The sequence below is a fragment of the Orcinus orca genome, chromosome 17 (genome assembly GCF_937001465.1).
Source record: "Orcinus orca chromosome 17, mOrcOrc1.1, whole genome shotgun sequence".
Taxonomy (NCBI): Eukaryota; Metazoa; Chordata; class Mammalia; order Artiodactyla; family Delphinidae; genus Orcinus; species Orcinus orca.
The window spans coordinates 34,385,028-34,457,116 of NC_064575.1; the positions used below are offsets into that span (position 1 = coordinate 34,385,028).

Sequence of the window (72,089 nt, forward strand, 5' to 3'; positions counted from 1 at the left end):
GAGTGTGTTTTGATAGCCAAGTGGAAACATTGTTCTAGGAAAGAGAAAGTGATCCACTGGGTCACATATCAGGTGAATCTGCGCTGACTTTGTCCTGAGGGCAGTGGCAAATCAGAGGAGCGACCAGAGGTGAAATGACCATTCTGGAAAGATTGGTCTGGCTGCTTCTGTGGGGAGGATGGATTGCAGGGGGCAGGGGTAGATATGTAGGGAGAGGTGTCAGGACACGTACAGTGATCCAGGTGAGAGGGAAGGTGACCCGGACTTGGCTGGAGAAGGGATGGGATTCTAGGTCTACCTTGGGGGAAGGGTGAACAGGACTTGGTGACTACAGGTAGGAGGTGAGGGAAAAGACAGGATGGCTATCAGCTCTCTGGCTTGGGTACCTGGGTAATGGATGGAGGGTACTATTAACAAAGGGAGGAAGATACAAGGAGGAGTGGGAAGTGGGGAGGTCTACAAGGGTAGCTGTTTAAGCCAGAGAGCTTAAAATAGTTGTCCACATTGCCTAATGCTTCCGATAAGTTCAGGAATATAGGTCTGAGAAGCACCCAAGAGGCTACTGGTGATCACTGTGGGTGAAATGTAAGGGAGAGCTGGGAGCAGAAGCCAGATCTTAGGTGCGGGGTTGAAGAGTAAGTTGGGTGAGGAGGATGGAGACCAGGAGTGTAGATAACACTTTCAAGAACTTTGTCGTGAAAGGGAGGAGAAAGACCAGGTGTTAGCTGGAGGAAGTGGTGGGGTGGAGGGTGTTTGTTGTCTTAAATACCATTTGGGGGGAAAAAAAAAACCCTCAGTCATGACACGTTTCAATTTAAACTCTCCAACTGGCTAACCCCAAACGGAAAGAATCACATTTTTAATTACATAAATTCTAAAAGTCTCCATATTTTCAAAGTTTGGTAGTGCCTGGTCCTTAAACAGTCCTACATTATAACTGTTTAAAGAGCAGTGGCAATTTCGCAAACCAAAGTCAACAATAAAGTGAGATTCCAAACATTTGTCCTATGTTTGTAATGACAGATAATGAGCTTCAAGGCAACATAAAAGTTATTCAAACAAAAGTTATTCAAACATTCAGACCTTACATCTTAGTTTAAAACATTTTTTTGAAGTATAATTGATTTACAACACTATATCAGTTTCAGGTGTACAACATTGTTATTCAATATTTTTACAGGTTATACTCCATTTAAAGTTATTATAGGCACTTCCCTGGTGATTCAGTGGTAAAGAATCTGCCTTCCAATTCAGGGGACACAGGTCTGATCCCTGGTCGGGGAACTAAGATCCTACAGGCGGCAGGGCAACTAAGCCCGCGCGCCACAACTACTGAGCCCATGTGCCCTGGAGCATGCAGGCCACAACTAGAGAGAAACCTCCACACGACAACGAAGAGCCCACGTGCTGCAATGAAAGATCCCGCACGCCTCAATGAAGATGCTGCGTCTCGCAACTAAGACCCAATGCAGCCAAAAATAAATTAAATAAATAAGTAAATAATAAACCTTTGAAAAACTAAAGTTAATATAATATATTGGCTCTATTCCCTGTGCTGTACAATATGTCCTTGTAGCTTATCTATTTTATACACAGTAGTTTGTACCTCTTAATCCCGTCCTCCTATTTTGCCTCTCCCCACTTCCTTCTCCCCACTGGTAGCCACCACTTTGCTCAATAGACCTTACATATTAGTTTTGATTCATTTCATTATTCATTTTCATGAGATATCTGGGAGTTCAGCAGCTTTCAAGATTTCAAAAGGGGGAATTCCCTGGCAGTCCAGCGGTTGGGACTCTGGGCTTTCACTGCCAGGGACCAGGGTTCAACCCCTGGTCTGGTATTTAGGAACCTGCAGGCCTCGCAGTGTGGCCAAAAAAGAAAAAAAAAAACGATTTAAAAAGGGAACATGGGGCTTCCCTGGTGGCGCAGTGGTTGGGAGTCCTCCTGCCGATGCAGGGGACATGGGTTCGTGCCCCAGTCCGGGAAGATCCCACACACCGCGGAGCAGCTAGGCCCATGAGCCATGGCTGCTGAGACTGTGAGTCCGGAGCCTGTGCTTTGCAACAGGAGAGGCCACAACAGTGACAGGCCCGTGTACCACAAAAAAAAAAAAAGGGGGGGGAACATGCAGTCGATTGTGTATTGGTTTTATGGTTTGTAGAAATGCCACGCAGTTGGGCACATTTCTATGGAGGTGGGGGAAGAGCTAGTGGTTAGGAAGGGTGTGGGCTGGGTTTTAGGAAGGAGGAAGATGCATAAAGATGGGTTTTCTCTTAGCTTGTGTTCCTCCAAATGCAGAGCCTGAGACAAGGATTTGCATGAGACTTGTTTTGGGAAATGATCCCAAGGGACAGGTGTGGGGGATTGAGAAGGAGGAAAAAACAGTCCAAGAAATATCATGAAATTGATCACTACTGTGAGCAGCTGAGCTTTGATCCCACTGGGGACCCTCTAAGGAGCAATGCAGAACGTGCCTCAAAATTATCCACCTGAGAGGTGGAGGAGGGGAGTATGCACTCACTGCACTCGCTGGTTCCTGTCTTTCAATGGGCCAAGGCTTACCCCCTGGGGTGTTAACTCCCTGGAACTTCCATATTTGCTCAGAATTACTTGGAAGGCTTGTTAAGACACAGATTGCTGAGTCCCACTTCCAGAGAACCTAACTCAGGTAATTCTGGGCTAGCTGCTGAGAATTTTTATTTCAAAGAGGTTCCCAGATGATGTTGATTCTGCTGGTCTGGGGTCCGTACTTTTGAGAATCAATAACTTAGAGGTTTGAACTTTGAATGGTGACAGCATGGGGGAGAAGGAAAGTTAACTCAAAGTCATGGAGTTGTGAGCCAGCATTCAGTGTTCTGGAATTGCAAGTGTTTGGCCACGTCTGGTATGTTTTGAGAGTGACGAGGAGAGACTGAGAGGTCAGCAAGAGCTAAATGGTCAAGAACCCTGAATGCCAAGCAAAGGAACTTGAACTTGATTCTGTAGGTAATAGGAGCCATTGGAGAATTTTAAGCAGGGGAGGATTCTGTTTCTATTTATGCTTCAGAAAGAGCACAGTGGTCTGGGTAGAAAGGGGTGAGCTAGGGGGACATGACCATAGAAGTCTGCAAAATGAACAGCCTGATCTTGGCACTCGTGGGGATGTGGGGCCTCTCTTAACGAGCATGATGGTGTCACAATCCTTGATGTGCAGTCTGAGAAGCTATTGATTCCACAGTTTCTGGCCCCGGGACCCTCCATGTAAGGTCCTCCAGCCTCTTCAACCTTCTCTTTCAAGTCGTGGATGGAGTCATCAGGGTCAATGGCATAAGGCTTGCCCTGGCCACTGGAGCCCTTCATGAAGACCTGGATCTCAGGAGGGAAGGTCTCCAGCACCTGGAGGCTCCTGAAAGGAGAGACAGTGGTGTCCACTGGGGCCACATTTCCTCTTGTTTTCATAGTTTTGCCTTTCCCAGAATGTCATATGGTTGGAATCATCCAGTGTGTAGTCTTTTCAGACTGGTTTCTTTCAACTAGCAATATGCATTTAAGCTTCTTCCATGGCTTTTCATACATCACCACTCACAGTAACAAATTATTTTTTTCTTGTGATGAGAGCTTTTAAGATCTACTCTCTTAGCAACTTTCAAATACACAACAATATTGTTAGCTATAGTCACTACACTATACATGACATCCCCAGGACTTATTTATCTTATAACTTGAAGTTTGTACCTTTGGACCATTTCAGCTATTTCACCCACCTCCCACCTCTGGCAACCAGTCTATTCTATGTATCTGTGAGTTGTTTCTTCTTTTTTTTTTTTAAAGATTCCACATATAAGTGATCTCATACAGTATTTATGTTTCGCCCTCTGACTTAATGCACTTAGCATAATGCCCTCAAGGTCTATCTGTGTTGTCACAAATGGCAGATTTCCTTCTTTTCATGTGGCTGAATAAAATTCCATTATCTATCTTTCTATCTATATCTATCTATCTATCTATCTATCTATATCTATCTATCTATCTATATCTATATGTCACATTTTCTTTATCCATTCACCTGTTGGACACTTAGTTGTTTCCTAGTCTTGCTTTGCCTATTTTATTTTATTTTTTTACACACACTGCATGACATGTGGGCCTTAATTCCCTGACCAGGGATCAAACCCCTGCCCCCTGCAGTGGAAGTGTGGAGTCTTAACCACTGGACCACCAGGGAAGTCCCCTGCTTTGCCTATTTTAGAATCAGATTATTTGTTTTTGTTTGTTTGTTTGTTTGTTGCTATGGAGTTGTTTGAATTCCTTATAGATTTTGGATATTAACCTCTTATCATACATGTGGTTTGCAAATATTTTTTCCCATTCCTAGGGTGCCTTTTCATTTTGTTGATTGTTTCTTTTGCTCTCCAGGAGCTTTTTAGTTTAATGTAGTCCCATTGGTTGCTTTTTGTTTTTGTTGCTTGTGGTTTTGTTGCCATACCCAAAAAATCATCACCAAGACCAATGTTAAGGAGCTTTCTCTTTATGTTCTCTTCTAGGAGTTTTACAGTTTCAGGTCTTACATTTAAGTTTTTAATCCATTTCAAGTTAATTTTTACAAATGGTGTAAGATAGGGGTCCACTTTCTTTGTTTTGCATGTGGGTATCCAGTTTTGCCAACACCATTTACTGAAGAGACTATCTTTTCCCTGTTGAGTATTCTTGGATCCCTGTCAATTAGTTGCCTGTATGTGTGTGGATTTATTTCTCGGCTCTTGATTCTGTTGCATTGGTGTATGTGTCTGTTTTCATGCCAGTACCATACTATTTTGATTACTCTAGCTTTGTAGTATAATTTGAAATCAGGAAAAGTGTTGCCTCCAGCTTTGTTCTTCTTTCTCAGGATTGCTGTGGCTTTTGAAGTCTATTGCAGTTCCATATGAATTTTAGGATTGTTTTTCCTTTTTATGTAAAAAATGTCATGGGAATTTTGATAGGGATTGCACTGGATCTGTAGATTGCTTTAGGTTGTATGGACTCTCCGAGTGAGACGTGCATGTAAATGATTTGCCTAAGACCTATTAAAGTAAAACAAAAAAAGTCAAAGAGACTGCTACATTAGAAAATACTAAACGTGTAGAGTATGGGCGGCTGGTGTGTGCTCGGGATGACCCAGCCCCCTCCAGGCCAGAGAGGTGGGTGGGAAGTAGCAATTACAACAGACAAGGATGACCCTCCCTGTTTACCCCTCCCTCTGGGCCCATTTTATTCCGGGCTGCATCGTTTAAACTCAAAACACACTTTTAATATAGGGCCCTTGTAGCCATCTTGTTGTGCTACTCTTCACAACCCATGAGCAGGGTCACAGGAAACTGTAAACAGGTCTGGCTTTCCATGTTACCACTCATACAAGCCAGTGCTTTTCCACACTTGATCTACAGATCACAGACACGTGAGGATTATGCAAAAGAACAAGGACAAAGCTTTATTATAAGTTTCACATCGAAACAGGGTCCACACGAGGCCCAGCCTGGGAGGAGGTGGACACTGATGGCCTCGCCCCAAAGTTATTGGCTCAGGCCAACTTCCTCCTCTTAAACCCCAAGGTAATGAATCGAGACCTGGAGGAGAATGACTTGGTCGATGGCCCAGTGGTTTTTTGTCCAGCCACGCCCTGGGCAGGTGATGAGGGGGCCCTAAGAGCAAGGCTGCACCTTGCTGTGCCCACGGCGGAGCTGAGACTGATAGGAGTAGAGGCCGGAACCGACACACCCCTAAAGTCCGCCTTGGCTGGGCATGGGCTGCGCCCTCCGCTGGAAGTAGGGGGGCCCTGCCTGGGTGCGCCCCCAGGGATGTGAGTTAAAATGGGGGCAGTAGTGCCTCCAAACCCAGGCTTCTTCTTAGTGCTGGGTCCCGTGGTCACCATGGGGTGGCTCTGGGGAGGAGGGTCCCAGGAGTTCAGGCCCATGCTGCCCCCATTGCTGTGTGTGGTGCTCGGGGGCCCCCTCTTTCTTGATGTCACGCTGAGAGCTGCAAACATGCAGCTCAGATCATCTAGGGCAGCCGCTCTGCTCCCAAAACCCAGCTGTGTGCTGGCATGGGTGCCCACGGTGGAATTTCTGGATGATGAACACCCAGAAGATGCTTGTGCGGGGCTGCCCGAAGCTGGGGGGCCTGGAGCAGAGGCAAAGGCTGGGGCTTTCCGTTTCCTCTGCTGGGGAGAGCTGCCACAGGCGGTGGTTCCTCGCTGCTGCCAGTCAGGGCCCTCAGGGATGTGAGATAAAATGGGGGCAGTAGTGCCTCCAAACCCAGGCTTCTTCTTAGTGCTGGGTCCCGTGGTCACCATTGGGTGGCTCTGGTGAGGAGGGTCCCAGGAGTTCAGGCCCACGCTGCCCCCATTGCTGTGTGTGGTGCTCGGGGGCCCCCTCTTTCTTGATGTCATGCTGAGAGCTGCAAACATGCAGCTCAGATCATCTAGGGCAGCCGCTCTGCTCCCAAAACGCAGCTGTGTGCTGGCATGGGTGCCCACGGTGGAATTTCTGGATGATGAACACCCAGAAGATGCTTGTGCGGGGCCGCCCGAAGCTGGGGGGCCTGGAGCAGAGGCAAAGGCTGGGGCTTTCCGTTTCCTCTGCTGGGGAGAGCTGCCACAGGCGGTGGTTCCTCGCTGCTGCCAGTCAGGGCCCCCAGGGATGTGAGTTAAAATGGGGTCAGTAGTGCCCCCAAACCCAGTCTTCTTCTTAGGTCTGGGTCCCGTGGTCACCATGGGGTGGCTCTGGTGAGGAGGGTCCCAGGAGTTCAGGCCCACGCTGCCCCCATTGCTGTGTGTGGTGCTCGGGGGCCCCCTCTTTCTTGATGTCACGCTGAGAGCTGCAAACATGCAGCTCAGATCATCTAGGGCAGCCGCTCTTCTCCCAAAACCCAGCTGTGTGCTGGCATGGGTGCCCACGGTGGAATTTCTGGATGATGAACACCCAGAAGATGCTTGTGCGGGGCTGCCCGAAGCTGGGGGGCCTGGAGCAGAGGCAAAGGCTGGGGCTTTCCGTTTCCTACGCTGGGGAGAGCTGCCGAGGTCCCCGATGGCATAGGTCTCACCCTGCAGCGCTCTGTTGATGCGCCGGAACGCTGCTTCCTTCTCGAGTCTAGGTCTTCCGCGGTGACCCGGAAACCCGGCTCAGGGGCTGGAGGCAGCCTCAGAGGCTCCCCTCGCCAGTGCGGCAGCAGAGGAATCCTGCGTTTTCGGGGCCTGGGACTGTCAGATGTGCAGGAGCCCTTCCTCCAGGGCCCTTTCTGCCCTCTTGCTGCCTCTGCATTTTTGTCAGGCTGGCTTTTCCTCTGGTAAACCACCAGAGCTGCAGAGGGCGATGGAGGGCCCTCCTCGCCCCCTGTCTTTGCAGACTTCTGGGGCAGCCCTTGCGGTATGGCGGGACCCCTCCTTCTTTCCACTGGCAGGAAACCTCGGGTGGAGCTATATGAGCTCGTGATGGCGTTTCTTTGGGGGCAGGAGCTCATACAAGAGGTCTGTTGTTTCCTGGCAGATCTGTCCTCTGCCCACTTGGCGTGGAGGTCTCTCTGCAGAGGTCCAGGCCTGGGCACGAAGAAAGAGCCCCCCAGGGGCCTAACTGCAGATCGTGCGCCCCCGGTGTCATTGGGGCTTCTCTGGTCATCGTTCTTCCCTGTGACTGTGGGGACTTCCTCCTGCTTGGCCATCCCTTGCCCGCTCTCTCCCAGGGCCCTCAACACCGTCTTCTCTGTGCTGTAGTTCAGGACACAGCTGGGTGTCGTGGCCGGCACTGGCTGCCCCCGTGCCACACTGACAGTGACTGTGTCCACTGCGGACACTGAGCTGCGGGACGTCGTGGAGGTGCGAGCACCCATCTCTGCCTTCTTCCGATGGCCTCGCCTGAAGATGGAGATAAGGATCCCCATAAGGAGTGCAGCGTCTGCGGGATGGTAGAATGGGGTCTCAGAGACTCTGTGGCAAAGCGCAGATGGCAGAGTCACTGGACACTTGTGGGCTGGCCTGCGAGTGGATAGCCGGCCATAGACAGCTGGGTGACCCGGGCCGGCCACGGGAAGTCGGTGGGCGCGGGGAGCGGGCTGGGGGCAGCCGAGCCCTCCTGGCAGGTGCTGGTCCCCCAGTGCCCGGCACGAGGGTGAGGGGCAGGGCCTACCTAAGTAACTGACCCTAGAGAACTTGGGTGAGGTCGGTCCGTGAATACAGAGCTGGGCTCCGAGCACTCTCCTTCAGCTGCCAACTCGGCCAAAAGCGGAGTGCGCTCTCTTTGGCCTGTTGCCTTTTTATACTCTGAAACCTGTGAGCGAACAATGGGCGTGCGTTGGCGGGGCGCAAAAGTTTAGGGAGGGGTGGCGCATGCGCAGAGTACACGTCAGGCCCTGGGGCGCACAGGTGAGGATGCGCGCCCCTGGACCGTCTAGCGCTTCTGAATCTCCCGGGGGTCTGAGGGCTGGACGTGTTTGCCTTGAGGGTGATGAGCTTCTTGGCAGGACAGCTGGCCCTTCTCCCCTGGCCGTGCCCCAGTGCTGTCGGGGTAACTAACTGTACTGGACGGGATCCCCGCCCAGCAAAGTGGAGCAAGGTCGCTGGCTGTGCAGCTCCCACAAGAGGCGGCAGCTTTGGCAGCAGCGCCTCTGCGTCCTCCTGCCCTTTCCCCTGGCGGCACTGGAGGGGAGTCGCTAAGAACGGAAGTGCCCACACCATCCAGATCCTGCTGGGGTGACACCTGAAGTGGTGGCCAGGGCTGGCTGAGAGGGCCATACTTACCATATGACCCAAAAACCCACTCCTAGGCAATTAACCAAGAGAAAAACTTTTCACAAAACACATATGTGAATGTTTTAGCTATCTTGTCCACAATTCCTAAATATAGGACTATTGAGGTTATCCAATTTTCTTGAGTTTGTCATTTTTAATTGTTCTTGGAATAACACTATGTATACGTATTGTTTCACAGTCTAGAGTTAATATTTTACCAATTAAATAAAATTCAGAAGGCTTACATCCATATAGATTCTTTTACCTTCCACTCTTTGTTATAGCTGTCATACGTGTCACCTTTATATGACGTCAACGCCACCCTCTGAGACTGTGGTATCCTTTTTTCATACATATACAGGGAATTCCCTGGCGGTCCAGTGGTTAGGACTCAGCACTTTCACTGCTGGGGCCCCGGGTTCAGTCCCTGGTAGGGGAACTAAGACTCCTTAAACTTAACCCCACTCTGGGGCAATGTCCCAGCCAGGCAGAAACTGCAGTGTGTCTTGGAGAAGGTCTTTTGCATTGAGATAGTAGGATGCTCTTTTAGCTTCAAGAACTTGGATGTTGTTGAGTTTAACCTGGTATAAGTTCAAATTAGAGTGTTTTAATTTTAGGATGTTAAAGGTAATCCCCATGGTAAACACAAAGAAAATAGCTATAGAATAGTCCCAAAAGGAAGTGAGAAAGTCATTTAAATATTTTATTGTAAGAAATCAGCTAAACACACACAACGAAAGATAGGAATGCAGGAAATGAGGGGCAAAAAAGCTTTGGGCAGATGGAAAAGAAACAGCACAATAGCAGAAATAAGTCTTTTTTTTGTCAGCAATTACTTTAAATGTAAATGCATTAAACTCTCCAATCAAAATACAGAGATTGGCGGAATAGGTAAAAACATATGACCCAACTATATGCTGTCTACAAGAGACTTACTTGAGATCAAAAGAATCAAGCAGGTTGAAAGTTAAAGGATAGAAAAGGGAATTCCAAACTCAGTGAGAAAACTCAAATAGTAACCAAGAGAGCAGGAGTGTCTATGCCAATATCAGACAAAATAGACTTTGAATTTAAAATGGATCAAAGAGTTAAATATAAGAGCTAAACTATACAAATTTCTGAAGAAAAAAAGGGATAAATCTTCATAGTCTTGGATTTGGCAATGAACGCTTAAATATGATAGCAAAAGCACAGGCAACAAAAGGAAAAAGAAATTGGACTTTATCAAAATTAAAATCCTTTGTGTTTCAAAGAACACCATCAAGAAAGACATAATACAACCTTCAGAATGAAGGAAAATGTTTGCAAGTCATATATCTGATAAAGCCTAGTATTCAGAATATGTAAAGAACACTGGCAACTCAACAATAAAATGTCAAATAACCAAATTTTAAAAATGAGAAGAAGAATCTGCATACATACTGCTCCAAAGAAGACACAAATTGCCAATAAGCACATGAAAACATGTCCAAAATTATTAGTCAAAATTATGCAAACTGAAACCACAGTGAGATACCACTTCATACCCACTATTGTGCCATATAATTTTTTTAAAAACAAGGGTTGGCAATGATGTGGGGAAATTGGCACTTTCAAGCATCGCTGGTGCAAATATGAAAAAGAAAATAGTTTGGCCGTTCCTCAAAAAGTTCAACACAGAGATACAGTATGGCCCAGGAACTCTACTCCCAGGTATATGTCCAGGAGAAATAAAAAACATATGTTCACACGAAAACTTGTACATGAGTGTTACATTGTCATATCATTATTCATAATAGCCAAAAAGTGGAAACAACCCAACTATTCGCCAACTGAGGAATGGAAAAATAAAATGTGTTATATCCATACAATGAATATTATTCAGCCATTAAAAGGGTGAAGGACAGATACATGCTACAACCTGGATGCACCTTGAATACATTTTGCTTACTGCAAAAGTCAGACACAGAAGTCCGCACATTGTGTGGTTCTATTCATATGAAAGGTCCAGCATAGGAAAATCAATAGAGACAGAAAGACCCAGGGCTGGGGTGAAAGGGGAGGACAGAATGAGAATGACTGATACTAGGTATGAGGTTTCACTTGGGGATGATGAAAATGTACTGGAATTAGAGATGTTGATTGCAAAACCTGAGTACACTAAAAGCAGCTGAATCACACAGTTAAAAAAAAATGTGAATTGATGGAATGTGAATTATATCTCAATCAAAGGATAATATGACAACATTTTTATAGTCATTACTCTTGATCAGTTTCAGGATGGAATTCTCACAGTGGCTTCAATGGAGTGGCTTGTATGGGATGATATTTGAGGCTCAACCCTTTGGGACTAGATGTTCATTTTGAGCTGTTGAATGACGGTGAGGGCCAGCCAGTATATTTTCTTCATGGAGGATCAATCCCCATATGTGTCCTTGGTTTGAATCCTTGTCTTTTTCTTTTCATATTCCTGAAACAAGTTCCTAGGAAATACATTCACAATAGTGAGAGGTGTTGACATCTTCCTGGCAAAAGTCTTAACTTATTCACAGGTCAAACTTCAGAGCTCCTTATTACTAGCTGCCCGGGGAATCGCCTGAATCAAAGTAGGGCTTATGAAGATGGATCTTGCATTTTAGCGTGCACTTAAAATACCCAACAGGCTGATCACATGGGGAAAATAACTTTATTTACATGAGACAAGTACAAAGTCAGCACAACACAATGAGGGAGAGTATGGGTGCTGGTGCCTGATGGCCTGAAATCAAATCCTATTTGAACGCCACGTGTACCTGGGAAGGTTAGTTACTTAACCCTTCTGTTTCTCAGTTCCCTGGCCAGGGATATGGAAATATTAGTAGGACCTGCTTATTCGTATTATGTTCTGAGGCTAAACATTAGTAAATACAAAGCCTGAAGAAAAATGATGGGTACTTCATAAGTGCTACCTACATAAATGTTCAAGTATTAAATGCCTGGAAGAATAAGTAGGTCGTCTCCAGAAAGGGCACCTAGGAGGCTACAAACAGGAGGATAGAGCCTACTTTTTCACATTGATGACATGAGTAAGAAGTTTTAGAGCTCATGGAAAGAATATTATTTCTTGTGATGCACTGTGGGGTGGGCAGAGTAGGGGCTGTGACCCATATTTTATGGTTCAGGGCACTGAAATTTAGACAGATTGAGTAACTTGCCCAGAGTCACAACACTGATGAGTGATGGGTCTGAGGCAGGGGAGGGATAGAGATTCCTGAACACATGGACATGAGATCATGCCCTGGATACACAAACCAAGAGCTCTCCTCACTCCCTTTCCCACATCCTCCTGCCCCAAGGATGCTGCAGGGAGACAGCTGGTACTCGGAGGAGGTGCCTGGCCCAAGAGAATGGCTCAAATCTGGACCCACCTCCTGGCTCTACGTTTCAATCCCTGACCCCAAATACAATGTCTTTCCCCCAAATGCAGACCCGCTGATGGACCGGGGTATCCAAATGTGTGTGCATCTTCCCTCCCTTCCCCCTCAGCACTTGATTCTAGCAGCTGATTTGCAGTGAGACTTCCTGGTGGTCAGGTGACCACCCTGAATGACCAGTAGTCTACTTGACTCCCTAACTGACTCAAAACCCAGGACATTCCAAACCAACTGCCCACATGACAGTTGCACAGAGAATTAGCATCATATTCAACTGATCAAACCTGGATGATGAGCAGTTAATATTCATTAGCTGGGAACAGGGTCTACTGGGCTGGTGTTTTGGTGGCTTAACAGATGAGGTTTACAGGCCCCCAGGGTCTCACTGACTAGAAACTGACCAATCATCTGAGCAGCTTGGACTAAGGCCTGGCTAAGAGCAGGCAGTGGCTGCATGGGCTCTGAGTGGGCACCTTCCATGCCCAATCCTCCCTCAGCCAGATCCAGGCTCTGCTGTACAAACTACAGCCATTGCTCCTGAATCTACTTGCTGGTATTATTTCCACAGTACCTTCAATGGAGTGGTTAGTGGGGGTGCTATTTGTGTCCCTACCCTGTTGTTTGGCCAGATGCTGATTCTGATGTGCCTGAACCACCGCTGCGGATGGCCAGCAGATTATCTTGATCGCAGATGATATTCTTGTGCATCCTGTGTTTGACTCCTTTATAATCTTCCTTTTCTTCTTGGTACCCGAGTCATGATCCTGGAAAACACAACAAAAACTGAGAGAACTATTGATATGTTGCTGGGAGAAGACCATGCAGAGGTGTCAATTCATTCCCAGGTCACACATCTCTTCTCTTTGTTCACCAGCCTCCTAGGGGAGTCTAGGGGAGTCAAGTGAATCGAAGCTGGGCTGAGAAGAGGGTGTTGCAATGTGGTGTGCACTTAAAATAGCCAGCAGGCTGACTGCACGGGGACATGACTTTATTTAGTGAGATAATACAGAAAGGGAGCACAGCACAGTGACCGACAGAGTGGGGGCTGGTGCCTGATGGTCTGGATTCAAATCATACCAGAAGCCACATGAACCTGGGAAAGTTATGCAGACCCTCTGTCCTCAGTTCCTTGTTCTGTGATAATGGAAATGTCAGTAGGGCCCACTTATTAGTATTACATGATGAAGCTTAATACAGCAAATCAGGTAGACCCTGATGAAAAATGATGGTTACTTCATAAGTGCTACCTAAGTGTGCAAATATTAAATGTCTGGAAGAATAAGCAAGAAATGTGGTAGTGCTGCCTCCAGAGGGGGGACCTGGATGCCACAGGGCAGGGGAGTGGGGAAGGTTATGGGTGTGATGCTTTAGAGCTTGTGAAGAATATCTGTCATCATCTCCTGTGATCCCCACATCAGCCCCGTGGGAAACTCATGGCAGGTGCTGTGAACCATATTTTATGGTACATGGCACTAAAATGTTGAGATTTTAAGTGACTTTCCCAGAGTCGCAAAGCTGATGACAGATGGATGTGGGACAGGAATGTAGTTGGTTCCCTGGGACAGAAATCCCTCAACCCCTGAATCCTCTAGATGGTGCTCTGGACCCCTGAGCCCAGGGCTCCCCTCCCTCCATGCCCCCAATCCTCCTGCCTGCCCCATGGTTGCTCCAAGGACAGGAGGGGTGTGAGCCAACAGGAGGGCCCATGCCTGACCTGCTGCCTCCCTTACATGTTGATCCCTGACCCCACAGCTCTTAAATATCCCTGAAAGAAGGTCCCTTGAAGGATCAGGGGGTCCCATCTATGTCCCTCCTCCCTCAGCGTCTTCACACACTGGGTGAGCCTCCTGGTGGTCTGACCAGTGGTCGGCTTGTCTCCACGTGGCTCAGAGCCCTGGTCTCTCCAAGCCTGTTGCCCACATGGCACGTCTCTAACAAATTAGCTTGGTCTTCAACAACCAGCCCTGGATGCACAGGTAGTGCTGATTAATGAGGACAGTGGCCTGCTGGGCTGTGCTTGGTGGTTTAGTGGGTGAAGCTGGCGTGACCCACTGTCGCCTATTGATGTGAGCAACTGTCTGAGTAGCCTGGGCTACGGCCTGGCTGGGGAGGGGCCGTGGCTGCACTGGCTCTGAGGGCGCACCTTCCCTGCTCATCCTTCCTCATCAAAAACCAGCCCCTACAAACTCCTCATCCATCCCTAGACCCTGCAGTGGCACAGGAGAGAGGCCCATGCCCTTCTAGAGGGACCCCTCCATAGCCACAGCCTAGAGACCCCATCCCAGGACTGTCTCTGAGGATGACCCAGGCCCTCCTAATCTCTGTCACCAAATGTTCATTCCACTAACCCGATGGCATTGTCCCTTCTCTCCACGTTCCCAGGCAGCGCCCAAACACCCAGTGATCCTGTCCACATCAACCACTGGAAATACCGCCACGAAATCCTAGTTTCCTTCCTTTCTGAAAACCTCTAGATTTAGACTGCTAATATTTGCTTTTGGATTTTGACATCGACATTCAGAAGTGTTTAGCCTGTAATTTCTCCTGTCCTGTGTGTGTAATATCTGCTACTGGTATGACATCAGTATTCTCCTGGTATTCTCCTGGTCCGATGAAAGCAGTGTGGGTGTGTTCCCTCTGTATCTGTTCTCTGGAAGAGTGTGTAGGAGACGGGCATCGTTTCTGTCTTAAATGTTTGGTAGAAATCAGAGGAAGCCACAGGGCCCTGAAGTTTGTTTTGTGGGGAAATTTTTTTGGCATCTCTTTCTAATTGAAGTTTCCTTGGTGTATTGTACAGGGCACAGATCGTAAGCGTAGAGCTTTATGGTTTCTTGTAAATATAAACACATCTGTTACCAACACCCAGTTCAATATACAGGACGTCCCTAGCACCCTGGCTGCCCCCTGTAGAAGGGGAGAAGAATAAGTGCTAACTTATTCAGTTATAAGAATGAAATCAGTTACTCCACGTATATTCCAAGTGCAGTGATTTACACACAAATAACTCAAAATGAGTGTGGCAGCACAATCAGAAACTAGTGGAGGGTGCTGGAGGGCTGGGAGAATCCAGTCCCTTTGGGATTTCCGCTGTGGAGGTCGGGCCAGAGTAAGGAAGCTGAGGAGCTTCTCAGAAGCATCTGGGCTTCTACTGCTCCCCAGAGTGGAGCGCCCATTGTAATTCACTGAGCCCTCCCTTTGCGGAGGGTGCTTTTCTATACTTGTGTGTTATCTTACATAGAAATGTTTAAAAAAAAAAGAGATCAATTTTGCTTGATGTAACAGCCTTTCACTGTTAAAAGTAAGACCTATATCTAAAATTTATGCTAAATCTGTACAGCTCCGACAGGAAGTAACCGGCACTCACTAGCTGACTCAGGAGCGGAGGGGGAGCAGAGAGGCGGCCCTCCTTCCTTGGCTTCGTGTCTCATTTAAGCTGCCAGACGCTGCACAGGCTCCATCCCCTCTGAGTCTCAGGCTGAGGCCTCCAGGTCACAGTCCTCACAGGTGTCAGACCAGAACCTGCCACACAAAGGCAGGGACTGGAGTCAGTGGGGAGGTGGGCTTCCTGGGGTCGGTGTGTGGGACCCAGGGGGCTACTCAGACCCTGCAAGTGACTTTCGGCCCTGACATCCCCCAGGGCTCACATCCCCAGGGCACTGGGGCCTGTTTGCTGCTCTTTGCCAAGTGTGTTCTGGTAGCAGAGAGACCTGTCCTACAGGGGCGATTTAACCTGGGCATTTGGCCGGGCGGCGTTCAAGTGATTGGTCCCCTGAACAGTGAAAGTGATGCAGAGGAAAGGGGAGGCTCTGGGGCTCCAGGGTGAAAAGTGTGGGTCCCTCCCACCTGGGCGCTGTGAGTGGGAGGTCTGATGACACAGGTGGGAGTAGTGACCCTGTCCCTCCAGCCCACACGCAACACGGCCCATCATGAGACCAGCACAGTGGAAGTGGGCAGAGAACCGCAATGTTCCCTTTTCCCCTAATAATCATTTTTCTTTCTTTAACACCCCAGCCAAACTTGCCTGTGCTTTTTAATTTAAAAATATCCTGATGCTGTGGTCATAGAATCATAAATTCTATAGCTTTGCTGTATCCCAACATGAAAAGTTTGTAGAAGACACTGCTTTTCAGCGTGTAATAAAACCAGATGTATTTGTTATCTAATTTTAAGGTCATAATTAACTTGGAATCCTGGCCCTTTAACTCATCCTAAATTAGCATTGCTTTGAATTGCCTTCATTTTGTGTGTGTGTGTTGTATTCAATTTTTACACATCTATGAAAAATCTATAGAACCTCAGGTTGAGAAATGGTGCCATGAGGTGACCCAGGCCCTTCAGTGGGGCTCCACAGAGGCTGCGGGGTCCCCAAGGGGTGGGCAAATCCCAGCCAGGTGTGGATCCTGCAGTGTCCCCTACCGGATGCCAGGGCTACCGCGTGCCCACAGGGATGCAGCAGCGCTGGGCCAGGTGAGCTGTCTGCTTGCGTGAGAAGAAGCCCCGGTGCCTCTGTCCTCCTCACCCTTTCCCCAGGACGCCTGAACTAGGGGGTACCAGGGCCACTCCAGATATCTCACCACACCTGGTGATTAACTGGGGATGTTGCCTGCTGACCTCGGCGGGTTGGGAGGGCAAGGCTGGGTCCTGCAGAGGGAGATGTGGAACCTCACCAGGGACACTCTTTACAAAGAGTGAACAACATCTCCAGGAGTGATGTATGTGGTGACCCCACAGACGCCTTCGGCCCCCCATCTAAACATAAGAGCCTGGCATCTTCAGGGGTTCTATGGAACAGGGACTGTTCCCTGGCGAGATGCACTCAGGTCATCCTCCAGTTGCCTGCGCAGATTACCACCATTCTCTTCTCTCCACCTTTTTGTTCACATGCAGTGGTGACCACCTCCGTGCTCTTCTCTGGCTTTTGGGTTTTCCTGAAGCGCAAAAAAAAAAAAAAAGTCAGGGATGGCAAGGGAAGCACATACACTTATTTGCCTTCTGCTCTTCCTCCTACCCTCTCCAGGCTCACATTTCCTCTTCTTGTTCTTCCTCATCCTTTTACTTCATCCCTTCTCTTGATTCCAGGACAAAAGAATTTCTTTTTTTTTTTTAATTGGATGAGTCAGTCTTCTTTTCCTTATTTATTTATTTTTAACGTCCTTATTGGAGTATAATTGCTTTACAATGGTGTGTTAGTTTCTGCTATATAACAAAGTGAATCAGCTATACATATACATACATCCCCATAACCCCTCCCTCTTTTGTCTCCCTCCCACCCTCCCTATCCCACCCATCCAGGTGGTCACAAAGCACCAAGCTGATCTCCCTGTGCTAAGCGGCTGCTTCCCACTAGCTATCTATTTCATGTTTGGTAGTGTATATATGTCCATGCCACTCTCTCACTTTGTCACAGCTTAACCTTCTCCCTCCCCATATCCTCAAACCCATACCGTTTTTATGCTAAGTTATATTCTACATGTACCTGGAAAAATGTTAAAAAGATTTTTAAAGAACTGCGCATCTATTTTTGAAGCTGATTTGCCTGTTCAAGGCTTGCTAGCACTTTATCTATCTCAGTGCTATTTCACTTAGTAAACAAATGCAGTTGCCATAATTGCTGCATATGTGTCTGTGTTCCCTTCTAGGTTATATGTTTTTGAAGTTAGAAACTATATATCACAGCCCCTATGTATAGCACAATATCCATTGCTAATTCAGATTGTGCTTTAAGATATGAGACAAAATTTAAGACTTTTATTATAGTCATAAACATCTAGCAAACCAACCAGAAAATAAAAACTAATTTTCAATTGGTTGGCCAAGAACAAAAAAGAGAGGAATACCTAGTGCAAAATCATATCTCTAATAACTACTGTTGGATTTAGAGCACACACATGCTAAACTTATTTTAAAATATCTTCTCATCAAAGATTTGAGGTTGAATCTGAAAAAATTATATCAGAAGTGAAAATAATTATGTGGTCTGACCAGCGTGGATCACACAAAGTAAGTGTATACTATGTATAAAGTAGATAAACTACAAGGTCCTGCTGTATAGCACAGGCAACTATATTTAATACCTTGTAATAACCTATAAAGGAAACAGATCTGAAAAAGAAATATATATATCTGTATCTCTTGGCTGTACACCTGAAACACAACATTGTCAATCAACTACACTTCAAGTAAAACAAAACAAAACAAAACAAAGTAACTGTAAAGGGAAGTATAGTTTTATAAATTCACCTCTGATATCCAATGGACCAACTGAAAGACAACAGAAAGTACAACTTTCTAGGAGACAGGACATGGCCAGCAAACAAGGCCATTACCCTCGGTAACGGTCATACTTGCCAAAAAATATACAGACAAGCCTGCATTCATGAATACATAGCAATTCTTCATTTATCTGGCATTGTTAGGCAATGAGGTATTGTATGTTAGGAGAAGTTTTTTTAAATGACAAATTGAAGAGGAGTTATTTTAACCTTCACTCGGTAATTTTTTTCTAAAATTAAGAAATGTATCAACTGGTGTATCTAATGTTTCCGTGATAACTCGGGGTCATCAGTTCAGTCAAGGTTTGCATGAATAATGCAAATGGAAACAAGACAAGCATGCTTACTGAAACTGAAAATGACATGGCACTGGCTGGAATAACTGATGAGAGAGCAAGAAAAAAGCAAAAATGAAAACAAACCGTGATCAAGAAACAATCAGTCAAGTTCTGACTTTCTGTACTTAGTTTCAAAAAGAGATACCACAAATCCTAGCGAGAGACTCCAGCATCATTAGCTGTCTTTCTCCTTTGTTTCCACCTTCCTTTCCTTTCCCTTCTATCCTAGATTGTTCCAGGCAGTGCTTATAGCTGCTTGCAAGACAAATTCTAATACTTGCTTTCTCTCACACAAACTTCACAATATGTCCATGTGATAAATAGTGTGGAGGTAAAAGACAATTCATCACAGGCACATCGCCTATGAAAATAAAATTAGAAACTAGCTTCTAAACATGCAGAGAGAAGGGCGTGGTGTCAGGCACTAATTTCCTTGCGAATTCCTCTCCATTTCTAATAGACGTTCTACTTTATCAAGATCCCTTTTTATTGGTGTCCTATTCCAGACTGCTCCACTCCGCCCAGCCTCATCCTGTAAAATACATTCACACTCTTTTGTGACCCTACTTATTTGCCCATTAAATAATCAGTCATAGAACTGTCGGAATTAAATACAGAGTGAAATTAAAATACTGGAGTCACTTGGAGGGTAGAAGCAGCTCCACCAGAAAATACTGGGCATGGATTTAAAAGAGGCTGCGTGGGACTTGCTCTTGTCCAAGTTCTTTCTCAAGAAGTATCTGAAATAAGCCTAAATTCAGAGTTAATCAGACTGGCCTGCTTTCTCAGGTGGACTGGAACTCATTGCTATTTCCCCTCAACTCCCTGATGTCAGTGGCACTTTCCGGAGATGAGGTGGAGTTCTCTGCCTACTGCAGAAGCTCAGTTCCCCCAGGAACCACTCCCCATCTGAATCCCACAGTGGAGGCCAGATGCCAGCCTTCCCAGAACATTCGTGGTCTCATTTCAGTTTTTGACCTGCTCAGATTGAGTCCCTGTAGACTCTTCCTCAGCTTGAAACCTGATCTTCAACCCCTTTCCCTGACCTCGATGGTTACCTGCCTACTTTAGGCCTCAGGTGCTTTAGCTATAAAATGATATATTTGTCCTTAATTCTAAAGTCTTCTTTCTAAGGCTCTACAATGTGGTGGCTCCTTGAAAATGTTTCTCTTTGCTGGTTTTAATTTTGTAGAGAATTAAAACCCCAGCCACTCTAACAGACAGTAACTTGCATTGGATAAGGAAAGTGTGCTCTTGTAGTTAGATTAACAGGGATGGAAGACGACTTAGTATGTTTTAAGATACTCATGATCCATTCTCGTGAGAGTTGGGGGAAGAGAGTTAATAAAATACCAAACGATTGTGACAAATTAAGTTCACCAAGATGTAGCTGATTAGTTACTACTTGAATAAGCCACACAAATCCAATTCAAGTTGTCCTTTATTCTTCTAAGAAGGATCCCAGTGAACTGAGTCCCATGTTCAGTAACTCCACGTTCAATGGCTTAGTCTGTAAAAACTGTTATGTTGCTGGAAGAAGAAATATTGCCCATCAGTCCTAATTGATGTCTACCTATCACGCACATTTGAAATAAATTTATTACTTTGACTAATCTCAGTGTAATACATTCCAAAGGGGCAACGAGCACACGAAAAGTTATGAAGTCTCCATCTTCTACACTGAAGTGTGCAATAAATTACGTATTATTTGGCCGTGAAATTCACAAGCCATAGAAACCACGCCATTAGCAATGTATACAGTGGTAAACAGCAGGTAATGAGAATGATATAAAACAAAATAGACTGTGTATGTTGGCACTGCTGCCAATAAAGCAATTATTAAATGCATTCATATGCATCTACGCTAGGTAAGCTCTTTGAGGGCAATTGCTATGAATTCTACATACCTGTCAGGATACTATATATAGCCCACTTTCTAGGGCCTTTATTCAAAGACGCTGAGAAAGGGTTACTCTGGGTAAATTCAGACCTTTTCTCAATATAGAATTTGGTCAACATGCATTCTGAACAGCAAAATTTCACAGTATTTTCCTACACTAATTGCCACCTCAGCAAATGCAGGATTAAGTATAATGGATTATAAGAAGTTAGAAAGGAAAGATGGAAGAAAAGAAGGAAGGTAGAAAAAAGGTGGGTATGGAGTACTTCAACATTTACGTAAAGAGTGGACCTAAAACTAACCTGAGGTTTCCCTGAGCTATTAGCATACGCTATAGAAACTTAAATGAAAAAATAAAAAAAACCAGCAAGGGAAACTCAAAGATTCTTTGTTTTTTCACTTTACTGCATACACACGTCCACCTTAAACAATGTATATGCTTATATCCAATAAGAGAGCATTGTTTTGCAAGGCTATTTGGCTTCTATCAGCATGTAAAGGTCGGACAACTCAACTTTAGCAGAGTTAGCCTTCAGGTGAATAATTGCTTCTTTCAGGTTGCGAGCATTTGAATTTTCCAGAAATGTTTCCCAAAATACGAAAACTAAAAGAAGGGTCCTAGGACAGCGTCCTTTAGAAGTTTTATAGTATCAAGGCTTTTGGAGGAAGAGAATCCTTGTCGATTATCAACACAGTGATTCCAAGCAGGTCAATTTTTGCTGAGAATATTATATAACAGAACCCACTTCACCTCCATTATACTGACAATGATCTTCCTTACTTCAACCTTGTGCTTCTTAGTAAAGTTGAAAATACGGAGCCAAGAACAGACAGTGACAATGCCAGAGACTCAGATGTACCTATAGGTGCCTTCAGACAACATCAGCCACCCAGGCTAAAGTCCTGGTTTAAAACATCCCAACATGAATGAATCTCAAAAACCATATGCTGAGCAAGTGAAGCCAGATCAAAAGGGCACCTACTGTATTATTCAACTTACATGAAATTCTAAACTGAGCAAAAGTCATCTCTAAAGATAAAAAGCAGATCCGTGGTGGCCTTGGGGTGGGAGATGGGGATACTTTTGCAAAAGCCTAGGAGGAAACTTTCTAGGGTTTTAGGATTGTTATCTATCTTTAGGGGGTGCTAGTTATACAAATGTATACATTAATTAAAAGTCACTGAACCGTTGACTAAAAATGTCTGCATTTTATTGTATGTAAATGATACCTTAATAAGGTTGATTACAAAATGAACCAAAAATAAAACAAAGCAGAAGAGAAACCTCTCAAGACCTCAAAGGAAATACACTGTTTTCTTCCAGGGTACCAGATTGGAAATGAGGCATTGGTCTGTTCTACCCTCAGATTATCCCTAGGATTATCTAGTGTATTTTAAAGCACTAGAGTCCCCTATCAGGAAAACTCACCCCATGTTTAATTACTTTGATTTCTTCTGTGCCTGTTCTCCCAACACAGTGAAGCCATTCACAGAAGAAAAACCACCTTTTTCCAACTTTGCATCATCACATATTCTTTCCAAAGCTATTATGTATGGAATAAAATTTGGCTACACTTTGTAAAAATCTAGCTTTTTGAGCCTTACAAATCTTAACAGTTAAACTATTGTCTGCACTGGAATTTGCAAAAAAAATTATTTTGAAAAGGAATAGTTGAGACTTGACAATTTTGTTTTTCGTGATTTTCTCTTCCCCTAAGAGAGAAGTGAGTAGGAATGAGAAACACATACATAAAGGAAAAAAAATTATCTTGCTGCCTTTGCATGGTTATAATTTATAGGAGGCCCTTATCAACAATAATCTATTATCAGAATCAATAAAATATAATCTCCATGAAGGCCAGGCCAGGTTATTTGTCTCTTTTTCAGCTATTGCAATACAAACCACATTCATGGATATGCTTCTTGATGATCTTTGTAATACTGGAACAGTTGCCCATTTCCTCATGCCTCTTCACCTTAACTTCAACCTGGTTTTTCACTAATGACCTCACATTTCCTTCTCTAACACTTGGTTGTGGGCCTCTTTTCCAACTCCAACTCGCATTTCACTCTGGAACCAAAGGAAGACTCACACCTTCCTGCTTTTTAGTGGTACCTCAAGGTCATTACCATATTGTGATCACCCTGAAGAATAGCCAGACAATTGTTATTTCAGAGCCATCTGACAGTTTGTAGCTCTAAAAATTAACTAAGGACCGCATTTGTCAAAAATATCCTAGTTTAAGATTTTGGTAATACAGCAACAGTAATTCCAAAGTCATTATGCTACAGTTGCAGATTAAATAGACTAGAAAAAGGAAGCTTGCCAGATGGTGGTTTACATTATCTACAGACTGTCTCGGCTCAAGGTTAACTTCCCTGGGAGAAAACCCATAAACCCAGAATCATCAAAAATAACCTGCACGTGCAGAGGGGAGACAGCTTTGCTTGTCAAATTTTACATTCTTTCTGATCTCTGGGCCCTGGTGATTTATCTCCCATGGAATGGAATAAGGAGGGGAACAAGTAGGGACAGTCCCTTCGAGCAGCGGCCGCATGCCTGGCATGTCCTTACCTGCTTTCAAGGCTGACTGCTTCCCACACATGTGTTGCCTTTTTTAAGCCTCAAGCCCTCGATCCTTTGCTGAAATACAATAATTTCATTCCTATGGTTTTCAATACCAAAAACTCAACCTCCAGGAGGGCTAAAGTCTAATTTGTACTCCAAACCAAGTAGCAGTGCAGTTCGCTACTACCGAGGCTGAATCCATAAAGACTTCAAGACCACGTCCAGAAGACAAGTTATTATATATAATACCCTAGAAGATCTGAAACATAATTATCATATACATAGCTGGTCCTTCAGAGCTTTTTATCTATAACATGTTTCTTTGATGAAAGTTATTTAATGTATTGGAGATAACTGTGACTTACTGATCAAATATTTGAATACTTATACTTACCTGGGATTTCATTTCTGCTGAAAGAAAAAGGAAGAACAGGACTCACTAAAAAAAAAAAAAACTTTAGAAATGAAAGTAAAAATCTTATCACACACTATGACTTTTGGAAGCAGCATAGAGGGGCAGTCAACGGTAAAACACTGGTGAAATAGGTCAACACTTTAGGCCAAAAATCCATTATTATTATCATCAGTGACAGTACCACAACTGTGCCCTTCAGAATTAATAATCACTCCTAAGGATCTTCATTTGGCACCAGATGATGCGTTTAAGAGAAACGCTCTGGGAGGTTTTGAATCAGACTTGGTTTTTTGTTAGCCAAGTTACAAGAGAATTTTTAAAGTGGGGGGACGGGAAGAAGGAAACGGACCAGGAAAAGAATTTAAGCCATCATCTATAAACCAACAAAGCACTGATAGTTCCAAACATTATGTCAGACACTAAAATGACTGATATAGGTTCAAGTGGTTTATAAAACCTATAAAAAGACTACACCAGCAAAATCCCCATTTATCTGTAGAGTTCAGAAACTAAAACAAGGAATATTTTAGCTTAAAACCTTATCTCAAGAGAATCATATACACTTCACATGAATAAAAATACCTGAAACCAAACATTTTTAAAAGCTCCAATACCCAAAATATAAAGAAAAATATTAATTCAGAAGACTCAATCAATCCATGATAATCACAAAACGGCTGGGCAATCTCTATCTCCATTCCACACTAACCATCCATCCCATGGAAGACCAAGGGAGATCAGACCTTCCAGACTTACCTTCCAGACCTTCCAGACACCTGGCTGCTGCAAAATTCTATGGAGACTCCTTGTGGAACAGCAGTTTCCCATCTCTTGAGTCTCTCCCTATCGTGATCATGCAGGAAGCAAGTCTGGCTGTGCTATTTCTTATCATTGTCTGTCACCCATCTGCAACATGGTATTGTACAGATAAGGAAAAAGTAGTTCCCTTTCCCCCAGAAGGTTGAGGCTCAGGTACAGGGTAATTCTCCTGTGCACACAGTCCTTATTTAGGCCGACTCAGTGACTTCAACAGGCTTAATCATGTGATCAGGTCTGTTGCCAGCTGCGTAATGCTCCCACATCTGTAGATAGAGACGCTCTAGGTCCATTGTGTATTGTTTGGTGTTGAACAGAGGGCTAGATGTTCTCTGCTTCCAGACTTTGCCACGAAGTTTCTTCAGGTATTCTAGATCAGTTCCCAGTTTCACAGCTATGTCTTCATATTCTTGTCTATTTTGAGCAATAAGCTCACGACAGCCTAAACAAGTGAGTTGGGAAGCTGCAACTCGGGAAGCAAGAGTCTCTCCTGGCATAGTCACCATGGGTGTCCCTGACCAAAGGACATCCATCCCTGTGGTGTGTCCATTACAGAGTGGCGTGTCCAAGCAGACATCAGCCAGCTGGCCTCTCCAAACATGTTCCTCTTTAGGAGCAACAGGTGAAAAAATGATACGGTTCTGGGGAAGGCCCATGTTTTGTGCGTACTGTTGAATATTAGGTTCTCCTACTGCTGGAAAACGCAACAGCCACAGTACACTATTGGGAACACGCTTCAGAATATTTGCCCACATCTGCAAAGTAGATGGGTCAATTTTATATAACTGATTAAAGTTACAGTACACAATGGCATCTTCCGGTAGCTCGTACTGAGAACGTGTGGTTACAATAATGGTACGGGGAACCTCCTCTCCAGTGGCAGCCTTAATGTTGATCTGGGTAGTTGCCAGTCCATTGCTAGGACTCAATCAATTAATTGTTATCTGAATTTGTCCTCTGTTAATCATTTCAATAACTGCTTCTGCAATAGTATTCATAGGAATGACAGGCATATTAAGAGCTGTATTACTGCTGTCTGCATTGTCTCCTCCATCAGGACATTTCATCTTGACAATCTGCACATCTGGGAAACTATCAAGAAATGCTTTGCGGTCGATGCCATTCAGCACAATCCGATTGTCATAAATGTGCCCATTGGACTTAAAATCGATGACTGCTTTCTTCTTCAGGTGAGGGAACATATTAGCATGATCACCAATAAAGAAAGTATGGGGCATATAAGCCAGTTTCTCAGAATACTGCTCAGCAACTTCAGCAGGTGAAGTTTCCTGATCAGTGATGATATAATCCATGAAAAGCATGCCACTGGTCCCAGGGTAGCCCAGCCACATTGCCTGAATAGGAGCTGGCCTGAGAGCAAAGAGTTCATTTCGAGCACCCCTGGTATAACCATTCATATTTACAAGGATGTGTATACCATCTTGATGGATGCGATCAGCTGCTTTCCCATTGCATGGAATCTGAGAAAGATCAATGAAATGATGGGCTTCTGCCATCACCTTCGCTCGGAAGTTTGTGCCATCATCTGGGCTCAGGGTATAACAGAATACCTCAAATTTACCAGGATTGTGCATGCCTGGAATAGACTGCATAAGATGAGAAGTAGGATGATTCCCAAAGTCAGAACTCACGTATCCTACACGCAGTCGACCATCACTGAGCTTCAAGTCTTTTGGATGTTCGTACGGTGGTTTATGAAGGACACTGATCTCATCCAAGCAGAGGTTCCCATGGCTCTCAGCAATAGCCTTCCTGAAGCCATGAGAAAGAGGATAGAGCATACTATGATGAGGCTGCACAGAAGGCAACCTATTCCTCTCCAGCTGGTCAGCCACAATGCTGACCAACTTCTTCATTCGCTCATCATAGTCTGTCCAATCACAGACAATCTGCAGGCAATGAGCCAAATCACAATAAGCGTCAGGAAAATCAGGTTCAAGCTTCAGAGCAGTGCGATAAGAAGCAATTGCTTCTGGAATATTCCCTGAATACTTGTGAATGGAAGCCAGATTGCTGTGGGCATCCGCAAGTGCAGGGTTAATCTGAATGGCACGAGTATAACACTGCAAGCCTCCCTGAACATCCTGCATCTCCTTTAGAGTGTTTCCCATGTTACAGTAGGCATCAGCAAAGGTAGGACTGATTCGAACAGCCTCCTTATAATGCATCAGAGCTTCCTGCAGTTTTCCCTGCTGCTGCAATACACTTGCTAAATTTGAATGGGCCACAGCAAACTCTGCGAAGACTTCTAATGCTTTACAATACAAGCGAACTGCCTCTTCAAAGTTTCCCTGGTCTCCTTTGATATTGGCTAGGTTATTCAGAGAGTCTGCATGGGTGGGACACAGCCGCAGAGCTGTATTATAACAATCTTCTGCTTCGGCAACATTGCCCTTCTCTTGCAGAGCGTTGGCTAGGTTGCAATAAGCATCAGGGAAATGTGGTTGCAATTCAATAGCTCGCCTGTAGGTGTCTATTGCCAGATCTACCAGGCCTTGCTCATAGTATACACAAGCCAGGTTGGCATGTACCACTGCATGATTTGGGCTCAAGCTTAGGGCACAAAGGTAAGCTGCCACAGCTCTGTCAAAAATCCGTGCCTCTTTCAAGACATTTCCTAAATTGATATAAGCATCCAGAAAATTGGGGTCAAGGGTGACAGCCTTTTCAAAGTGATGAATTGCAAGCCAAATCTCCCCTTGTGCATTGAAAACACAGCCAAGATTACTCCAAGCTACTGCAAAGTTCGGTTGCATCTCCATTGCTTTCAAATAACATGCCTTGGCTCCTTCCAAGCGACCCAGGGCCTTGAGCAGTTTCCCCAGGTCACTGCGAACACAGTACAAATCAGGATTGCACTGAAGAGCAGAGACGTAAGCTTGTACTGCCCCTTCCATGTCGCCTGCTGCTACCAAAGCGGCTGCCAGGTTAATATAACCATCGATGAAATCTGGTTTGAGATGCAATGCATGCCGGTAATGCTCAATTGCTTCCTGCAACTGCCCTCTTTCCTTGTACACATTCCCCAAATTCGAATAGGCTTCTGCCAGAAGAGGGTTCTGTTTAATTGCCAGAGTACTAAAGTGGGCAGATCTGTCCAGCCTTTGACACTGGAAGTGTAGAGATGAAAGTAATAAAAGTACGCCAGTATTGTCTGGCTTTTGTCTCCACAGCTGCATGCAGTGTCTCTCAGCTGCCTCAAAATCACCTGATTGATATTCTCGATGTGCCAACTCAGCTAACCCTTGGAAGGAAAGCATACGTTTCGTTGGTTCTGTGCTGTCGGCCACGTTGCCCACGGAAGATGCCATCTGGAGCTTCTGCAGAGAGTGATAAAAGGGGGTAATTGAGTCCCGCTGCCGCCACTACTGGCAAGAATGTTTCTAGAGGTAGCAAATACGAGGGCAGCAGCCGTACCACTGCTTTGACAGGCTTAAGCGGCAGCAACAGTTACAAGCACCAAACCTTAGGAACTCTAGTTGGCCATCTACCTCTCACGCTCTTGAAATCTTAATTCTTAACCCTGCCCTCTTCCACCATTTTTCTCCTAATCAGGGAATAAAAATTACCTATACACTTGCCTTAGAAGAAATCAAAAGTCAGTAGTCCAAACACTTTTCAAAATTTTGTTTTCTGCCCAGTTGGAAAGGAAATACATGATTGACTTTACTTCATCATTCATATAGTCAATGTGGAAAACATTAGGGCCGTGAATTTCAATACAGTAAGATCAGAAAATTTTAAATTGGCCTTCCCAAACCACTAATAAGTAACCGATGTTGTATATAATGCTAAAATCTTAGAGACTGAGTTTGATATTTTAAAAGTTCTGAAAGGATTAGCTAATTTCTCATATTTCTCATGCCTCAAACCTGAGTATTACTTTTTTAAAAATAAATTTATTTATTTTTATTTATTTATTTTTATTTTGGCTGCGTTGGTCTTCAATGCTGCGTGCAGACTTTCTCTAGTTGCGGCGAGCGGGGGCTACTCTTTGTTGCGGTGCCCGGGCTTCTCATCACAGCAGCTTCTATTGTTCTTCCACAACTCTATGGGTTCCTCTTTAGGTCCTATGAAGAACCCTAGAAATTAATTCACGTAATTATAGGTTTTTGCAAAATTGTCAAAAGTGAGATATTTTAACTTCCATCAGGTAAGACCAGCGTCTCTTTCTTTGCCAATTTTCCTTCTATCATATTCTGCTATGTTGGATCATATTGGAATGGCCACAGGCTTTTTTGAAATCTGGCTAAGGAGATTTTCTTTTGTTCTGTGGTTCGCGGACCTCTCACTGTTGTGGCCTCCCCCGTTGTGGAACACAGGCTCTGGACGCACAGGCTCAGCGGCCATGGCTCACGGGCCTAGCCGCTCCACGGCACGTGGGATCTTCCCGGACCGGGGCACGAACCCGTGTCCCCTGCGTCGGCTGGTGGACTCTCAACCACTGCGCCACCAGGGAAGCCCTAAGGAGATGTTTTAAGTGAGGCTATTATGTGATTTTCAGACACCACCATATGTAATTGACTATATACTATCCCATTACAGGAATAACTTCCAGTACTCATACTGACTACTCTACTGACTTAACTAGCACAAGACACAGAAGCATAAGGACAAAAACCACCTTACAATATAGCCATGTCTTGCACTTCACAGCTCTCAAAGCATGTGCGTTTGAAGAAGAAAAAAACAACTGAAAAGTACAAAACCAGAAGTTATTCTGTGGAAAATTATTTCAATCATCAGGTATGTGAAAGATAAGTCAAAGATTCAGTTTTCATCAATGCTTAGTCAAAACGGAAATTTTCTTCTGTCAAGAATATACTCCAGAGGCTTCCCTGATGGCGCAGTGGTTAAGAAGCCACCTGCCAATGCAGGGGACAAGGGTTCGAGCCCTGGTCTGGGGAGATCCCACATGCCACGGAGCAACTAAGCCGGTGTGCCACAACTACGGAACCTGCGCTCTAGAGCCCGTGAGCCACGACTACTGAGCCTGCGAGCCACAACTACTGAAGCCTCCGTGCCTAGCGCCCATGCTCTGCAACAAGAGAAGCCACTGCAATGAGAAGCCTGTGCACCGCAACGAAGAGTAACCCCCACTCCGTGCAAGTAGAGAAAGCCTGCCTGTGCACAGCAACGAAGACCCAACACAGCCAAAAATAAATAAATAAATAAATAAATAAATGAATATACTCCATGAACAATGTGTGTAATGGAATGGTGTGAATGAGTATTTTATCAGAATCCCTGTAATGCACAAACCTATAGCAGTACTGAAATCAGTAATGCATTTATAATAGTAAATATTTATGAGGAAGTAATCCTTAGAGGTTTTCTCAAAAGTTAACAATGAAAATTAATGTGACATTATCAGTAATAAATTGTGAAGCTGAAATAAACTTTTCTAAACTATTAATAACTAGAAGCAAATTCTAATCAACCATGTTACAAGAAATCTATGTCTAAAAACTACAAAGTTTATTTCTTAAAATTTGATTTCGAAAATACATAAACTGTCGTATGAGGAGGCAGTTAAAGAATATATAGCTAAAAGAGTGGGGGAAAAGTTTTATAGAGACACATCTGGCAGTAGTTCATTTCTAAATGTCATTTTTCTAGATTTTGTGACACCTATAGTATTGATATTTGAAAGCATTTAAAAAATTGTAATTTTAAGATTTGCTACTTCCAGGTAGAATAAAATATTTGGAAGCAAAACAACGTTTCCACTGAGAAAAACAACAAAAAGCCAAATAAAATAGCCAGCATTCAATCAAAAACTTCTAGACAAACCAAGAGATAGAATCATATGGCTAAAATTCTAAGAAAAGAACAGATAATACAAAAATATTTATATAACATATTGTGTATCTTTATCAGGAAAAGTCTTTATCAAGAAAAGACTTTAAAATCATCAGAATTAATATTATATTTTATTTATTTGTATATTATATTTATATATAGATATTTATATAAAGAACTTAAAGATAAAGCCCTAGTTAAGGCAGTGACAATAGCAGTAGCAGTGGGAGTGAAAAGAAATGGTTATATTCAAGCATATTTTGTCAGGAAAAGTCCAAGATCAAATGTCTGACTGCACACATGGGATGGATAGACGGAGTGGGAAAAATCAAAGTTAACTATAGAGGTTCTAGTGAAGATGGGGTTGCCGTCACCCAACCCAAGGGGCTGCGATCATCCCCAAGGTCTAGGAGACTCAAAGGGAAGGTCATGGTCAGAGGCAAAGTTAATTGGTGGGAAAATAAGACTCCCAGTCTCTCCATCTCCTTATACCAGTTTTCTTTTTAACATCTTTATTGGAGTATAATTGCTTTACAATGGTGTGTTAGTTTCTGCTTTATAACAAAGTAAGTCAGTTATACATATGTCCCCATATCTCCTCCCTCTTGCATCTCCCTCCCTCCCACCCTCCCTATCCCACCCCTTTAGGTGGTCACAAAGCACCGAGCGCATCTCCCTGTGCTATGCGGCTGCTTCCCACTAGCTATCTATTCCTTATACCAGTTTTGTTTTTCTGCTCATATACGTAGCAGCATTTCATTCAAGGGGAAAGTCATTGATCTGACTGGTCAAATTAAACAACATAGTTCAAGGCACATTTACAGTGCTTAGTTCCTCCACAATTTAGAAAGTCACATTCACAAGTTCCCTCTTCCTACACCGCGGAACACATTGGCCATTCCTCCAAAGTTTGCACTCCACAGAGTGGACCAGAGATGACGTTAGCCCAGAACTGAGAGCTTGGCATGAGATGGTGTCAGCCCCACGTAGAGCTCTGGCATAAGTTATAACCCAACCCAGCTCTACAGAGAGCTCTGCATGGAATCCTGGGAGTAAACTCAGCCATAATAATGGGATTCTGTTTTTCATTTGCTTTTCTTCCTTGCTTAACTTTCCCTGGCCACTCTGACAAACAAACTTTCAGGCATTCCTGGGCCACTCACTAACTTTATTCCATTTAATCTCATCCAGATTCCCAAGAAAATTACTAACTATAAGGAGGGAAATTTGGAACATGGTGATTTTTAGATGTCTGAAATATACAAGTCATTGAATCCAGTTAACTAGCAAATTATCTGGATCTCAAATATGCCAGTAGAATAGCAGACTAAGCTCAATTTAATGTACTCTTACTGGAGACACATGTAAATTCTGGGTCAATTTTGAAAAAGTTAAAAGCACATAGCTGAGATTAAAAGAAAGAAAGGAACACCTGCATGTTTCAGAAAGTAACAGAGAAATTAAACCCAGAGAAAGAAGAGCGGGCTGATGTCTGTGGGTTCCGTTCCTTAGTATAGGCCTTATGTAAATAGGGGCTGGAGCTAGAAATCTAACATTACCTTGAGGCCAGGAATTTAGACTCAGGATGGAACAATATTGAGAAGTTGGTACAGATATCCCACAGAAATTTCATGAGGAACTGCTTAGTCCATTAAGAGGGCCAAGGGCGGTGGTGAGGAAGATTGATATCTCTTGAAAACCTTCAGGTACAGAAGACATCAACACCTCTGAAAAGTAGGCCTCTCCTTCCCAGCGTTGTGATGGCCAGGTTGTCACTAACCTGTAAGGCCCTGTATGAATCAGAAACTGCAAGGAGAGTAATTCAAAGAAAAACAGATGCAGGATGGGTGTGGCAATAAATCCTAGGACCCTATCAGAAACAAAATTAAAACCACTTTAAAGGGAAATTTTAAGAAACCAGAGCAGATAGTATCCTAACCAGAATAGAATAATAATTCTGAGGAAGTTACTTTAGTTATTTAAGTAATATTCAATGCATTTCCATGGCCAGGCCCTTTTGAAGAATTCTAAAACATATACAAACAATTCGTTTACATCTTATATATCCCACCATCCAGAGCCAAATTCACTTAAGTACTGTACTGGTGGAAATTGGGCAGCACTATGGAGACAATAAAAAGGTGTTTACCATCAAAAAACATCAAGGTAAGAAAGATAATGTCTAATTTTTAATTATCCTGTGGTTTATTGAAATCTTTTGGAAACCCAAAATAGAGAAAACCTAGGAGGCAATGAAGACTTAAATCTTTAGAGATTTATCAACTCATCTATAAAAGCTTTATTAATCTCTTCTTTTAATACCATTCCGGAGAGGTATAAATGTGTCCAGTGATAGGGTTGAAGAAGCCTGAGAGAATTTCAATTGTTTACTATTCTTGGTCAGCTATTAAGACCTTTCAGGAGCATCTTGATTTTCATGGCATCATCCAACAAAAAGCAGGATATTTTACAGAAAGTCCTGGTCCACTTTTTGGCTTGCTTTTGTGTTTATGTTTTTGGTTTTCTCAGATTGGGCAGTACATTAGGCTACCTATTGCATACTCCCTCATTCATGCATGCATTTATTCAAACAATATTTACTGAGTTGAGATATTTAATTAACACCCAATAAATGATGTTTAGATGAATGAATGCGCTTTTTATCAAAGTAAGTGTAAGTACTGAGAAAAATTACAGAATGTATGATCCCAGCCCCACAAAAGTGTATAATTGTGTTGAGGATATAACATATGCTGGTGAAATAACTAATATATCATATTGGACAGTCTCTAAGTTCAAAAATGAGTTTTTATAAATAATCAGAGCCTAAGGAGGACAAAGAAGGGACAGTTCATTATGGGTTGAATCTATCAATAAATGTACATTTCAGATGAGATTTGAGATTGACCTTAAAGAAAGAAGAGGACTTAGATATATGAACAGAGAACAAAAAAGGCATGGTGATAGCATGTGCATAGATAGTGGGGCCAATATTTATGTTCTTCATTAAAGACAGTCAGAGATAACCCAAATATAACTGTTTCCATGGGTCCATTCTCAGTATCCAAACAAAACGGCAAATCCTATCTTAGTAAAACTAATGAAAAACACAGTCTTTAACAAAGACATTGTGAAGGAAAGGGGGAGAGGAAGGCTTGCATCCCACACCACACAACAAAACTTATTTAATTATTTGTTTCATTTTCTCCCTCTGAAAATTTCCTCTCCCTCTCTCTGTACGTCTCTCTTCTCCCACATCTGGCCACACTCTACCAGCCACCTTTCCAGATCTTTCCAGAACTCTCCATCCTAGTTTCACTATGCCACAAGTTAAACATCTCACAGGTCTCCAGGACGCATCCTCATCACTTATTCCACAAAGACAAACAAAGGACACTTCTCAGGATCAAGTTTCTTGGAAGGAAGAGGTCACGAGGAGTGATTATAAATAATATAAGGTGGAGAGCAGTGACTTAAAATACCATTTTTCCTCTTAGAATGTGAATACAGGGAACTTTGGGAAACTAGAAAATCTAGAAAGGATTCATTGATAATTATTTATTTTCAATGAATAAAATAAAATGTAATCATACGGCTAAACTCTGACAGATTAACTTTTTCAAAAGTTGCTTTCACACACCTTCACTATTGGGATGTTTGATAAACACATCTTTCTTCTTTCTTTGCAGATACTGGCACCAAACTTTCAAACAATAAGAACATTCCCATAAGTCCCTTGCCAGGCAAGATTAAGGTATAACAATCCAAACAGATTTTTGAAGAAGATAACTGGTTGAAAGCACAGGGAAAGAGCTGGGTTTCTCTTTTTCAACGGTCACATAATGAGTAATGTGGGAACTGGTTTACAAAGTCTCTCTCCATGAGGGGCTAAAGTTAAGATTAGAACTTCTGAGGCCAGAAGAGCAAAATAACTACAAAAACACACATATTTTCAAGAGCCGTCCTTTGGATGTGAGGGATTGATTTTTCCCACTCTTTTTTCAGCAGCCCACCTGGTGTCTTTAGTAAATGACATAAGAGAATACAGTGTGGCCAAGAAGGCTTAGATTTCCTTAGCCCCAAGTCAGATATTCTCAAGTGACTGTCCACTCAAATTAAAAAGAGAGATTTACAAGAGGAAACTGGATACAACTGAGTGTACTTTTATTTCAGCCCTTTACCTGAATGTTTTGTTTTGTTTTCAGTTCTCCACTGAAGTTGCCTACATTAATATATTTTTAAGAACATTTCCTTACGTTGAAGTATTCATTCAGTATATTCATTTACTATAATTGAGAAAAGCCAAATGACTTAGGCAAATTCATTTCTATATTGCCACAGCAGTGTATTGTGAACTAAATGACACCTGGCAGTTGTTTACTCAGATACTAACTCAGTTAGAAGGCAGAACAAGGATACCTACCCATTCAGGGAAGGAAAGGACACTTAGCCTCTGTAGCTGTCTTAGGTCTCTTATCATCACAGTAACAAACTGAAGACTAAAAACAATACGATCATCTCAATAGATGCAGAAAAAGCTTCTGAAAAAATTCAATATCCATTCATGGTAAAAACTCTCCAGAAAGTGGGCATACAGGGAACATACCTCAACATAATAAAGGCCATATATGATAAGCCCATAGCTAACATACTCAATGGTGAAAAGCTGAAAGCATTTCCCCTAAGATCAGGAACAAGACAAGGATGCCCACTCTCACCACCTTTATTGAACAGAGTTTTGGAAATCCTAGCCACAGCAATCAGACAAGAAAAAATAAATAAATAAAAGGACTCCAAAATGGAAAGGAAAAAGTAAAACTGTCACTGTTTGCAGATGGCATGATACATAGAAAATCTGAAAGACACCATCAAAAAACTATTCGAGCTCAAACATGAACTTGGTAAATTTTCAGGATACAATAGATTTCTATATATAAATTTTGTATTTCTATACACTCACAGTGAACTATCAGAAAGAGAAATTAAGGAAACAATCCCATTTACAATCACATAAAAAAGAATAAAATACATAAGAATAAACCTGCCTAAGGAGGTAAAAGACCTGTACCCAGGAAACTATATGACACTCATAAAAGAAATGAAAGATGACACAAACAGCTGGAAAGATATACCATGGTCACGGATTGGAAGAATTAATATTGTTAAAATGACCATCATACCCAAGGACATCTACGGATTCAATGCAGTCTGTATTAACATATCAAGGGCATTTTCCACAGACCTAGAACAAATAATTTTAAAGTTTGTATGGAAACACAAAAGATCCTGAATAGCTAAAACAGTCTTGAGAAAGAAGAACACAACTGGAGGAATCATGCTCCCTGGCTTCAGACTGTGCTACAAACCTACAGTAATCAAAACAGTATGGTACCGGCACAAAAACATCCATCACTGGAACAGAATAGAGAGCCCAGAAAGAAACCCATGCACTTATGTCAATGAATCTATGACAAAGGAGGCAAGAATATGCAATGGAGAAAAGTCTGGGCTTCCTTAGGGATGGTTTCATCAATTAATTTGTTTTCTTAAATGGACCATACTTTTCCATGTCTTTGTATACCTTGTGAGTTTTTTGGTGGAACATTTGGCTTTCAAATATTATAATGTGGTGTCTATGGAAATCAGATTCTCCCACTTTCCCAGGGTTTTCTGGGCTTTGGATTGTTGAAGGCTGTAGTAGTCTGTTTGTTTGGGGACCTTTCCAAACTAGTTTTGCAATGAGTGTACTCCTTATCGTATGTAGGCACTGAAGTCTCTGTTCCTTTAGTTCATGTTTACCTAATGTTTTGACAGAGATGTCCTTGAATTCCTGCACCTAAGACAAACAAAAACAAATATACACAAGCACATCCACATGCACACTCAAAACCACACACCTCTCCCCATTGTGCAGATTGCTGGATCACTCCTTCAACATTTAGCTGACCTGCACTGAGTTCAGGGCTCAGCCCATGGTAAAAGCTTAGAGACTCCTCTGGTGTTTTCAGAACATGCATCTTATCTTGAGTATGCTTGTGGCTTTCTTAATTTCTCTGGACACATGTGTACTTTTTGTATGTTCTAAGTTCCCAAAGAATCTCCCCCAACTTTTGCTCCTGCATCTTATGTGGTCTATTGTATTTCAATGCACAGTCTTCTGCCCCAGCCATCTGTGCTTTGTTAGTTCACCTTGCACTTTTTTTGAGCAATGACTGCTGCTTTTCCAGACTGTGTTCCAGGTTAGCTAAGACAGAGATAAGCATCTTGTGTCAGTCCTTCAGGTAGCTCCCAGACAGGTTAGAACAGATACACATAATAATCCGAGAGTATGGTCTCTTCTGCTCCCTCCTGAAGCAGGATTGAGGGTCCCATACTAGGAATGGTCTGCTGCTACTTTAAGACTATCACTGCATTAAGACCCCACCACTTTAAGACCACCACTACACTAACAGTAGATGGGGCAAGGGCAAGTAAAAATGCCACAAAGCTTTCCTGCCATTTTCAAATTGCCTCTTCCCTGGTTCAGTATGTGTTTGGTTGCTGTAAATCTTTGCCTGATTTCAGGACTAAGAGAAACTCAAGGAACGCCACAACAAGAAACAGTATGATCAAACTCTCAGATGCCAAAAGACAGAGAAAGAATCTTTACTCCCAAAGGAGAAAGAAAAAACAAATTTGTTACAAAGCAGGGATCCTCAAAAAGATTCATAGCTAATTTCCTATCTGAAACCACGGAAGCAAGAGGCCAGACATATTTAAAGTGCTGAAAGAAAAAAACTGTCCACCAAGAATTCTATATTTGCCCAAACTGGTTTCAAAACTTAGGGAGAAATTAACACATTCCCAGATGAACAAAGGCTGAGGGCGTTTGTTTTACAACTTCCTAACACTGCCCTATGACAAATGCTAAATTGAACCTTCAGCTTGAAATGAGAGGACACTAGACAGCAACTCGAAGGTGTATAAAGAAATAGAAATCTCCATGGGCAGATACTAAAGCCAGTATTGTGCTACTGGCTGGTAACGCTAGTTTTCATTTCTTACATGATTGAAAAAACAAATGCATAAAATAATCATAAATCCATGTTATTGGGCTCACAAAGTATAAAGGTGTAATTTGTGACAACAATAATGTAAGGAGGAGGAATGGAACTGTAGAGGAACAGAGTTTCTGTGTGCTATTGAAGTTGGTTCCAATTCAAATGATATTGGTTGAACTTTAGAAGGGTAAATGTAATCTTCTTGATAACCACAAAGAAAATATCAATAGACTATATGCAAAAAGAAATGAAAAAGGAATCAAGAGTTCACTACAACAAAATCGGCTAAGCACAGAAGAAGTCAGTAATGGAGTAAATGAGGGGCAAAAAATGCATAAGACATACAGAAAACAGCCAGGAAACAGAATTAAGTTCTTCCTCATCAGTAATTTTTGAAAAAGTGGATTAAGCTGTCCAATAAAACGATAAATATTGGCAGAATGGACCTTAAAATCATCCATAATCCAAGTATATGCTGTCCGCAAAAAACTCACTTGATTTCAAGAGACACAAGTTGGTTGAAAGTTAAAGCACAGAATAAAATATCCCATGCAAATAGTAACAAAAAGAAATAAAGAGAGAGAAAGAAAAAGGAAGGAAGGAAGGAAGGAAGGAAGATAGATCCGGGATGGCTATGTTAATATCACACAAAATAAACTTTAAATCAAAAACTATCACAAGAGGAAAAGGAGGCCACTATATGTTGATAACAAGTTCAATCTATCAAGAAGATATAACAACTATAAACATATATGTACCAAACATCCCCCAAATATGTGAAGCAGACATTGACAGAATTGAAGGAAGAAATAGATAGTTCTAAAATAATAGTTGGAGATCAATACCTTGCTTTCAATAATGGATAACACATCTAGACAGAAGATCAGTAGAGAGGTAGGGGGACTGAATAACACATTTAACCAACTAAACCTAACAGCCATATATAGATCACTCCACTCAACAACAGCAGAATACACATTTTTCTCAAGTACACGTGGAACATTCTCCAGGAAAGACCATATGTTACGCCACAATACAAGTACCAATACATTGTTAAGAAACTGAAATCATACAAAGTATCTTCTTTAGCCACAGTGAAATGAAGGTAGAAATCAATAACAGAACCATTGGTAGCCATTTCCCATCATGCCTGCCACACATGATTTAAAGCAATGAAGGGAAAAACATACTTGACCATTTAGAAAAGTGGGAAAGAGGACATACCATTGACACAGAGTGTGTGCTGTTTCCCGTTGTCAGGGATAGAAATAAATTAGCATCATTTATTCATTAGTGTGTTAATTTCTTGGTCAATCATTGCGCAGCCAGTGTTTCTGCCTGATGGGAAGTTTTCGTATACTCAGTGTTGAGCGGAGACAACCTTGAAAGGGACATTTAAAAGGATTATACTGTGATGGGCTTAGCAGTACCCTTCCTCCTATGCCAGTATTTAGGCTGGGGTATTTCCATGCAGTGTGTACAATCGTAGGCCCCAGGTCACCAGAATTTAGTTGGATTCGTTTTGTTAATACATTCCCTCAGTACTTTGTCTTTTATTTGACTGGTGCATTTACTTCATTCTTTATTATCACTGCAAAACAACTTTGTTTCCTGTTCAGATGCCAAAAAGTGGATATCAATACCTCCTGAGTTTTACACATCACAGGTCTGTTTTACATATCAGAGACAGAGACAGCAACTATTTCCAATGACTTTGAGACATGCTTTGAACATGTGATTAACACGTGGAGTGTTGAAATGTGTGTCGAGCTCATTATACTTGCTCTAAAAGGTTTCAAACTGCAAAGATTTAAAAATCTTTATCTTTGAATAGTTTTCCTGTGCTGTCCCTTTGTGTCAGACTGTTAATGTGCAGTCTGGCACCTTCAAATAACATGGCTTTGTAACCAATTATTTACATGTTGTTTTATCCACAGAGAATCTTTTTTTTTTAATAAATTTATTTATTTTTGGCTGTGTTGGGTCTTTGTTGCTGCACATGGGCTTTCTCTAGTTGGGGCGAGTGGGGGCTACTCTACATTGTGGTGTGCGGGCTCCTCATTGCTGTGGCTTCTCTCGTTGCGGAGCACGGGCTCTAGGCGCTAGGGTTTCAGTAGTTGTGGCACGCGGGCTTCAGTAGTTGTGGCTCAGTGGCCCTAGAGCACAGGCTCAGTAGTTGTGGCGCGCGGGCTTAGTTGCTCCGCGGCATGTGGGATCTTCCCAGACCAGGGCCCAAACCCATGTCCCCTACACTGGCAGGAGGATTCCCAACCACTGTGCCACCAGGGAAGTCCCCACACAGAGAATCTTAAGGTCAAAACATACAACTCGATTAACTACACTTCCTCCTGTTCACATTTCCCTCATCTTTTCTTCATCTTCTATGTTTCCTTGGCCCTGTTTATATTAAGTGCTTTTGCCATTATATTTGATTGTCTGTATTCCGGTGAGTTACCACAATGCTTTACGAGACATGGTAGGATATAAATGCATTTAGGTAATATATGTGTGTGTGTGTGTGTATATATATATATATATATATATATATATATATATATATATATATATATATATATGTAGTTTGCTTGAGTGCAGTGTTTTTTGTTTTCTGTATTGAATTCATTAGCATGGGTCGGTATAAAATTTAGCATAGGTCAATATGTAATTTGTAAACTAATAAGGTCTTAAAAGTGAGGAATTAAGTCTTTTAAATTTAATTATTTATTGTAAAGAGCAGAATAGCATACATCAACAGGTGCCTAAGGAAAATTTGTATTCTAATATGGAACTCTCATGAACACTTTTTTTTTTCTTCTAATGGTATGAAAGGCCATTTGATTATTTCTATTTTTAATGGCTTTAACTTTAGAACAATGAAATATTTGTAAAGTTTAAAAAGTATTTTTCTTTATTTGATGCGGGTGGGATACTGGAGAAATGAAAGGTCAAACACCTATTGAGGAATCCATACTTGTCTATATATTGTGTACTTTTATTTCAATAACTGATTTAAAATTCCTAAAAGGATGCTATAATAAGTTATTATGCCATTTTACAGACTGAATTAAGTGAATTTCAGGGAGGTAGGAAACTTGCCTAATGTTATCCAGCTGCCAAGCGGTAGGAGTGAGAATTAAATCCAGGTATACCTATCGCCAAAGTTTCTGCTCATCTCTTTACATCATCCACTTTTAATAGCCAATGCTTTCCTGCTTACAAATATGACTGAGGTTTCCAGACAGTCAACATTCCTTTGTAATCAGATAGAAAACTTACTGTTGATTCTCTAAAGACATATTCCTTTTCCATTAAGTGACTTTAGTTGTTCAAATAATACTTCCAGACAGTAGTAATCACACAGTTGGAGACTAAGAACAGAACTCAGGGATGTGTCTAGCAGTCAGTAAAGACCAACTGGGCTCACTGATGATATTTACGGTCATTTCCTCTAGACTAATATAATCTTATTAATAAGACCCTAATAATTCACAGTACTGCCCTTGCCTGATTGTTTGTTCTTCTCCCTCTATCACTCTCTCTTTCCCCATATTATTATTATTTTTGGAAATTTTTGGTGAATTAAATTCAGGAGTACTAGTCACAAAAGCAGAGAATCTTAGCTCACACCAAAGGAAGAAAATAGAGAAAAAGTATAAATTATATGAATACACACACATACACACATGTGCCAACTATATGCTGCACTTCTCCAAAATCTATTCAGTATCTGCACATTTACTGTATATTAGCAGTAAGACCAGAAATGAGCGTAACGCTCTGTTTACAAGGCACAGCAAACAGACCCAAATATGGAAATTACTAGCAATGAGAATGGGGAAGAAAGACTACAACAAGGAATGTAGATGATATATTTGTTTCCTAGCTATGATGCCAAATATTGAACTTTCAACTTGAGACAAGGAGGCCATAAGAAGTTGTATTAGTTTCCTAGAGCTGCCATGACAAAGTACCAGAGACTGAGGAGGTTAAACAACAGAAATTTATTCACTCACAGGTCTAGAGGCTAGAAATCTGACATAAGGTGTCAGCAGGATTGATTTCTTCTCAAGTATCTCTTCTTGGTTTGTAGATGCCATGTTTTCCTTCTGTCTTCACATGGTCTTCTCTCTGTGCATGTCTGTGTCCTAATATTTTCTTTTTATAAGGACACCAGTCATATTGGATTAGAGCCCACCCATTTGACCTCATTTGACCTCAATTACCTACTTAAGGGCCTTATCTCCAAATACAGTCATATTACCAGGTATTGGGGGTTAAGACTTCCACATATCAACTAGAGCAGGACACAATTCAGCTGATAATAGAAGATAAGAGTAATTTAAGCAAGTAACTAACTATTGTTTACAGTGAGTTGCTTAAGGATATGAATTTACTCAAGAAAAACAAGAAGAAATTACATAACACTGTACGTTATACAAAGATATTAAATTAATCATCATAACATCCTGTGAGATGGGCATTAAATTCGACTAAGCAAGATGAAGCAACTTATCCAGAATTGTATAGTTGGTACTTTCCAGAATTTAAACCAGGTATTTTCCCACTTCCATTCTACGTTATATATTCCTTTCATTATTTGAAATGAATTTTGAGTCTTCATTTTGCTTAGTTTCTGAAGTTACATGGGGATAGAATGGAGTTGGATATTTTCAGTGACATTCACACATGGGGAAGGAAATTGAGTCCAGAAGCTTCAGCAATGTTTCCATGGAGAACACTAACAACAGAACCAGAAACACCATTATCCTTTTGGTTCAGTGATCTTTCCTGAAGCACTACAAGAATCAATTTTAAGAAGCCCAGTGTTTTCCAAACTTTCACCAATGGGCTCTGTAGGGTCCTCTAACAGTATCTAAGAGACTAACTAGTTTCACATCCCAAGCCACTTAAGACAAGGAGTTCTGATTGTTCTCTGTGAGGAAATCAAGTGACAATCATAGCTGGTGATTTAGGATAGTTTCTTCAGGGCCCAGGCAAAACCTAATACACAGTAATAATCATTGTTAACTGCATCTTTGACAAGGATTAATCAGGTATCAAAGAGGTCTATAAATTGGGAGAAATTATGATCAAAGAGAAACATAGACCACAGATATTTAATTAATGCTCAATTTTTTATGAGTTTAACTTTGGTTAACCTAATTTTCCTTCTTCTAGACAATTTCCAATTCATCTCCACAAACAGACCAGAATAATCACCTTTCAATACACGATTTATTGTGTTGCTTTAATTTAAAGCATACAGCGACTTCTACATTCACTCCACCAAGTTTTGCCAGGAGAGAAAAGGAGACGTGATATTTTGTCTTGAATTGGATATGCCACCATACTTGACTTAGCTCATCCTACTGGAAGCACTTTGAGGGCAGATTCTACAGTCTTGTCTTACATCCTCTATGGAATCAAGCCAAGGGAATCACACACAGTTACAGCTGGAAAAACATTTGTTCTGGGTTAATACTTTTAGCCTTTACCACCAAGACTTTATCACCAAGACCCATCTTTACAGTCTCTAAACAGGAGACCTTCTTGCCTTCCGTTTTCATATTGACTAGGAAGGTAAAGGGAAGAACTGAGAAGTACCCAAAGTCAGCTAGCAGCCAGCACAGATAAATCATCGGTGGAGATATTGTTTCTTTCAAAAGATATAAACATAAGAGGAAGTCCTAGTGTTTGAAACAACTGTGCATAATAAAATTCCATGAAAACCTAGAAATCCAGATGCAGATCAGTAACATATTGGTTAAATAAGCTGTTATGTTCATGCAATGGACAAGTGTACATACATTAAGAAGAACGAGATACTCTTTTCTATGAGATTCTCTTTTCACTGAACTCATCAGTGCTGCAAACACAATGTTACATAATACTTTTTCTTTAACATTATATCAGGCATCCTCATCTTGTCCTGCATTTATTGCCAGTGTTACTAAAGTCTATCACTTACCTCTTTCTCTTTTAGACATATAATTTCTTCTTATTTTGGAAGCATTCATCAATCCCTTTTTTACTCTTTCTTTTAAATTACAAATGAATATTGAATTTTATAAAATATCTTTTGGGGGATATTTCAAGTGATTGTATACTTTTGCTCTCCTTTGACCTTGTTATATGGTAAATTATATTTTGTTATTTTATATTATGCTATTTATTATATATTGTATTCTGTTTACTAATGACATTTATTATATTATAATTTCATTATTTTTAAGGTAGCATTTTGTTTTAGATAGACAAAACAACCAGTGGAATAGGAAGCATCTTAAAATTAGATGCAAGAGCGTAAGGGAATTGAGATTAAAATAAAATTCACATTTTGGATCAGTAGCAAAAATTATTCAACAAAAGTGGGAAAATATGGCTATCATAGAATTACTAAATTCTAGATACAGCAACCAGTTAAAAGTTAAAAAATAATGAAAGTGTAGAAGTATCAGAAACCTGGGAGACTTGAAATAAATTATTCATGAGGAATACCTTTCTAAGATACAAAGAAAAAAGGATACATTTAATTATATAAGAATTAAAATTTTCCTCATGGCAAAATGCACTACAAAGGTCAGAAAACAAGCAAAAGAAATTGGGAAATATATTTAGAAATGGATATGCCTTCTTTACAACTTTTGAGAGAAGCACATGTTTCTTTTTCCTTTAACCTGTTATGTGGGTATTAATCTATAATGTAAGTGCATGGTTCCTTTCCTTTAACCTGTAATGTGAGATTTAATCTATATGGTAAGTGCATGGTTCCTTTCCTTTCATCTGTAATGTGAGTGACAACATGGGGCACTGTTTCCAAGCACAGACATTGGATGTTCCTGTACTGGTCCCGTCACTGACCATCCACAAAAACTTACAAATGTTGCTTTACTTTCCTGGGGGTTAGAGTCTTAGCTAAGAAATGGAAGCAAAATAGAACTTTCCCCCAGGGATGATAGAAGGTTTAAAGGAGTAAATATGTAAGTGACTTGGCACAGTGCCTAGTACAAGAGAGATCAATATAAGTACTTACCAATTTGTTAAAGAGACACATGAAAGAAATAAAATGTGGTGATTTCAATCTATTGATATATATTCTTGACATTAAACTACATTGGATGACCTAACTTGCTCGTGCTTTTTCTTACTCTAGTGAACTTGGGTAGCTAATATCATAGTTTAAAATTTTTCCTTTTATATTTACAAGTAAATTTGACCTGTAAATTTCTTTTTCCTTACAGTCCTAATCTATTTTCAGTATTAGGATTATATAGACTTCATAAGATGAATAAAGGAGCATTCTTCCTTTGCTACTCCCTAGAAGTTTTTCTTTGTTAATATTGATGTTATCTGTTTAACAGAAGTTGGATAGAATTCACCTCCCAAATGATCTGGCCGGGTCTGGTATTTTCTTGGTGAAAGCTGGTAAACTATTGACTTAATTCCTTTACTGGTGCAAGAACTCCAGCTACAAATTTCCGCTTGTGTCAGTTTTGGTAAACTTCAGGAGCTAGGAAATTGTCCACTTTACAGAAATGTTCAAATTTACTGGCATTTCATATATTCTCTGTTTGTACTCTCTGCTATAACATTGTCCTGATTCTTTCTGTATATTGTTTACTTACGTTTTTGTTTTGCTTAATCAAAGTTTGTTTTTTTAAATCTTTTCAAAGAATATTCTTTTGACTTACTAAATCACCTCAATTTTATACTTTTTTCTGTTTTATTAAGTTCTGCTCATATCTTTATTGTCTCTTTTTCTATGTTCTCAGGGTTTATTGTTTTACTCTTCTGATGTCAATTAAAACACTTGGTTATTAATTTTAATAAATCTTTTGACTTATAAACAGTTGAACTTTTTGAAGGTTCCAGCTTAGTTGTACGTATCTAAGGGTCAGCTCCTCCTCATAGTTGCTGGCCTAAGGCTTAGTTCACCCTATAGCCATGTATATATTGACATTTTTTCCCCTCGACTTTCTGTGTTTTGCTACTTCTCACTTCTCTTTGCAGAGAAGCCCTTTGAAATACCCTTAACTTATTTTACAGCCAATAAGTCTTTAAAATACTGTGTATTTTTTAAGATAAATCAACTTATATAATTAGGCAGGAAATCTGACCTGCCATATTTTTAAAAACAGCATAATTTCACTCTTCTCCACGATTAATCTGCTGTATTACACGACCTTCGAGTTTTTAGCTTTAACAATGACATGTACTCTAAAAATGTTTGAAAGATCCTACCCAGTCTTTTAAAACATCCTTGCTCCTTGTTTCACTTCTAGTTTTATGTATATTTTCTGCCTGGCACCTGATTATTCCAACATCTGATGGATGGCCTTGGGAATCTAATTCTGCTATTGATTGTTTTTGCTGATTCTCTCCACTTGTAGCTGATTTCTTCATTATTGTGTAAATTCAGATCATGAGCTCATGTTTAGCTAAACTTTATCTGTGGGAACGCTATAGGCCTGTGTTGAAGGTCTACCTCTCCAGAAAGGGTTTAGTTTTGTGTTTGGAATACCACCGATTTGGGAGCATTGTAAGTTAATTTCTTAGCTTCTGTTTGCAAGACCGCAAATAAATTTGCAACCCAAACACTGTGAACACAGATCTGCGGTTCAGAATTCTCAAGATTTCCTACCTGTTTCCTACCCAGAGCAGAGGCCAAGAGAATTTGCTCTTAGTCTCCCTTTGCCAGCAGATATTTTTTTCTCCTGGCACACCCTTTCATTAAAGGTGAAGCTAGGGATAGATAGGTTTAGTTTTAACTTCCCATCTAGTAGGGATGGAGTCTTACCTCCTGCCTCCCATGTGGTCATGGCCATTTAAAAACAAGTCTCTATACCAGGTGTGTCATTCAACTACGGCCTGTATTCCAAATCCAGACAGCTGCCTATTTTTTATGGCCTATGAGCTATGAATAATTTTCACGTTTTAACTGGTAACATTTTAAATGGTTACCTAAGTACCTAAATAATATCCTCAATTTTGCCTCTTTGGTCTACAAAGCCTAAAATACTTGCCATTTGGCTCCATAAAAACAGGATTTCCAGCTTCTGTTCTAAGCTATCAAGATCTTCAATCCACTCTTAATAGAGCTATAACTCTCACACATGGACCACCCTTCCTTCATGGGTCCTGGACATTTCGACTGCACACTTCCAAAATCAACCACGCAATTAAAAATAAGTTGTGTACATTTAACCTAGCATACCTAACCCTTTTCTTTTAGGAGAGTTTTTCAAGTAATCTTGCCCACCGTACTCTTCAGAACTTCATTAATAATGGCAAAAAACTGGGCTTACCTGGTGGCGCAGTGGTTGAGAGTCCGCCTGCCGATGCAGGGGACACGGGTTCGTGCCCCGGTCCGGGAAGATCCCACATGCCGTGGAGCGGCTGGGCCCGTGAGCCATGGCCGCTGAGCCTGTGCGTCCGGAGCCTGTGCTCCGCAACGGGAGAGGCCAGAACAGTGAGAGGCCTACGTACCAAAAAAACAAACAAACAAAAAACAAAAAAAGGCAAAAAATTAAAACAACTTAACATTCAACAAAAATGGGAAATGCTCATAACAATTATAGAAGAACATACAGTAGAAAACTATAAACTGTTATTGAAAGAGTGAGACATAACTTTTTATTCTTGGAGAACTATGTTTATTTAGGTCCCTTTTGTTTAAATAAGTATATTTCTGTGTATGTATGTATACAGTCATGTATTTATATACACATACATTATTTGTATGATATATTTATATAAACATATGAAATACATACCTATACACATACCTTTGATTTATATTTGTATACATACACAGGAATATAATTATATATTATATATTTATATACATTGAACTGAAAACTGGTAGTATACATATATATCGTGTATAAACGTGTGTCTATGTGCATGTGTAGAAAAGCAGGTTGAGAGATATGGAAGCATGAGTTAGACAGGGTTCAAGATTTTAAAAGTAGTTATGTGTAGGTAGTGAGGTTAAGGCCCATTTGATTGAAAATATTGCATATTTTTACATCAATTGTTATGATGACCAGATTCCTATGTAAATAAAATTATAATTAGCTATACATACTCGTATGTGTAATGTATAACCAAAAGATATATAGTTTTATATATGTATTACATTTATATTATATAATACAATTATACTAATACATTATATATTGTGTTATATAGAATATATTAACTATAGTGTATTATATCAGATAATAATAATTATATATTTATATATTATGATATAATTGTTTTATAATCAATATTACAGGATATATCATATTAATATTATGAACATATTAACCATAGAAATACATTTCATTACTCATATATTTTGTATATAATATATGCTAGGCAAAAATATATATTAATATAATACATAATTGTTATACACTAATATAAATATTAGTATATTACATTTATACATCAATATAATATTTAATATTGGTATATTTATATTATTTTTAATATATACATAGCTAATGCTCTTTAAAGCCATCTGCTACAGGTAGAATAAGACCAGGAGTATGGCCAAAGCAAATTGTAAAAATATTAGATTACTTATATTCATTTATATGTCATTCTCCTGGAATCTGCATCTGGCTATAGAGAGGACACACAGCAAAATCAACAAAAAGTGCCCAGGACATAGGATCCTTTCTTCATTGGAACCTCAAAGGAAACACAGTGCTATTTAGTCCCCCTTCAAAGAGCCAAGAGCAAACCTTGAAGCACCCAGTAAAAGCCAATTCAAACAAAAAAGCTTTTCCACTTAAACTGGAAAACGTTAAGTTCCCAAGAGACCCCCTACATCAACCACTGAAGCTCATTTGGCAGTAAAAACCGAACAACAAGAAACGCAAAACAATAGGTGTTTTACCAAAAACACAAAAAAGCAGCTAATTAGTGTCTTTCCTCTTTGAGAGAAGGGGGTGGGAAGTGGGCAGAAGACCTGATAGGAAAGATAAAAAGAAAAGGAAAAGGAAAATAACAGTTTCCAGTCTGACACTCAAGCTGTCTTCTGCATCCATTTCATCAAGACCACCAAGTCAATGTGGAGGCTTTTTCCTCCTTCCCTTTTCTTTTCATGAGACCGATCACAACCAGCACTGCAGATTCCATCCAATTAAGGAATGCTGTTGCCTACATGTGTGAATGAGCTGTGAGTAAAGTACTGAAGTAGAGGACACCTAAAGTGAAACGATTTCATGAATGTCCACGTGGCTGAGCAGCAAGTTAACCTTTCATAGATGTGCTAAAGAAGAAGAGTTGGGTTTTATTTTATTTACTTTTCCCTGGACTGTGTTGAATGACTATCATCGACAAGTTCAGGCTACTTTTTGCTGAGGATTAATGCACTGGGAGAGCTGAGAGAACACTGAACAGTAGAGCTGTCTTTTTCTTGACCAGTTCACCTTAGTTTCCCAAACTCTAAGTCTTTCCCTAATTCTTTCTCCTTTTTATTGTAGTAAAATGAACATAACACAAAATTCACCATTTGGATCATTTTACAAATCACTGTACCATTCAGTGGAATTGACTACTGTCACAATGTTGTGCAACTATCACCACTGTCCAACTACAAAACATTTTCATCACCCCAAGAGGAAACATACACCCATTTTGAGGAGTCATTCCCTATTTCCCTCTCTTCCAAACCCCTGGCAACCACTAATGTATAATATTTTCCGTGTGTATGGATTTGCCACTGCTGGACATTTCATATAAATGGAACCATACAATATAGAGCCTTTCGCGCCTGACTCCTTTCACTTAGTTGCATCCATGATGTAGCATGTATCAGTAATCCATTCACTTCTAGGGCTGAATTCCCTGATCCTGTTTTCTTCATACTGTTTGAATACAAAATTTAAAATAAGTTGAGAGTGAAGCTCTGTTTTAAGGGCACATCTACGAGGCCAACTCTTTTAAAAAAGGTGAAAAGGGAGATATTGTTGTGAAATGATAATCGTTGAGAAGCCTCAGCCAATTTGATAATGAAAAGTTTGGGAAATGTTGCAAAAAATTATCTGCTTTATATTAAAAGCCTTTTAAGCAAGGATTCAGGAGATTGCCTTTTTCTTGCAGGTAACTTAAATGAGTCAGAAGGAAATAACTGTGCTTTAAAACAGATTTTGAAAGGATTCTATTTATTCTTAATAGTCGAATGGGAGTACAGGTAGTTCACATCCAATATGGACTCCCTGTGCAAACACTGTTTATCGTTTTAGCCACCACTATCGAATTATATTTCTTGAGAGTAAGGCAGCTCAATTCCTGCATATTACTTTTTTTCCTGCATATTACTTTTTAAAATTCATCTATCAAATTATCAAATTCATCAATCCATTAATACAGTATAAACAAGAGATGTTCATGTTTCAGTGCAGTTCAAATATCAGGTATAAAGAACCACCAGCAAGAAAAAGAATCCTATATCTCTTGCCAGAATGTGGTCAGTTCTGGGGTGCTTTGCTAGCTGAAACACACTTTCATTGTTAAGAGGATAGAGGCCGTTTAAGAGGGATGAGAGCCAAAAAATGTTAACTACGTGTATGTGTTAAGAACAGTGCTAGGTTATCTCATATTCTATATCAGCCAAGGCTCACCATTTTACATATGTGAAAAGCGAAGTTAAAAGTGTTTTAGTAGGGCTTCCCTGGTGGCGCAGTGGTTAAGAATCTGCCTGCCAGTGCAGGGGACGCGGGTTTGAGCCCTGGTCCGGGAAGCTCCCACATGCCACGGAGCAACTAAGAGCATGCGCCACAACTACTGAGCCTGCACTCTAGAGCCCGTGAACCACAACTACTGAAGCCCACACACCTAGACCCCGTGCTCAGCAACAAAGAGAAGCCACCACAATGAGAAGCCCGCGCACCGTAACAAAGAGTAGCCCCCGCTCACCGCAACTAGAGAAAGCCCGCGCATGGCAAGGAAGAGCCAACGCAGCCAAAAATAAATAAATCTACTTTTTTTAAAAAAGTGTTTTAGTAACTTACTAAAAGGCACGCAATCAGTAAATCTGAGCAAGAATTCAATCCCAAATCTGTCACACTGAAGTTTAAGCTAATACATGAGATTAATAAAAACAGCACTAAATTAAAAGTTCAGAGATATTTTTAATTTCATACTCTTTCACTAACGCTCTTTGGAGATAAATCATTTCTTTTATATGGGCCTTAGTTTTCACAACTATAATAGTTGGAAGCTTGACTAGATGATCTGTATGTAGTCTTCCAATTCTAAAATGTTCCACTCATTTGGATTCCTACAATAATTGCACTTGCAATACATGCATGCTGCCACCAAGTAGCCGTACAGACTATTAGTTCCTTTTATATCCCTAGTGGGGAGTGCATTTTGACATCAGACTTACCGGTTAATAGTACAACCTGTTACTATAACTATAAAATAACAAAATAATCTGGTATTATTTCCTGTAAAGCAGAAGCTTTACATTGTCTGTGCATCATATCAGAATCACCTGTAGGTTTGTTTGGTTGTGTTTTAACATCTTTATTGGAGTGTAATTGCTTTACAATGGTGTGTTAGTTTCTGCTTTATAACACCTGTAGGTTTTTAAACATAGAGGAAATCCATAACCCACTGAATGAGAATCTTCAGAGACAGGACATGGGCATCTGGATTTTTGGGCTCCCATCATCGTAATATTTTATTTTATTTTTTGCCTATGTACAATATTTGTCACATCCTCTTGAATCTTTAAATGTTTCTTTTTGTTTTAAAATTTTAGAATATTCCATAATCTTCACCTACTTTTCATAAGGTGTTATCTGTTATGTTTATTCGATCTTGTGCTTCTCCTGGTTGTCTTCTTTTTTTCCTTTTTTTTTTGGCGGGGGGGGGGGGCCCTGCCTCATGGCTTGCAGGATCTTAGTTCCCTGACCGGGAATTGGACCTCAGGGCCCCAGCAGTGAAAGCGCCAAGTTCTAAGGACTGGACCACCAGGGAAGTCCCAAGACTTCTGTTTTAAATGACTTTTTTTCCCACTCTAATTCATTCCTGGGATCAGTTTCATGTTTGAACATTAAACCAACCTTGCATTACTAGAATAAAGCTACTTTGATTGTGATATATGATTGTTTTACATACCATGGATACAGTTTGTGCTTCTGTTTACACATTTTGCATGCATGTTCAAAAGAGAAACTGGCCTGTGATTCTATTCTTGTAATATTCTTTTTAGTTTTGATCTGAAGCTTATGTTGGCCTTATAAATATTTGAGCAATATATACTTTTCTGTCTCCTGGAAGATTTTTATGTAAGATTACCAATATTTCTTCCCTAAATATTTGGAAGAATTTACTTGGAAAGCCATTTATCCCTGGAAATCATTTTCTGTAAAGGTATTTAATTATACAAACAACTTTTGCAGTAGATATAGGTTTTTGAGATATGTTTTCTTTCTTGCGTTAGTCTTGTTAGCTTGCATTTTAAAAAAATTTGTCATTTTCGATGAATTTTCAAATTTATAAATATAAAATTGTCATAATTTTAACAGCTTTATTGGGATGTAATTTAAATACCATAATTTCAACACTTTAATGTATACAATTCAGTGGTTCTGAGTGTAACCACTAAAAGACTTGGGTAAGCATCACAACAATCCAATTTTAGATTTCTGTCCCCCCACAAAAAACCCATTACACATTAACAAGCTTTTTTCAATCTCCTCAACCCTCTCAGCCCTAGGCAACCACTCATCTACTTCCTGTCTCTACAGATTTGCTATTCTGGGCATTTCATATAAATGGGACCGTACAATATGTGATCTTTTGTGAGTGGCTGCTTTTACTTTACATAATGCTATCATGGTTCATCTATGTTGTAACATGGATCAGTAGATCGTTCCTTTCTATAGCTGAATGCTATTCTATTGTATGGATATTCCACATTTTGTTTATTCATTTATCCAGTTGTCATTTGAATTATTTCCACCTTTTGTTTTTAGAAATATGCTTCTATGAACATTCAGGTACAAGCTTTTGTGCAGACATAAGTTTTTATTTCTCTTAGGTATATATTTAGTACTGGAACTGCTGGGTCATAGGGTAACTCTATGTTTAACACTTGCAGGAACTCTCAAGCTGTTTTGTAAAATGGCCGCACCATTTTACATTCCCACCAGCAATGTATGTGCGTTTCAATCTCTTCTCTTACAGCCTAGCATGTCATCTATGCTGGAAAACGTTTCACATGTGGTTGAGCAGGATGAGTATTTTACTGTTTGGTTGAGTGTTCTGTAAACATTTATTAGGTCTTGTTAATTCATAGTCTTGTCCAAGTCTTCTATATCGTTGTTGATCTTCTGCCTAACTGTTCTATCCATTATTGACTGTGGAGTACTGAAGCCTCTACCTAATGTTGTGCAATTATCTATTTCTTCCTTCAATTCTTCATGGATTTTGGTATTTTCTTCTTCGTGTATTTTGGTTTTACCTTATTCAGGGCAAATAGGGTAAAGATTTTTGTATCTTCCCTTTCTTTATCATAAAATGTCCCTTTTCATATCTAGTAACTTTTTTGTTTGTTTTAAAGTCTATTTTTTCTGGTATTTGTATAGCCACTTCAGCAATGCTTATGGTTGCTATTTGCATGATATATATTTTTTCATCCTTTTACTTTGTACACATTAGACTTTTGAATCCAAGCAGTGTCTCCTATAGTAAACATTTTTTAATACCCAGTTCGACAATATCTGCCTTTTGATTGTATTGTTTAATTCATTTACATTTAGTTTTTATTATTGATATGGTAGGATTTATTTATGTCTATCATTCTACCTTTGGTTTTCTACATGTCTCATGTTTTTGCTTTTTTGTTATTGTTCCTCCATTTTCCTTTTATAGTAAGTAGATATTTTCTACTGTAACATGTAATTCCTTTAATGATTTTTAACCACATTGTTTGAGTAATGGCTGCACTAGGGCTTATGTGATACATCTCAGAATCTCTTCAGATTTTTGCTAGGTTCATTCCAGATAGAAACAGAAACTGTACTTTTATAGAGCTGTATGCCTTCCCCTCTTTTTTGTTTTTATTACATTTATATATGTTACATACTTAACAACATATTATTATAATAATTACTTCTCACAAGCTTATTTTTTCAAAGAGCTTAGAGAAGAAAGTTGAGCAAATAAATATTTTTGAGTTTGTCGGGTTAATCTATTTACCATTTCTGGTTCTCTTCCTTTCTTCCTGTGGATTCAGCTTATGATCTACTGTCATTTTTATCCTAACACAGCTTTGTTCTCACTGCCTTCGTTGTGCCATATCATCAAATATATGATTTTTTTATGTTATATAGAGAACAATCCAAATATAGTCATATTGTTTAGGCGCTTACTTTTTAAATTAGTTAAGAGAAGAAAGGAGAAGAAATTTGAAATTACAGTATCTTTTATAATTCCCTACACAACTGCTCTAGTCAGCATTCTTTGTTTTGTTTGTATGGCTTGAGTTACTGTCTGCTATCATTTGAAGAACTTCCACTAGTATTGCTTGTGAAGCCCGTCTGCTAACAATGAACTCACTCAGTTTCTTTTTCTGTTTCTGAGTTATGGTGAAGTATTGATGATAAGTTGTGGAGTGGTGGGAAAAACTAAAATGCGATGTGCTGTATGATGTATGTTTCACTGAAGTGTCTTGGTCAAATTCTAATGATTTATGATAGAAATCACATAAAGCAAGCATCACAATTCTCCAGGAATGTTCTGTAGAATGCTAATGTTAATGATGAATATGTGATCCCAAATCTTTCACTTGTATTGACCTTATCTCAGTAATTCTTCTCCCAACAATGCCATAACTAGAGTTGAGTTCTAAAGTGTACCTTCCTCTTTTCCAATAGAAATGGTCCCACAATTTCAGAAAGTTCTCAAAGGTGAAAAAGTGCACACAGCGTTTATCACGTTTGCAAATGCCAATGAAAATGCTAAGGTAACACTGTCCAAAATGCAATATTCTTCTGTGAGGGCACCCAACTTTAAACAAATACACATATTCTAAATACAGCTTAGATCTGTGACATGTTTTGGCCAATGAAGTGTGAGCAGACATGATGGCCTTCAATGAGCAGCAGAGGCCTTAAATGGGCTTGTGCACTTGGGCTCACCTCTTATGTTTCAGTGAACTTTGTGAGAAGACAGGGCCTGGGAGCTGCGGCCTCACAGTTGGGCTCCAGAGGAAGATGTGTGTTACAGACCTCAAACTGACCCAAAACACGGAGCAAAACCAGCCATCTAGAGGTCTAAAAGAGAGCCACTGCAGCTAGCCAATAGGTCCAAGAAAAATAAATTCTTGTTTATGGAACTGAGTTTTGGGTCAATTCGTTCCAAAGCATTATCACAGCAAGAGCTGACTAACACAACATCCTCCAAATCATTGTTATGTAAATGGCTGCCACCATGCCTACAAGTAAGGCAATTGTGTACTCAAATTGTGAGAGTTCTTGAACTCTTGGTGCCTCTCCAACACAATGTACATGGCTAAATTTCCACAAATAAGTTCACTAATATACCACAAAGATCTCCCTAAGCTTTTATTAAATGTAATGCAAAGTTCATTCTTTCCATTTTCTGCTTCTACATAGTTAAAATGCTTTTTATCAATGTAAAATGGCTCTTACCTTTTGGCTTCTGTCATGAGAGTCTTGAACTCTGAAACACTGTAGGATATCACCTATAAATGGAATCTAAAACATACAACAATTGAACGAATATAACAAAAAAGGAGAGTCCCTGATATAGAGAACAAACTAATGGTTGCCAGTGTGGAGGGGGAGGAGGGGGCAATACAGGGGTGGGGAAGTGAGAGATGTAAACTACTGGGTGTACGACAGGCTCAAGGATGTATTGTACAACACAGGGAATATAGCCAATATTTTGTAATAACTGTAAATGTAAAGTAACCTTTAAAAAGGATATAAAAATTTTTTTAAAAAGAAATCATACTTAAAATTCGAAACAATTTAAATGTCCATCAACAGGAAAATGCACATATAAATTATTGGATTTCCCTACATGGGAATCCTACGTAGCGAGGAAAGTACATGAACTAGACAGATCTTTACGTGTCAGCATGGATGAACCTAGCAAAGATAACGCTAAATAAAGCAAGTAACAAGAGAAAACAAAATAAAATACGATATGCAGTTTAAGAATACTTAAACATGTAGCCTACATAGAAAGACATCCATGCCACTGACGGAGACCAAGTTCAGAAGAGTGGTTACCCAGGGTCAGCTGGGGAGTGGCTGTGTTTGGGAAAGTGGTCACACCAGAGACTCTTCAACAGGAATGGTAATGTTTCACTTCACACACTGGCTGGAGGACGGAGGAGTGTCTGCGATGTTATAATGTGAGCACGCTGCATGTAAAAGCCATTGCTGACCACATCTAGGGGAACTGATGCGTGGGAGCTGGTAGTGGGTGGAGGCATCCAGAAGGTGGTGGTAGAAGAGGAACGTTGTACACGTAACGCCTAAGGCCTGACCAGAGGACGACCACTGCTCTAGAAACTGGACACAAATCCAACTTCTACGGCCAATCCTAGAAGACAAACTGAGGCATATTTAAAATTTTAACACTTTATGTGCGCAAAAATAGATTCAATTCACGCACCACAAAGCGGAAGAGGTGAGGAGCACTCCAGCCACAGGAGCTGCAGAGATGTTTATTTTAAAAGGGCAGAAGCAAAGCAAGGAAACCAGTGATTCGCTATGGCTTTAACGCCTAGTTGGTGGTTTGTGACTGGGTGTCCTCAGCGGTGTTCGTCACCCTGAGGCGCTGACAGGCTTAGATTTGGGTTGGTTTAAGTGGGCGGCCGCATCGCTAGAGCCACCGCAGGCTAACGGCCTCCTTGCAGGGTTAATTTACTAACACCAATTGTCTGAGTCCTTCCTCTTACTCAGTCACTTCACTTCCTACGCCTCACTTTCTCTTCTCTAAAGTGGATATTCAGTAGTAAATTCTCTGTGGAGGTGTCAGTACAAAACAAAGTGATTATTAGGAACCACGATCATGTCCTGAATGCACGGAACACGTCACCGTTTGCCAACCACCGTGTCAAGCCAGCAGAAACGACAGAAATTAAGAGCTCTCCGCAGAAATTCACACACCCGTGCACCAGGTAAGGGACCACAGGCAGACGTTCACTCAGCCTTTCCTGTGTCCCTCACGGAGTTCACGCTCTCTTCTGGGCGGGGCGAGCACAGACACTTTGCGGGAGTTTAACTACTTTTAAAATGCGCTGATACAACCATGTCTCACTTTTGTTTGGATCAGTCAGCAAACGCTTTTTGGAAACCCCAAATTCTCCACACCTCCTACCTTTCACGCTGCCCTAGTCTCGAAGCTGCCGACACCGCTCCTCAGGCCGCGTCGTCAGGAGAGGCGGGTCTGCGTGCTGCTCCTCAGGCCGCGTCGTCAAGGGAGGCGGGTCTGCGTGCGGACGCACGGCGAGCGCGCAGAAGTCCTCGAGCCCCGCCCCCACGGGCCCGCCCGGAGGCTTAAACCGCAGCCCCGCGGCTCGGGAGGGCGTTGATGCCCGCGCCAACACCAGGCCGCGCGTGGGCTCCGGAGCGCGGCATGGAGGGCCCGGCCTAGCTGGGGCCCGTGGCCCTGTGTCTTCGGGCCGCAGCCGCCGGGTGGTGGGCGCCCGAGGGGCCGGGAGGCGAGCCGGGACCCACAGGAGGGTGTGGGCATCCTGTCTGCAGCCAGCGTCCCCGAGGCCGCGCTCAGGCCGTGAACACTCGGTGAAGCTGCGCCCGGACAGCGCGGCCGACTCCTTCTCGCGCTCTGAGGACCTGTGCGCGCTGCAGGACTCGGTGCCTCTGCCCTCCGTGCGGGCTTCCCTGAGGGAGGGCCTGCTGGACTTAACGCCTTCTGCCTCCGCGGGTAGACTGGGCGCCGCTCCTGAGCACCCTCTGCCCCTGATCTGTATCCAGAGCTTCTTCCAGCCACGGCTTGTCGAGACAGGTTTGTACTTCCCGCTTCCAGGGGCCCTCGTGTGGGCGCTGAGAAGCGGGGTTTTAAATGGTTAACGGTGGAGGGTGGGCTCTAGAACCGGTGCCCGGTGACCGGGTGTACGTGCACTAGACGGGGCGTGCGGCCTAGGACTCCTGCCAGCTCGGTGACCCCGGCCGAGTGCCTTAAGGCTTCAAGGTCTCAGTGTTCTCATCTGTAGCATGGGCTTAACAGGACCCAGCCTCTGTGGCGGTTACAAGGATGCACTGTGTTAATGCTTCTAGACTCTACAAAGTAGAACACTTAGCACAGTTTGGAGCATCGTTAATTGTTGCACAGATGTTACCTGGTCTGTTGAATGACTTTGCCTGGTACACACCAAAGCGATTAGGAAATGGATATATCCCAGCTTCATTTCCTTTCCATTCAAACAGGGCTCAGGAAAAAAAAAAATTTTTTCTCCATAGGTGTATCATATATAGTGGAAAGAGCACCGGTGTCAAGGCAGCTTAGGGTTTGAATTCCAGGGCTTATGCTCTCTGTGGTCTGGACAGGTTTCTTTTGCACTACAATCCCCACACTTGTAAAATGACATTAAAAACCACTCTTTCTGTGGGTTCTTAGAATTAATTAAGCAGGTTATGTGTGTAAAGTATCCTGGCACTTGAATGAGATGTCAGAACCAAGGGCTGCTGGAGACCATGCTTCTGCCCTAGGTAATCTTCCCTTCTACTGGGCAGCAAGTAAACACAAGCACAGGAGTCAGTGCTCTGGAAGAAGTGAGTTCTGCTGCTACAGAGCACAGAACCTCTTTTTTGTTTAATTTAATTTTTATTCTATATTGGAGGATAGTTGATTTACAATATTGTGTTACTTTCAGGTGTACAGTAAAGTGATTCAGTTATACATATATCCATTCCTTTTCAGATTCTTTTCCCGTACAGTTTGTTACAGGATATGGAGTAGAGGTCCCTGTGCTATGCAGTAGGTCCTTGTTGATGATTTTATATAGAGCCGTGTGTATATGTTAATGCTAAACTCCTAATGTATCCCTCCCCACCATCTTTCCCCTTTGCAGAGCACAGAAACTTGGAAGGGAAAGTTCAGGGTAGGATTCTTGGAGGAAGTGCCATCCTTTCTAAGGATATGTAGAAGCTCCTGGGGTGGCAGGAGAGAGCAGTGTGTGTTGAAGTTTGAGAAATGTAAGAAAATATGGCAAAACTAATGTACAGGGCTGGAACTCAGGGTTTGGGAAAGAAATGAGAGTCGATACTGAAAACTTAGTGGGGCCCAACAGAAAGGCGCCTTGTTTGTCCTGTCAGAAGTTTGGATGTTTATCCTGAAGGCTGCGGGAAACACCAAAGAACAGTGAAATGGAATTCTGGTTTAGAGGCTCACTTGGACCTCCATGTGGATGGCAGTTGATTGGGTGCAGGGTGAATTGTAATCTAAGGGTCCCACTTAAGTTATAAAAGGTGGGACCGGGTTTTGCAGATCTGAGAGAGAATGGGTGAGGCCTGGTGACCAGTTAGAAAAGGGAGGGCAGCAAGCGTGGGTGACAGTTTACAGCTGCATCTTTTTGAGAGATACAGAGCACAGTAGAAAGGGATTGGGGGTGGCGAGAGGATCTTCCTTCATCTTCAGTGCTTTAGAGGGGCCTGGTAGACAGGTCTGGGCCCAAGGTACAGATGTGGGCTTTTGGGAGGACAGGTGTTTGAAGGCATGGTAGAGACTTAGGTTATCCACAAGAATATCCAAAGAATCATAGGTCTGAGAGTTTTTTTAAGTGGGTATATTTGAGGATGTTTATAAGCTGAGAGAAAGTAGCCAGCAGAGGAAGGGTGTAAAGATCTAGGAGAGGAAGTGATTGTTCATTTGTTTTTGAAAAGCTGAACACTTATCGTGTGCCTGGCCCTTTTCTAGGATGTGGGGTTCACACCATCTGTTATCTCTTCTGCAAGGACAGTTCAGTTCATCCCCCGGTGAACAGAAGTCAGATTATTCTTTGCATCCCATTCAGGTGTAAGAACTGTTTTGTACCTCTGAAGGGAAGCAAGCTCTATCCTTTGGTCACCTGCTGATGATAATAGCATTGGCTGAGACCTGACCGTTTACAACGAAGGCACTTCTGTAGGTAATAAGTTCCAGGAGGGCCCGAACTGAGTATGTCTGTTTCAGCATTTAGCATGGTTTAGCATCTGAGAGGCCGGTACATTATTGGCATATAGTAGACTTAAAAATGAGTATTTGTGGATTGTCTGAATGAGTGGATGTGTGTGATTCATATCCTATTTGCAGGTCCTATGCCCTGCAATGGATTTTCAGTGTCAGGTTGTGACAGTATTTATGATGGGGATTGGCATTGTTCCCTATCTAATGGATAAAGATTACACATGAAAGGACTTTACAGTGACATCCCAAAAGCCTCATAGGAATTACATAACAAAAAAATAAAATTGGATTCTGTATAATTTCTAATTTGTAAGCTGGCCAGAACACTGGTATTTCAGCCAGTCCTCTGGTAGTTCCGATGACGTCCCCATGATCACCCAGGCATAATCAGAATGGCTTTAGGATTTGGGAGCCAAAATGTTCCTCAGTATTTACTGCTTTGCATAGTCCACTTAAGAAAATGGACTATTGAAAAAATAGCTTCAGACACAATATGGCATTTTATGATTTAGCATGAAATCTGAGAAATATAGAGGTTATCTGAAGCCTGCAATGGTAAAGTTTCCTCTGCTATTGAAGTTATTGTCTTTAAACAAAGGTTCTACATTACTAATGCTATATACATATATTTTATGATATTCAGGTTAATTTCCAATTCTAAGGAAGTAATTGGTTGCTTGGTATGAGAGATGGTGTGGCTTCCAAAGGTGAAAAGTATTATTTTGTTGTAATTTCCAGCTACCTAAGGATGGGAGAGGCCCTGGACACTGCAGTCAGCATGTGGAGCAGGTTATATTGTGGTTTATTTTCTTTTTTGCGGTACGCGGGCCTCTCACTGTTGCGGCCTCTCCCTTTGAGGAGCACAGGCTCCGGACGCACAGGCTCAGCGGCCATGGCTCACGGGCCTAGCCACTCTGCAGCATGTGGGATCTTCCCGGACTGGGGCACAAACCCGTGTCCCCTGCATCGGCAGGCAGACTCTCATCCACTGCGCCACAAGGGAAGCCCACATGTTTATTTTCTATGCAAGTTTGTGTGCTCCTTTTTGAGTTTTGGTAGATAAGTGTTTTGTAACTTTGGAATACTTGGAGTTATATACATACATATATATATATATATATATGAAACTTATATATATATATATATGTATATTTTTTTAATGTAGTAGTTAAAGCCGTGGAGAGTGTACTAGTCTACCTAGGTTCAAATTCTGGCTTTACCCTATGACTTCCCTGTGGCTTCCTCTGCTCACCTATTCAAAAGGAGGATAATAAGACTGCTGTGGTGAGTTGCATACTAAGTGCTATTTAAGCATTTGCTGTAATGATTATGTATACTTGAAGGCAAGGAACTTGCCCCTTGATTGTCTCTGTATTCCTAGTGCTTAAGAATTCCTAGTGCTTTCCTAGTGCATTGCCTTAGGACAGAGATAGCTCAGTATAGTTCTTCTCACTATAAAGTACTGTTACGTTGAAAGTCTTTGCTTGTGTACTAATAATCTATGACATATCTGCTGAGGAAAGGAAAGGAATAGTTTTAAAACTGCAATGGATAACAAAAGATTGTATGATGTAATGCCTTTATTATGTAATTATAAAACTAACAAATGATCGTGGTAGAAAATTTGAAAAACTCCTAGACAAAAGAGAGGTCAACAAAATTTGGAGTAACATTCAGAGTGTAGAGTTGTCCATGAATATTAGTGCTTTCATATTTTCCAGGACTTTAAGTAGACTCTGCTTCTTAAGAGTCTATTCATGATATTTTACTTTAATGATGTTTTCATCATGAGGACACACACACACAGAAATCTGTCAAAAAAAAAAAGGCATATAAATCACTGATGTTTCAGATAGCCACATGAAATAAAGTGAGAAAGGTCAACAAGCTGAAAGAATGTGGAGTAGCATCTCCTTAATTGCTTACATAACTCTGATAATTACCTCTTTGTGGATAAAGTAATTAATGGGGAATCTAATTCAAGAAAAATGTATGAACTTCAAGCCTTCTCAAAGCCAAGTATTTCTTTCCACAAAAGGTTACTTTCCACGGCCATTCTTCCTTACAGGGAAAGAATATTGTATGGCAAAGGATCTTCCTGAAGGAGGGTGCTTCCCACACTGATTGTCATAAATGACTTCGGAATTACTGTTGCTGTATTACCAAAATCTTAAACTAGGATATTTTTGACAAATGCGGTCCTTAGTTAATTTTTAGAGCTACAAACTGTCAGATGGCTCTGAAATAACAATTGTCTGGCTATTCTTCAGGGTGATCACAATATGGTAATGACCTTGAGGTATCACTAAAAAGCAGGAAGGTGTGAGTCTTCCTTTGGTGCCAGAGTGAAATGCAAGTTGGAGTTGGAGTTGGAAAAGAGGCCCACAACCAAGTGATAGAGAAGGAAATGTGAGGTCATTGGTGAAAAACCAGGTTGAAGTTAAGGTGAAGAGGCATGAGGAAATGGGCAACTGTTCCAGTATTACAAAGATCATCAAGAAGCATATCCATGAATGTGGTTTGTATTGCAATCTGCTGAAAAAGAGACAAATATCCTGGCCTGGCCTTCATGGAGATTATATTTTATTGATTCTGATAATAGATTATTGTTGAAAAGGGCCTCCTATAAATTATAACCATGCAAAGGCAGCAAGATAATTTATTTTTCTTTATGTATGTGTTTCTCATTCCTACTCACTTCTCTCTTAGGGGAAGAGAAAATCACACACAAAAAAAATGTCAAGTCTCAGCTATTCCTTTTCAAAATAATTTTTTTCCAAATTCCAGTGGAGGCAATAGGTTAACTGTTAAGATTTGTAAGCCTCAAAAAGCTAGATTTTTACAAAGTGTAGCCAAATTTCATTCCATAAATAATAGCTTTGGAAAGAATATGTGGTGATGCAAAGTTGGAAAAAGCTGGTTTTCCTTCCATGAATGGCTTCACTGTGTTGGGAGAAGAGGCAGAGAAGAAATCAAAGTAATTAAACATGGGGTGAGTTTTCCTGATAGGGGACTCTAGTGCTTTAAAATAGACTAGATAATCCTAGGGATGATCTGAGGGTAGAACAGACCAATGCCTCATTTCCAGTCTGGTACCCTGGAAGAAAACAGTGTATTTCCTTTGAGGTCTTGAGAGGTTTTTCTTCTGCTTTGTTTTGGTTTTGGTTCATTTTGTAATCAACCTTATTAAGGTATCATTTACATACAATAAAATGCAGACATTTTTAGTCAACGGTTCGGTGACTTTTAATTAATGTATACATTTGTTTAACTACCACCCCCATAAAGATAGATAACAATCCTAAAACCCTAGAAAGTTTCCTCCTAGGCTTTTGCAAAAGTATCCCCATCTCCCACCCCAAGGCCACCACGGATCTGCTTTTTATCTTTAGAGATGACTTTTGCCCAGTTTAGAATTTCATGTAAGGTGAATAATATAGTAGGTGCCCTTTTGATCTGGCTTCACTTGCTCAGCATATGGTTTTTGAGATTCATTCATGTTGGGATGTTTTAAACCAGGACTTTAGCCTGGGTGGCTGATGTTGTCTGAAGGCACCTATAGGTACATCTGAGTCTCTGGCATTGTCACTGTCTGTTCTTGGCTCCGTATTTTCAACTTTACTAAGAAGCACAAGGTTGAAGTAAGAAAGATCATTGTCAGTATAATGGAGGTGAAGTGGGTTCTGTTATATAATATTCTCAGCAAAAATTGACCTGCTTGGAATCATTGTGTTGATAATCGACAAGGATTCTCTTCCTCCAAAAGCCTTGATACTATAAAACTTCTAAAGGACGCTGTCCTAGGACCCTTCTTTTAGTTTTCATTTTTTGGGAAACATTTCTGGAAAATTCAAATGCTCGCAACCTGAAAGAAGCAATTATTCACCTGAAGGCTAACTCTGCTAAAGTTGAGTTGTCCCACCTTTACATGCTGATAGAACCCAAATAGCCTTGCAAAACAATGCTCTCTTATTGGATATAAGCATATACATTGTTTAAGGTGGACGTGTATATGCATTAAAGTGAAGAAACAAAGAATCTTTGAGTTTCCCTTGCTGGTTTTTTTTATTTTTTCATTTAAGTTTCTATAGCGTATGCTAATAGTTCAGGGAAACCTCAGTTTAGTTTTAGCTCCACTCTACATAAATGTTGAAGTACTCCATACCCACCTTTTTTCTACCTTCCTTCTTTTCTTCCATCTTTCCTTTCTAACTTCTTATAATCCATTATACTTAATCCTGCATTTGCTGAGGTGGCAATTAGTGTAGGAAAATTGAAAGCACTGTGAAATTTTGCTGTTCAGAACGCATGTTGAGTAAATTCTATATTGAGAAAAGGTCTGAATTTACCCAGAGTAACCCTTTCTCAGCGTCTTTGAATAAAGGCCATAGAAAGTGGGCTATATATAATATCCTGACAGGTATGTAGAACTCATAGCAATTGCCCTAAAGAGCTTACCTAGCGTAGATGCATATGAATGCATTTAATGATTGTTTTATTGGCAGCAGTGCCAACATACACAGTCTGTTTTGTTTTATATCATTCTCATTACCTGCTCTTTACCACTGTATAATGGTAATGGCGTGGTTTCTATGGCTTGTGAATTTCACGGCCAAATAATATGTAATTTATTGCACACTTCAGTGTAGACGATGGAGACTCCATAACTTTTCATGTGCTCTTTGCCCCTTTGGAATGTATTACACTGAGATCAGGCAATGTTATAAATTTATTTGAAATGTGCATGATAGCTAAACATCAATTAGGACTGATGGGCAATATTTCTTCTTCCAGCAAGATAACAGTTTTTAAAGACTAAGCCATTGAAGGTGGAGTTACTGAACATGGGACTCGGTTCACTGGGATCCTTCTTAGAAAAATAAAGGACAACTTGAATTGGATTTGTGTGGCTTATTCAAGTAGTAACTAATCAGCTACATCTTGGTGAACTTAATTTGTCACAATCGTTTGGTATTTTATTAACTCTCTTCCCCTTCTTCCCCCGACTCTCACGAGAACGGATCATGAGTATCTTAAAACATATTAAGTCATCTTCCATCCCTGTTAATCTAACTACAAAAGCACACTTTCCTTATCCAATGTAACTTACTGTCTTTTAGAGTGGCTGGGGTTTTAATTCTCTACAAAATTTAAACCAGCAAAGAGAAACATTTTCAAGAGCCACCACATTTTAGCGCTTTAGAAAGAAAACTTTAGAATTAAGGGCAACTATATCATTTTATAGCTAAAGCACCTGAGGCCTAAAGTAGGAAGGTAACCATCAAGGTCAGGGAAGGGGTTGAAGATCAGGTTTCAAGCTGAGGAAGAGTCTACAGGGACTCAATCTGAGCAGGTCGGAAACTGAAAGGAAACGACAAATGTTCTGGGAAGGCTGGCATCTGGCCTCAAGTGTGGGATTCAGACAGGGAGTGGGCCTGGGGGAACTGCGCTTCTGCAGTAGGCAGAGAAGTCCACCTCCCCTCCGGAAAGTGCCACTGACATCAGGGAGTTGAGGGGAAAGAGCAATGAATTCCAGTCCACCTGAGAAAGCAGGCCAGACTGATTAACTCTGAATTTAGGCTTATTTCAGATACTTCTTGAGAAAGAACTTGCACAAGAGCAAGTCCCACGCAGCCTCTTTTAAATCCATGCCCAGTATTTTCTGGTAGAGCTGCTTAAACCCTCCAAGTGACTCCAGTATTTTAATTTCACTCTGTATTTAATTCCGACAGTTCTATGACTGATTATTTAATGGGCAAATAAGTAGGGTCACAAAAGAGTGTGAATGTATTTTACAGGATGAGGATGGGTGGAGTGGAGCAGTCTGGAACAGGACACCAATAAAAAGGGATCTTGGTAAAGAAGAATGTCTATTAGAAATGGAGAGGAATTCACAAGGAAATTAGTGCCTGACACCACGCCCTTCTCTCTGCATGTTTAGAAGCTAGTTTCTAATTTTATTTTCATAGGAGATGTGCCTGTGATGAATTGTCTTTTACCTCCACACTATTTATCACATGGACATATTGTGAAGTTTGTGTGAGAGAAAGCAAGTATTAGAAATTGTTTTGCAAGGAGCTATAATCACTTCCTGGAACAATATAGGGTAGAAGGAAAAGGAAAGGAAGGTGGAAACGAAGGAGAAAGACAGCTAATGATGCTGGAGTCTCTCGCTGGGATTTGTGGTATCTCTTTTTGAAACTAAGTACAGAAAGTCAGAACTTGACTGATTGTTTCTTGATCACGGTTTGTTTTCATTTTTGTTTTTCTCTTGCTCTCTCATCAGTTATTCCAGCCAGTGCCATGTCAGTTTCAGTTTCAGTAAGCATGCCTGCCTTGTTTCCATTTGCATTATTCATGCAAACGTTGATTGAACTGATGACCCCGAGTTATCACGGGAAACATTAGATACACCAGTGGATACATTTCTTAATTTTAGAAAAAAATTACCGAGTGAAGGTTAAAATAACTCCTCTTCAATTTGTCATTTACAAAAACTTCTCCTAACATACAATACCTCATTGCCTAACAATGCCAGATAAATGAAGAATTCCTATGTATTCATGAATGCAGGCTAGTCCGTATATCTTTTGGCAGGTATGACCGTTACCGAGGGTAATGGCCTTGTTTGCTGGCCATGTCCTGTCTCCTAGAAAGTTGTACTTTCTGTTGTCTTTCAGTTGGTCCATTGGATATCAGAGGTGAATTTATAAAACTATACTTCCCTTTACACTTACTTTGTTTTGTTTTGTTTTGTTTTACTTGAAGTATAGTTGATTGACAATGTTGTGTTTCAGGTGTACAGCCAAGAGATTCAGATATATATATTTCTTTTTCAGATCTATTTCCTTTATAGGTTATTACAAGGTATTAAATATAGTTGCCTGTGCTATACAGCAGGACCTCGTAGTTTATCTACTTTATACATAGTATACACTTACTTTGTGTGATCCACGCTGGTCAGACCACATAATTATTTTCACTTCTGATATAATTTTTTCAGGTCCAACCTCAAATCTTTGATGAGAAGATATTTTAAAATAAGTTTAGCATGTGTGTGCTCTAAATCCAACAGTAGTTATTAGAGATATGATTTTGCACTAGGTATTCCTCGCTTTTTTGTTCTTGGCCAACCCATTGAAAATTAGTTTTTATTTTCTGGTTGGTTTGCTAGATGTTTATGACTATAATAAACGTGTTAAATTTTCTCTCATATCTTAAAGCACAATCTGAATTAGCAATGGATATTGTGCTATACATAGGGGCTGTGATATAAATATAGTTTCTAACTTATAGCCTAGAAGGGAACATATAGCCTAGAAGGGAACACAGACACATATGCAGCAATTATGACAACTGCATTTGTTTACTAAGTGAAATAGTACTGAGATGGATAAAGTGCTAGCAAGCCTTGAACAGGCAAATCAGCTTCAAAAACAGATGCGCAGTTCTTTAAAAATCTTTTTAACATTTTTCTAGCTACATGTAGAATATAACTTAGCATAAAAACGGTATGGGTTTGAGGATATGGGGAGGGGGAGGGTTAAGCTGTGACAAAGTGAGAGAGTGGCATGGACATATATACACTACCAAACATAAAATAGATAGCTAGTGGGAAGCAGCCACTTAGCACAGGGAGATCAGCTTGGTGCTTTGTGACCACCTGGATGGGTGGGATAGGGAGGGTGGGAGGGAGACAAAATAGGGAGGGGTTATGGGGATGTATGTATATGTATAGCTGATTCACTTTGTTATATAGCAGAAACTAACACACCATTGTAAAGCAAATATATTCCAATAAGGTCGTTAAAAATAAATTAAGTAAAAGAAGACTGACTCATCCAATTAAAAAAAAAATTCTCTCATCCTGGATTCAAGAGAAGGGATGAAGTAAAAGGATGAGGAAGAACAAGAAGAGGAAATGTGAGCCTGGAGAGGGTAGGAGGAAGAGCAGAAGGCAAATAAGTGTATGTGCTTCCCTTGCCATCCCTGACTTTTTTTTTTTTTTTTTTTTTTTTTTTTTGGTGCTTCAGGAAAACTCAAAAGCCAGAGGAGAGCACAGAGGTGCTCACCACTGCATGTGAACAAAAAGGTGGAGAGAAGGGAATGGTGGTAATCTGCGCAGGCAACTGGAGGATGACCTGAGTGCATCTCGCCAGGGAACGGTCCCCGTTCCATAGAAGCCCTGAATATGCCAGGCTCTTATGTTTAGATGGGGGGGCCGAAGGCATCTGTGGGGTCACCACATACATCACTCCTGGAGGTGTTGTTCACATTGTGTTCTTTGTAAAGAGTGTCCCTGGTGAGGTTCCACATCTCCCTCTGCAGGACCCAGCCTTGCCCTCCCAACCCGCCGAGGTCAGCCGGCAACATCCCCAGTTAATCACCAGGTGTGGTGAGATATCTGGAGTGGCCCTGGTACCCCCCAGTTCAGGCGTCCTGGGGAAAGGGTGAGGAGGACAGAGGCACCGGGGCTTCTTCTCACGCAAGCAGACAGCTCACCTGGCCCAGCGCTGCTGCATCCCTGTGGGCACGCGGTAGCCCTGGCATCCGGTAGGGGACACTGCAGGATCCACACCTGGCTGGGATTTGCCCACCCCCTGGGACCCCGCAGCCTCTGTGGAGCCCCACTGAAGGGCCTGGGTCACCTCATGGCACCATTTCTCAACCTGAGGTTCTATAGATTTTCCATAGATGTGTAAAAATTGAATACAACACACACACAAAATGAAGGCAATTCAAAGCAACGCTAATTTAGGATGAGTTAAAGGGCCAGGATTCCAAATTAATTATGACCTTAGAATTAGATAACAAATACATCTGGTTTTATTACCTGCTGAAAAGCAGTGTCTTCTACAAACTTTTCATGTTGGGATACAGCAAAGCTATAGAATTTATGATTCTATGACCACAGCATCAGGATATTTTTAAATTAAAAAGCACAGGCAAGTTTGGCTGGGGTGTTAAAGAAAGAAAAATGATTATTAGGGGAAAAGGGAACATTGCGGTTCTCTGCCCACTTCCACTGTGCTGGTCTCATGATGGGCCGTGTTGCGTGTGGGCTGGAGGGACAGGGTCACTACTCCCACCTGTGTCATCAGACCTCCCACTCACAGCGCCCAGGTGGGAGGGACCCACACTTTTCACCCTGGAGCCCCAGAGCCTCCCCTTTCCTCTGCATCACTTTCACTGTTCAGTGGACCAGTCACTTGAATGCCGCCCGGCCAAATGCCCAGGTTAAATCGCCCCTGTAGGACAGGTCTCTCTGCTACCAGAACACACTTGGCAAAGAGCAGCAAACAGGCCCCAGTGCCCTGGGGATGTGAGCCCTGGGGATGTCAGGGCCCAAAGTCACTTGCAGGGTCTGAGTAGCCCCCTGGGTCCCACACACCGACCCCAGGAAGCCCACCACCCCACTGACTCCAGTCCCTGCCTTTGTGTGGCAGGTTCTGGTCTGACACCTGTGAGGACTGTGACCTGGAGGCCTCAGCCTGAGACTCAGAGGGGATGGAGCTTGTGCAGTGTCTGGCAGCTTAAATGAGACACGAGGCCAAGGAAGGAGGGCCGCCTCTCTGCTCCCCCTCCGCTCCTGAGTCAGCTAGTGAGTGCCGGTTACTTCCTGTCGGAGCTGTACAGATTTAGCATAAATTTTAGATATAGGTCTTATTTTTAACAGTGAAAGGCTGTTACATCAAGCAAAATTGATCTCCTCCTCGGTTTTTTTTTTAAACATTTCTATGTAAGATAACACACAAGTATAGAAAAGCACCCTCCGCAAAGGGAGGGCTCAGTGAATTACAATGGGCGCTCCACTCTGGGGAGCAGTAGTTTTTCCCTCTGTGAAAGCCCAGATGCTTCTGAGAAGCTCCTCTCAGCTTCCTTACTCTGGCCCGACCTCCACAGCGGAAATCCCAAAGGGACTGGATTCTCCCAGCCCTCCAGCACCCTCCACTACTTTCTGATTGTGCTGCCACACTCATTTTGAGTTATTTGTGTGTAAATCACTGCACTTGGAATATACATGGAGTAACTGATTTCATTCTTATAACCGAATAAGTTAGCACTTATTCTTCTCCCCTTCTACAGGGGGCAGCCAGGGTGCTAGGGACGTCCTGTATATTGAACTGGGTGTTGGTAACAGATGTGTTTATATTTACAAGAAACCATAAAGCTCTACGCTTACGATCTGTGCCCTGTACAATACACCAAGGAAACTTCAATTAGAAAGAGATGCCAAAAAAATTTCCCCACAAAACAAACTTCAGGGCCAGGTGGCTTCCTCTGATTTCTACCAAACATTTAAGACAGAAACGATGCCCGTCTCCTACACACTCTTCCAGAGAACAGATACAGAGGGAACACACCCACACTGCTTTCATCGGACCAGGAGAATACTGATGTCGTACCTGCAGCAGATATTACAGGACAGGAGAAATTACAGGCTAAAGACTTCTGAATGTCGATGTCAAAATCCAAAAGCAAATATTAGCAGTCTAAATCTAGAGGTTTTCAGAAAGGAAGGAAACTAGGATTTCGTGGCGGTATTTCCAGTGGTTGATGTGGACAGGATCACTGGGTGTTTGGGTGCTGCCTGGGAACGTGGAGAGAAGGGACAATGCCATCGGGTTAGTGGAATGAACATTTGGTGACAGAGATTAGGAGGGCCTGGGTCATCCTCAGAGACAGTCCTGGGATGGGGTCTCTAGGCTGTGGCTATGGAGGGGTCCCTCTAGAAGGGCATGGGCCTCTCTCCTGTGCCACTGCAGGGTCTAGGGATGGATGAGGAGTTTGTAGGGGCTGGATTTTGTTGAGGAAGGATGAGCAGGGAAGGTGCGCCCTCAGAGCCAGTGCAGCCACGGCCCCTCCCCAGCCAGGCCGTAGCCCAGGCTACTCCGACAGTTGCTCACATCAATAGTCAGGCGACAGTGGGGCACGCCAGCTTCACCCACTAAACCACCAAGCACAGCCCAGCAGGCCGCTGTCCTCATTAATCAGCACTACCTGTGCATCCAGGGCTGGTTGTTGAAGACCAAGCTAATTTGTTAGAGACGTGCCATGTGGGCAACTGGCTTGGAGAGACCAGGGTTCTGAGACACGTGGAGACAAGCCGACCACTGGTCAGACCACCAGGAGGCTCACCCAGTGTGTGAAGACGCTGAGGGAGGAGGGACGTAGATGGGACCCCCCGATCCTTCAAGGGACCTTCTTTCAGGGATATTTAAGAGCTGTGGGGTCAGGGATCAACATGTAAGGGGGGCAGCAGGTCAGGCATGGGCCCTCCTGTTGGCTCAGACCCCTCCTGTCCTTGGAGCAACCATGGGGCAGGCAGGAGGATTGGGGGCATGGAGGGAGGGGAGCCCTGGGCTCGGGTCCAGAGCACCATCTAGAAGATTCAGGGGTTCAGGGATTTCTGTCCCAGGGAACCAACTACATTCCTGTCCCACATCCATCTGTCATCAGCTTTGCGACTCCGGGAAAGTCACTTACAATCTCAACATTTTAGTGCCATGTACCATAAAATATGGTTCACAGCACCTGCCATGAGTTCCCCACGGGGCTGATGTGGGGATCACAGGAGATGATGACAGATATTCTTCACAAGCTCTAAAGCATCACACCCATAACCTTCCCCACTCCCCTGCCCTGTGGCATCCAGGTCCCCTCTCTGGAGGCAGCACTACCACATTTCTTGCTTATTCTTCCAGACATTTAATATTTGCACACTTAGGTAGCACTTATGAAGTAACCATCATTTTTCATCAGGGTCTACCTGATTTGCTGTATTAAGCTTCATCATGTAATACTAATAAGTGGGCCCTACTGACATTTCCATTATCACAGAACAAGGAACTGAGGACAGAGGGTCTGCATAACTTTCCCAGGTTCATGTGGCTTCTGGTATGATTTGAATCCAGACCATCAGGCACCAGCCCCCACTCTGTCGGTCACTGTGCTGTGCTCCCTTTCTGTATTATCTCACTAAATAAAGTCATGTCCCCGTGCAGTCAGCCTGCTGGCTATTTTAAGTGCACACCACATTGCAACACCCTCTTCTCAGCCCAGCTTCGATTCACTTGACTCCCCTAGACTCCCCTAGGAGGCTGGTGAACAAAGAGAAGAGATGTGTGACCTGGGAATGAATTGACACCTCTGCATGGTCTTCTCCCAGCAACATATCAATAGTTCTCTCAGTTTTTGTTGTGTTTTCCAGGATCATGACTCGGGTACCAAGAAGAAAAGGAAGATTATAAAGGAATCAAACACAGGATGCACAAGAATATCATCTGCGATCAAGATAATCTGCTGGCCATCTGCAGCGGTGGTTCAGGCACATCAGAATCAGCATCTGGCCAAACAACAGGGTAGGGACACAAATAGCACCCCCACTAACCACTCCATTGAAGGTACTGTGGAAATAATACCAGCAAGTAGATTCAGGAGCAATGGCTGTAGTTTGTACAGCAGAGCCTGGATCTGGCTGAGGGAGGATTGGGCAGGGAAGGTGCCCACTCAGAGCCCGTGCAGCCACTGCCCGCTCTTAGCCAGGCCTTAGTCCAAGCTGCTCAGACGATTGGTCAGTTTCTAGTCAGTGAGACCCTGCGGGCATGTAA

The 72,089-nt window shown here is 41.7% G+C and overlaps 1 pseudogene; it reads right to left on the bottom strand.

The window, feature by feature from the left end:
• Positions 1–14,741: 14,741 nt before the first annotated feature.
• Positions 14,742–27,783, bottom strand: LOC125961797 (UDP-N-acetylglucosamine--peptide N-acetylglucosaminyltransferase 110 kDa subunit-like; annotated as a pseudogene).
• Between the last annotated feature and the right edge of the window lie 44,306 nt (positions 27,784–72,089).